Source organism: Primulina eburnea, chromosome 15 (assembly GCF_022965805.1).
Source record: "Primulina eburnea isolate SZY01 chromosome 15, ASM2296580v1, whole genome shotgun sequence".
NCBI classification, from domain to species: domain Eukaryota; kingdom Viridiplantae; phylum Streptophyta; class Magnoliopsida; order Lamiales; family Gesneriaceae; genus Primulina; species Primulina eburnea.
Window position 1 is genome coordinate 31,032,061 of NC_133115.1, and position 72,089 is coordinate 31,104,149.

The 72,089-nt window shown below is 32.4% G+C and overlaps 6 protein-coding genes, 1 long non-coding RNA gene and 1 pseudogene across 16 annotated transcripts in view; 2 read left to right on the top strand and 6 right to left on the bottom strand.

The window, feature by feature from the left end:
• The first annotated feature begins 12,216 nt into the window (after window positions 1-12,216).
• Window positions 12,217-14,053, top strand: LOC140815160 (probable WRKY transcription factor 41). Its single transcript, XM_073174274.1, has 3 exons — window positions 12,217-12,666; window positions 12,778-12,906; window positions 13,172-14,053. Exons 1-3 carry the CDS (start codon window positions 12,407-12,409, stop codon window positions 13,758-13,760), a joined length of 978 nt encoding a protein of 325 aa, XP_073030375.1. The 5' UTR covers window positions 12,217-12,406; the 3' UTR covers window positions 13,761-14,053.
• A 2,797-nt stretch (window positions 14,054-16,850) lies between these two features.
• On the bottom strand, window positions 16,851-19,025 carry LOC140815202 (NADPH HC-toxin reductase 1-like; annotated as a pseudogene).
• Window positions 19,026-32,605: 13,580 nt separating this feature from the next.
• LOC140814455 (hydroquinone glucosyltransferase-like) lies at window positions 32,606-34,150 on the bottom strand. Its single transcript, XM_073173454.1, has one exon. It carries the CDS (start codon window positions 34,069-34,071, stop codon window positions 32,668-32,670), a length of 1,404 nt encoding a protein of 467 aa, XP_073029555.1. The 5' UTR covers window positions 34,072-34,150; the 3' UTR covers window positions 32,606-32,667.
• Window positions 34,151-35,883: 1,733 nt separating this feature from the next.
• Window positions 35,884-39,259, bottom strand: LOC140814905 (protein trichome birefringence-like 24). The gene is made up of 3 exons (XM_073173999.1): window positions 38,730-39,259; window positions 37,990-38,273; window positions 35,884-36,907 (listed from the first exon to the last, which is right to left on the bottom strand). Exons 1-3 carry the CDS (start codon window positions 38,983-38,985, stop codon window positions 36,125-36,127), a joined length of 1,323 nt encoding a protein of 440 aa, XP_073030100.1. The 5' UTR covers window positions 38,986-39,259; the 3' UTR covers window positions 35,884-36,124.
• A 5,206-nt stretch (window positions 39,260-44,465) lies between these two features.
• LOC140813745 (jasmonoyl--L-amino acid synthetase JAR6-like) lies at window positions 44,466-49,762 on the bottom strand. 6 transcript variants are annotated; one of them, XM_073172437.1, is made up of 6 exons: window positions 49,470-49,762; window positions 49,061-49,124; window positions 48,383-48,680; window positions 48,150-48,251; window positions 46,995-47,812; window positions 44,466-45,148 (listed from the first exon to the last, which is right to left on the bottom strand). In XM_073172437.1, the coding sequence occupies exons 3-6, from the start codon at window positions 48,664-48,666 to the stop codon at window positions 44,610-44,612; spliced, it is 1,743 nt and encodes a 580-aa protein (XP_073028538.1). In that variant the 5' UTR covers window positions 48,667-48,680; window positions 49,061-49,124; window positions 49,470-49,762; the 3' UTR covers window positions 44,466-44,609. The 6 variants fall into 6 exon arrangements, with proteins under 6 accessions (XP_073028538.1, XP_073028537.1, XP_073028533.1 ...); XM_073172436.1 differs by having other exon boundaries at window positions 48,383-48,700; XM_073172432.1 differs by lacking the exon at window positions 49,061-49,124.
• A 13,330-nt stretch (window positions 49,763-63,092) lies between these two features.
• LOC140814199 (uncharacterized) lies at window positions 63,093-64,208 on the bottom strand. Its single transcript, XR_012114081.1, has 3 exons — window positions 63,986-64,208; window positions 63,562-63,912; window positions 63,093-63,341 (listed from the first exon to the last, which is right to left on the bottom strand). It is a non-coding gene; the product is annotated as an uncharacterized lncRNA (long non-coding RNA).
• Window positions 64,209-65,503: 1,295 nt separating this feature from the next.
• LOC140814592 (CMP-sialic acid transporter 1-like) lies at window positions 65,504-69,766 on the top strand. Of its 5 annotated transcripts, none has more exons than XM_073173623.1 (9): window positions 65,504-65,644; window positions 65,827-65,910; window positions 66,349-66,563; window positions 66,676-66,754; window positions 67,093-67,262; window positions 67,677-67,863; window positions 68,507-68,584; window positions 68,704-68,854; window positions 69,263-69,764. In XM_073173623.1, the coding sequence occupies exons 3-8, from the start codon at window positions 66,406-66,408 to the stop codon at window positions 68,845-68,847; spliced, it is 816 nt and encodes a 271-aa protein (XP_073029724.1). In that variant the 5' UTR covers window positions 65,504-65,644; window positions 65,827-65,910; window positions 66,349-66,405; the 3' UTR covers window positions 68,848-68,854; window positions 69,263-69,764. The 5 variants fall into 5 exon arrangements, with proteins under 5 accessions (XP_073029724.1, XP_073029723.1, XP_073029720.1 ...); XM_073173619.1 differs by having other exon boundaries at window positions 65,533-65,687; window positions 69,263-69,762; XM_073173621.1 differs by having other exon boundaries at window positions 65,533-65,687; window positions 69,363-69,761.
• Window positions 69,767-71,112: 1,346 nt separating this feature from the next.
• The window catches only part of LOC140814932 (uncharacterized), a 2,052-nt gene continuing 1,075 nt past the window's right edge, over window positions 71,113-72,089 (bottom strand). The window contains exons 3-5 of the mRNA XM_073174030.1: window positions 72,015-72,089; window positions 71,702-71,902; window positions 71,113-71,492 (exon numbers count right to left, since the gene is read on the bottom strand). The exon at window positions 72,015-72,089 is cut by the window's right edge and continues 18 nt beyond it. Of these exons, the coding sequence (XP_073030131.1) occupies window positions 71,262-71,492; window positions 71,702-71,902; window positions 72,015-72,089 (507 nt within the window). The 3' untranslated portion in view covers window positions 71,113-71,261. The remainder of the gene's footprint in view (window positions 71,493-71,701; window positions 71,903-72,014) is intronic.

Here is a 72,089-nt window from a genome sequence, read left to right on the forward strand (position 1 = left end):
ACCATCGTGAAGCGGTTCTCGATGGATGAGTCCATGAGAGGACATCTACCAATGTGTCATGGCGTGTCCCTATCCAAGTCTGTCTCCCAAGACTGATGCAGAGATAGTGGCGATGACACGCATTCCGTATGCTTCGGCAATTGGTAGCATCATGTATGGGATGATATCTACACGTCTTGACGTGGCTTTCGCACTAAGTGTAGTGAGTAGATATCAATCGAACCCTGGTCTTCCACACTAGAAAGCTGTGAAAGACATCCTCAAGTAGTTGAGAAGGACCAATAAAGTGTTCTTGGTCTATGGGGTGGAGAACTAAAATTGGAAGGCTATACCGACTCTAGCTTCCAAAGCGATATCGATGACTCGAAGTCAACCTCTGGTTTTGTATTCATGCTCAATGGTGCTGAAGTCTCTTGGAAGAGTTCCAAGCAAGACAATACTGCGGATTCCAGCACAGAGGCCGAATACATTGTTGCATCGGATGCAGCAAGGGAGGCTGTTTGGATAAGGAATTTCGTCCAAGAATTGGACGTCATTCCTAATGGAGTTGCTCCTGTCCCGGTGTTGTGTGACAACACGGGAGCTATAGCTCAAGCAAAGGAGCTTAGGTCTCATCAGAAATCCAAACTAGTATTGAGAAAGTACCACATCCTCGGAGAGATTGTGGAAAGAGGAGAAGTGTCTTTTGACACAGTCGGCTCCGCCGATAATGTTGTTGATCCACTAGCTAAGCCTTTACCTGGACCATTATTCGACAAGCATCGCGAATCAATGGGTTTAAAGCAAATGGGTAGTTGGCTCTAGTGCAAGTGGGAGATTGTTAGAGTAGGTGCCCGTCGAGCCAAATGTTGGCCGAGTGTTCACAATGAAACTCTATGGATAAGCAATCTTTATTTTAATGATATTTGAAATTATTATTATGGCACATCTTTATCTGTATACCCATGCTAGTTGCATAGATAAAGCCCTTGAATATACAAATAGTAGAAAGAATATGAGATGCTCATATGATGAGTATCATGAAACTCATATTTGTAATACTGTATATTCTAAACGGTTCCTAGTCGATTCAGCCGCCACTAAGAAGGATATAGGCCGCTCGAGTTAGAGACTAGTATCTGCGATGTGAGTACCATGTTTCATTGGTAGGGGACATTGTGATGTCCGAACATGCAGATAGGTGCTCCTTGTAGAGTGCACTGAACAACCCTCCATAAAAGGACTTTCCAAGTGGTTCTCACTTATCGAGTGGAAATGTCCTAGTTTATGGTTGTACAGAATTAGTCCTTATGACCCGGGACAACATTGAGACTCTATGTGCTATAATTACACTTTGACTTGTTTACCGACTCTCATGGGGTCATCAGGTGGCAAGGTTGGGTGTTCTGTCGAAACACATAGGAGTCGATGCATTGTAGTCGGGGATTCACCGCTTACCTTCGGGTATGGATATCCTATGTGTTATCATGTGTATGTAGGTTGAAATCTCTGGCCAGAGTATGGTTGTAATTATGAAAGGGGTTTCATAGATTACACCATCGATGCAACTACAACATGACACATAGTATCGATTCATTGACAACTCTCGATAAACCAATGGTTGTCGAATCGATCGGGATATATGAGTTGAAGGGACCGTACTGTACGCTAACCATAATTGAATGGTTCTTGCAGGCACTATCATGTGATACCTAGGGAATCACGTAAGCGATGCTGCTAGGCGTTTAACGTGATTGGTTGGGTACTATCAGACTTGAGTTCTGACGTTCTTACTATCAAGGAGTTGATATGTAAGAATGGAGCAATTGGGGTATGCTCGAATAAGGACATGTTTAGTCCGAATCACATGGAGATGTGAACCCACGGCTAGTTGTATCAATGAACCATTGAGGGCCACACAAGTGCTAGCTTTCTAGATCCCGTTGAGAAGTTAAAATAGTTCAATGTGTTGAACGGCTTATAAAGGAGTTTATAAGCGTAAGTAAAATTAGAAGTATGACTTCTATAAAGGAGAAAATAGTTCAATGTGTTGAACGACTTATAAATGAGTTTATAAGTGTAGGGAAAAATAGAAGTATGACTTCTATGAGGGAAATGTAAATTTTGATTTATGGAAGTGTTCCTAAATTAAAATTTGGCCAAGAGAATAATGTATTTGAAAATTGTGATTTTCATAAACATTATTATGGACTAAATTAAATTAATTCAAGTGTTGAATTAATTAAACACTAGTGGGCCTAGTAGAGCCCAAATAATTAAATTAATTCAAGTGTTGGATTAATTAAATAATGTTGAGTCTTGTAGAGCTCAATTAAAATAATTATTTAAACTAGTGGGACTTGAGTAAATTCAAGTAATGTTTAATTAGTCTCAAATATGTTTGAGATAATTAAATTTAGTCCAAAGTTTTTAATTTGATTAAAAACTATATTATATGCATGCATGGGAGGTGAAGGGTTGGAGATTACTTTTTATTAAAATATTGGCATGGCATGCCACTTTATGGATCAACTTTTTGCAACCCCAAGAGAACTCATCCTCCCTCATTACACACATGCTATGGCCGAAACATCATCTCAAATTCTCTCCCATTTTTCTCCATTTTTGTGTTCTTCAATTTGTTGAAGAAAACACACTTCTCTTTGAAAAATCCTCAAATATTTCTAGTGCAATATTTGAGGGGATCTACCTAGTTGGTGGTGGGCCTAATTTGAAGGAAAGATTCAAGGATTTGGAGGAGGAGCTTGTAGATCTTCATGCCTTGAAGAGCTTTGTTGTTTGACAACAAAGTTGGAGCCATAATCAACTTTTTAAAGTTGATAGGTAACATTTCTTTAACACCCTATGAATGTGTTTTTGTAAATATTGCACAAGAACCTAAGGTGGCCGAAAATTTTGTATAAAATTCGAAAATTTTTGCTTCCGTTGCGCTTCCGGCCACCGTAACCGGTCCGCTTTCAGTTAGATCATTAAACATAGAAAAGGATCCATTCCATCCATGTGAAGATGATGAAGATATTCTTGGTCCAGAAGTACCATATCTAAGTGCCATCGGTGCCCTTATGTACCTTACAAATTGTACAAGGCCTTATATATCTTTTGCCGTGAATCTGTTGGCAAGATTTAGCACATATCCAACAAAGTGACACTGGAACGGAATTAAACATATATTCCGTTATCTACGAAGAACGACAGACTTAGGACTTTTGTATTCAAAAGATGCTAATCCAAGTATAATTGGTTATGCTGATGCTGGATACTTATCTGATCCACACAAGGCACATTCCCAAACTGGATATGTATTTACTCGTGGAGGCACTGTAATTTCTTGGCGTTCACAGAAACAAACGCTCGTAACAACTTCATCAAATCATGCCGAGATTATTGCACTACATGAAGCAAGTCATGAATGTGTGTGGTTAAAATCAATGACCCAACATATCCAAATTTCATGCGGATTATCATTCGATGAGAAGCCTGTGATACTATATGAAGATAATGCTGCATGTGTTGCTCAAATGAAAGAAGGATACATAAAGAACTAAACATATTCCTCCTAAATTCTTCGCATTCACCAAGGAGCTTGAGAAGAATAAATGTATTGATGTTCGTCACATTCAACCAAGTGAAAACTCATAAGATCTCTTCACAAAGGCACTTCCTACGTCAATATTCAGAAAGCACATATATAATATTGGGATGCGCAATTTACGAAATTTGTGAAGAATTGTTCATGTCAACATCAGGGAGATTTTACGTGACTGCACTCTTTTTCCCTTACTATGGTTTTTATCCCAATGAGTTTTTCCAAGTAAGGTTTTTAACGAGGCAGTACAAAACACGTAATGAAGACATCATCGTATCATGATCATCATCACAAGGGGGAGTGTTGAAAATAAATGATTTGAATATTGAAAAGTAATAGTTGAATATTTGAATGTTGAAAATAAGAGTTGTAAAATTAGAAATTTGTGTATGATGATGTAGGTAATGATGTATTTTATTTTTTGGATTATGTGTAATGAAACTCTATAAATAGATCTCTCATTTGTGAAGAAAATCATAATTCAGTAGAGAGAAAAATATTATAAAGTGTGTAGTTTGGTAAATTTTGAGAGTTTGAGATTTTTACTTTTTACCATAATTTTTTACTTTTTCACAACACTTATTTTATTTTTAGGTGATTTTTTATAATAGAAAAGAAATTAGATGCACATTTTATTTTAAAAAACAAAATAATAATTTTTCTATTGTTAGCATGAAACTCCAAATCTCTTTCCTGGAATTTGGGTAATAAATAAGTTGCAGGATTGGTTAAGTATTTAGAAAGAGAAGTTGAATAAACATTTAAACATAATATGTGAGTTTCTTCGATTAGTTTAGATGAGTTAACAACTAAACTGATTATTCTCGAGTCTCTATGTCAGTTTGCTAATGTATGAGTGCGGAAAGAAGCTAGACTGACAGATTTGAACAAATCACATAATGTGTGGGAAGGGGTAAGCTGAAACTCCTAGTATCTCATTGATTAATAGACAATCTACAAAATGGTATACACGTGTAAAACACAATGATACTAATTTAGCACAAAATGATCTTTAAATGATCATATAGAATTTTTTTAAGATGTGTTGAATTGATTCAGTTTCGCTCAGATATATTAAGGATTTTGAAGACTTAATCTTGATAGTGAAAAATGCTCGTCACATTTTGAACTCAACTCTTTCCCTGCTTATACTTTCAGAAATACATCCCTTCAATCAAAAGTGTCTGTTGACTTGTTTTTAGTTCATTTCAATTCTTTTTTGTTTTTAGTTCATTTCAATTCTTTTTTGATAGATTCTTACCCTGTTTCGATTAATCTTGATTCGTACATTGTTGCGATCAGTTTGTTTAGACTGCTTGATGTGGACATCAGTTTAACGTTTAGATGTGGACTGATCCTGATGTTTGGTAAACTAGGATCTATAGACTTGTTCACTCACTTTATAATGATATCAGTTTTGTTTAACTGTACCAATTTATCTTAAATCAGTTTTACCTTGATATTATTTGTTAACAACGAAAATATACTAAATCATTGATCCAATATAAACCTAATAATTAGTTTAAATAAATATTACAGTTAATTGATTGTTTGATTTTCCGTTTGTCACAAAGTAAGAAGTAAAAAGTTTAAAATTCTCAAATATTTTATTGGCAATAAATATGGTATCATTGGATCCATTGATTTCGATAATCAGTTCTTGAATTATAGTATCTTATTTGGGAACCATGTCTTTTTTTCTTTTATATAAACACATGAGAAACCATAGTAGTTGTTTTTTAGTATAGATTGGGTAAACTTTCGAGTTAATGCAATATCCTACAAATCAATCTAAGCAGTTAAATCACACTAGACAAAGTATATGTAACACAATAATCGTGTCTCTTGTTATTATAACTAAATACTCCGGTACACAACATGTTGTATTTTATATTTTAGTTTCGTCAATTTTTATAATTATTTTGAGTGGGTCTCATGTGAGACGGTCTCACGGATCTTAATCTGTGAGACGGGTCAATGTTACCCATATTCACAATAAAAAGTAATATTCTTAACATAAAAAGTAATAATTTTTTATGGATGACCCAAATAAGAGATATGTCTCACAAATACGAGTTTGAGTGGGTCTCATTTGAGACCGTCTCACGGATCATAATCTGTGAGACGAGTCAACCATACCCATATTCACAATAAAAAGTAATACTCTTCGCATAAAAAGTAATATTTTTTCATTGGTGACCCAAATAAGAGATTCGTCTCACAAATACGACCCGTGAGACCGTCTCACACAAGTTTTTGCCATAAAACAACCATTCATATTAATTAAAAAACTGAAATTGAATTGTAGTGAAAGTTGTACGTACTGTAGTAATTTGGGAATAGAAGTTGAAGAGATCGATGTGGTTTTTAATAATAAAATTAAATATGTTAGGGAATATATATAATTTTCATCATGGTTTAACCAGATAATTTATTATAATAAGAAACTAATTTCAATAAATACAAAAACTTTTGTGAGACAGATATTCTATTTGGATCATTCACGAGAAATATTACTTTTTATACCATAAATATCACTTAATATTATAAATATGAGTAAGATTGACTCGTCTAATTAATAAATATCCGTAAACAATACCGAAACAATATATATAAATTTAAATATATAATATTTTTAAATAATAAAATTATAAACTTAAAAAATATAAGATTTTTGTTAGGTTTAAAGCAATATATACTGTACCAAAATCTCGATATATCACAAAATTTTGATATAATTGTTATGTGTATCGGTATGCTAGCTATATCGAAAATTTAGATACAATCTCTGTGTATATTTTCTTATATCCTAATTTTCGACACGTTATATGTTTTTCGGTATGGTACAATAGACAACCTCTCAATATTTAAGTTGAAAACACTAAATTTTGCAATGAAGCTAGATTACAATTTTATGTTCTTTAGAAAAGCAAATAGTCGTACGACGTGTAGCGATAATAAATATAATAAGCAGTAGATCAGACAGACGCGTAGTTTTATTTCAATTGATTTTTTTTATTTCTGGTATATATAAAATTAGACGCGTGATTAATATAGAAATAAAAATTAATAATAATAATAATAATAATAATAATAATAATAATAATAATAATAATAATAATAATTTGGATCACTGGGTGCAAAATTTCAATCCGCGTTCTCCAATTTTCAATTACGGCGTTGATACTTTCAAATCACTTTTTCATATACTAAACACGTAACCGAGAGCACACCTCCGGCCCATTTCCTTTCTTTATGTTATGTTAAGAGTAGGTTTCTTGTTAGACGGTCTCATACATCTTTATTTGTGAGACGAATCAACCCTATCGATATTCACAATAAAAAGTAATACTCTTAACATAAAAAGTAGTATTTTTTCATGGATGACCCAAATAAGAGATCCGTCTCACAAAATACGATCTGTATGACCGTCTCACATAAGTTTTTGTCTTATATTAATATATTTTGAAAGTTATTTAATTAATATTTTATGATTTTTTTTAAAAAAAATATTAATCTACCGATTCATCATTTAAAGTGATCTAATTTTTTTTAAAAAAATCATTGAACTAGAGTTTCAAATACAATTTTTTTCATATAGTTTCCTATTTTACTAATAATATATGTTTTCAAATTCAATAAAAAAATAAAATTAAAACAACAGACACTGCTGCTGTTAGTATTGCAGCGTCCGTTGATGATGTCTTAATTTTTAGAGTGAGTCTCATGTGAGACCGTCTCACGGATCATAATCTGTGAGACGGGTCAACAATACCCATGTTCACAATAAAAAATAGTACTTTTAGCATAAAAAGTAATACTCTTTTATGGGTGACCCAAATAAAGGATCCGTCTCACAAATAATACCCGTGAGACCGTCTCACATAAGTTTTTGCCTAATTTTTAAAAGCTCAGCCATCTACTTTATTTTGGAAATTACTTTTTTTCGTTAAAAAAACCTTAAATATAATTATATAAAATAAACTTTTTATTGGATGAGTTTAAATTAATTTAAGATAGCATAAAGTGATCGACATAGATTTTTTATACTCATTCGTCTCGTATATTCAGACTTGTGTGTGTTTTCACATATATTAACAAAATTATTGGAAAAATAAATTTTACAATAAAATGTTATGTTTTAATAGAATAAAAATATTGTTGAAATTAATTAATGTATTTAGTTAGATTGATAAAAAAATAGATAAAATAAAACTAAATACATTAATTAATTTCAACAATTTTTTTATTCTATTAAAACATAACAGATAAAATAAAACTAAATATGAAAAATGAATTATATATTTGAGACATATGAAAATAGAAACGTAATATTTATATTTGAGCTACACACCTATATGAAATTCATTTGATAAATTAATAATAATATCGAAAAGGAGCGGTTTTTTAAGATACTCTGCGTGTTATTAGTTTTGAATATCCAATATTTTTGGGTAAAAAAATGTCTAAAATATACTAATTAAATGGCTATTATGAACTCTTCTGTCACCCTTTATCGAACATTTTAATTAAAACATCAATGCATTTACTTATATTTCCAATTCAGTTTTTTTATACTAATTATACAATTACTTTAATTAATATAACCATTAAATTATATTTAAAAATATTTAAACTTATTACTTAATTTAATGTAATAATACATTTTACTATTAAAATATATTTCGCGTATGGCTGATATTAAGATAAAATAATTAAATATATTTTCATAGTTATTTAATGAAAAATTGATTATTTATTCAATTAAATATAGAATTATAAAACAAAATTAATTTAATTATTTATTTAAGTAGGGGCAATTTTGTCATTTTTATTTTACTAAATTCTGAGTTCGGGTGCGTTATTAGCTTGAAAACTTTCAGAAGAGGTTATTAGCATATCTGAATTTTATTTTAAATAGGCTTCTCTTATGTATCTCAATATATAAAGGAATAGTTTTTTTTTTTTAAAAAAAACATGGATCAATTGATCATAATTTCCTCTCCGAAAATATCCAGATCTTACTATAGAAAAACAATATAATACATTGTATTTTGTAACAATTATCATGCAAACAGTAAAATTAAATATTTTTGCATAGCATATCAACTTAAAATGAAATTTTTATTATAATATATTGATATAGATTATAATGATACTAAAATTTTATCTTGCGTTCGGTCCGATTAGCGGATCTTTCAATCTTTTTTGCTAAGTAGATCAGGTCGGTGTTCTGGGTTCATAGTCAAGAGAATGTGAGTGGGTAAAATTAAGAGTAAGATGCAGTAGTGTATAGTAAGCAAGAGAATGTGAGTGGGTAAAATTGTAGCCAATAAATTGTATTTATAGATGCATGAGGGGTTAGTTACCTTGTAGGAATAAGATCATTGATATGGTAGACATGAGACAAGAAACATCATATGAGAAGAAGACTCCTTAATCATGATGACTAGAACTCTTGATGGTGGTTAGGACTCTTGTCTTATCTAGAAGTATTGATTGAATCTTGTATTTATTGGAGTTTCACATTTATCGACAAAGATATCTCCATATTCGTTAACCACGTTACAGCTCAGACTTCCCGACCCAATTAGTGGGCTCAGACCTTAGTAAACAGTGTTGAGGAGGTCTGTCCCATGGGCATAGACATATGAGTTCGGAATTCTGGAGTCGGTAGTCGGGCCCTTGATCCACAATGAGGACTGAGTCTTATTGGGCTAAGGTCAATTATGAGATGAGCTTAGATCCGTCTAAATATAACAATTTCAAAGTTATCAGATTAGTAAATATACTTTAGTTGAAAATAACATTATATTATGCACAAAAATGACATGTAATCCGATTAGTAATATAAATTATAATACTTACATGAACAACGAGATCTTAGTAACATGAACAAAAAATAATGATATTGATTTGAAATTATACCGTTTTTGACTTAACGCGCACACACACACATTTGTAAAGAAACGTTGTCCTTTCCGATACACGTTAGCCGCCTTTTATTTTATTATGCAATAAATAATCAGTGCAACCAACAAATTATTTGAATAAAAAAATATTTATACTTACATCAATTAAATTATTAAATACAAGGAAGTTTATGACAATTAAAAAGTTATGATAGCAAGTGTTTTAAAGGAATATGTATTTCCATATACTATATATACTGATAATATTTTTTACGTGCAATATATATATGATAATTTTTTTACGTGAAATGTATATATATCTATATATATATGTATATATATATATATACATATATAAATATATATATATACACACAAACACACACACAAGTGTATTTGAGAATTTTTTCCTATGAATTGTGTTATGATCAAACACTTATTATTAGACTAAAAGCTATTATTATTAGTCAAGATACAAATTTATTTTTTTATATTTGTGCCAGTGCAAAATGCACTTACTTATATTCTAATAGGTCGAATTGTTAGGCTTATGAGTTCGATGAGGTGGAGTGTTTATCTGCTGATGTTGTCTCATATTTTTTAGAGATCAGTATTACATTTTTCCTACCATCGACCAAGGCCACCGCAGACATAATATTATCCATTAAGATCTGACATCATTCTTTTACTAACTACATAGTCAACCAGATCAAGTGACGCAATGTCAACAGCTTGACGTACGAGAAGTTCCTACAAGGTCACTCATCCTAGTACTTCTCTAATTCAAGCACGTTTAACCCAATATCCCCCAAGAAGTATATAATTATTCTTCTTTGGAGACTTGAACTCATGAACTCACACGACCTCGTTCTGATATCAACTGTTAGGTCAGACGCTTACCACTGAGCCAAAAGTTATAGCTGTTAATCAAAACGCGACTTTATTTCTTTATATTTGTGACAACACATAGTGTACATATATTTGGGTGTTATTGAGTCGGGCTGTTAGGCCTATGACTCCGGGGATATGCGTGCCTATCTGATGGTGCTGTATCGTATCTCTTAGAGATTAGTCTTACTTTTTCGTTAACGTATGTGTTATCTCCAACAGAGATAATATTATCTGTTAAGATTTGACATCACTCTTTTATGACTCTCAAGCCAACTAAATCAAGCAGCGCAACATCAATAATTTGATACAAGAGAACTTCCAAAGATATTACTCATCCAAAAATATAAGTTGAAGTGTAATTTGAAACGTACGTCGAGTATTTTCCTTGAAATGATCGAATATTCAATACTTTGGGAGGGGAAGCTTTGGATTGAAATTCGCATTTAATAAATTGAAAAAAAAATCTCTCATTCAATTTAATAAATGGAATATAATTAACTTAAAAACGAATGTTTCATATCCTATTATTATTATTATTATTATTATTATTTGCCTCCAAAGTGCAAGCCACATGCGGGTGTAGTGTGTACCAACATCACATGACGTAATCTGGATCACGTCATCATTCATTAAAATGGGTTTTTTCTTCTTTTTATATTATTTTATAGTTTTTTGGTGTGGGTGTGGGTGTGGGTGTGGGTGGGTGTGTTTATTTTATTTAGTGTAGTTGTGTCTCCAAGTATTAATATTACACGCAACATAAATAAAGGGAAACAACGCGGAAGCAAGTTTGATGTTTCCTGGAAATTGGACTGCTTCTTTCCCTTGACTTTCAAGTAAAAAAGAATAATTATTATCAAAGGGATTAAAACTAAATATATTTGGAAATTCGTTAGTACAAAATGTTGGCGACTGAAGTCTATGAATTCTCTCATGCTACGAATTTACCACGCAAAAGAAAAAGTGGGTTCTCTTTTTTTCGCCACCTTGTACGGTCGGAAAAAGCAATATAAACAGATTTTGGTGGATTTTTTTGACGTAAATGTCAGAAGATTTTATCATTTTAAGACAAAAGAGACGCGCAAATATAGATAAACGGCCAAGAACTAAATTTCTTTACTACATCGGAAAAGGTCGTGTAATTTTAAACACGTTGTACTCATCAACATCTCCGGGGGTGATCAAAATTTTTTATTAACCGTTCGAACTGTCTGAACCGAATTGCACCGCACCGTTTTTCATAATATTTTATAAAAACCGCGATTAAAAATATTAATCATAAACCGCACCGCATACGCGGTTCAGTTATTTTTTTTGTCAAGAACCGACCAACCGCACGCTTAAACCGCTTGCCATATTCTAGAACTATAATAATTCGTAAACAACATATTCAAATAAAGAATTCATCAACAATGTTATGAAGTAAATATGAAACTGATTTCACGATCATACATGAGTTACGAGAACAACCACAACTGTCTTGATAATTATGATTTACAAACTATTGTGTTAAATTAGAAGTTTATCAAATGAACTTCATTCCATATGCCGCTCACGTGACTTCGCTCACTCGCTATAATAAATTTTTTTAACTTCGATAATTAATTATGTACATCGATTTGTTTTTTTTCCCCAAGTAGTTGCGATATGATATGGTAGAAGTGCGGTGGCATTTGAATGGGTCAGCTATGGAATAATTACACTCTTCCCACAATTCCACACAAATCCAAAGCCTCAAAAAAAAAAAAAAAAAAAATTTCAAAGCCAAATTTTTTTTGGGTTTTTTTTTTTTTAATAATCTCTTCTTATATATATATATATAACACATATTTCTAGCCTTCATCATGTACCAGATTTTTAAAAACTTCGTCTTCCATGACCATCACCCCCCATTAGATTTACACGTCCAACAAGAAAGGTGAAGTCACACCCTTTTGTTCCTAATTCAAAATATTCCTGATCAGCTGGAATCAAAGATACATCAAATAAAGCTGCAATCTTTTTGGGTTATTTTGGAATGGAAAATTTTGGAAACTTTAATAAAGATAGTCTTGTAACTGAGCTAACTCGAGGGAGAAGTTATGCGAATCAGCTGAGAAAAGAGCTTCACCCCACTCCTGCTTCATGTGTTCATTTACTAGAGAGGGTGATTTCTTCTTATGATAATGCTCTAGAGCTGCTTAATTGTATGGTTTTGCTTCGAAACGGAGAGCCTAAAAGCGAAGGATCCGACCGAGACTCCAAGGGGGAAGTTCATGGCAAAAATTCCAAGAAAAGGTTGGTTGTTTACGTTTTTTGGAGATGTGCTTTTTGGTTTTTTTGCTCATAGTTAATTTAGTTCTACATGAAATTGTTCTGATTCTTTAAAGAAAAAAATGGTATTTGCAGAAAGACATTGGCAACATGGAGCGAACGACTGCGTGTGTGCACTGAAACAGGGTTTGAAGGTCAACTTGATGATGGGTATTACTGGAGGAAATATGGGCAGAAAGTTATTTTTGGGGCTAAGCATCCGAGGTGAGGCATATTTCAGTCGTGTTGTTATATCTTGATTATCAGCGCTCAGTAAGTTTTTGGGAGTCTTGCTAGCTTTAGATTCATCAGTTTGAGTTGGATGTTTGATCTCATTGATGAGATTGGCAATTTTAACTTTTTGGAGAAAATTTTCAATACAAGATCTTATTTTGTGTGTGTGGCTGTAATTGCCACAACTTGTTTGCAGAACTTATATTTGGTAAAAACAAGAATTTGATGGAGATGATTTCATGTGTTGAAATTGCAGGGCTTATTATAGATGCACTCATCGCGGTAGTCAAGGATGCTTGGCGACTAAACAAGTGCAACGAACGGACAAAGATACTTCGATCTTTGAAGTGATTTACAGAGGGAAACACACATGTATTCAGGAAATGCGGAAAAAGACAAAAGAAAACGTCGATATAAAAAAGAGGCGAGGAGATAAAGAAGTGAGTGAAAGACGTTCACGGCAGAGGAATTTGACCTCTAAACCAGAGAACAGAGAAATGCCCATTAAGGATGAGAGTCTTCCTACTGTTACCTCTTCTCCCACACCAATTGGATATGAAAATGTTGAAACTTCATTCTTTTCCAAGCTCGAAAACTTTGTTGGAATGAGTGATTCGCCTCCATTTTTGTCTCCAGATACATCGGAGTCCTATCTCCTACTTTCACCATGCCGGTTTAATGATATCGAGCTTAGTGACATTTTACGAAGTCCAGAATCAGAGTTGGCAGAGATAAACTTCAATCCAGCCCTGATCGACGATTTCCCATCGGGAGAGTTGGATCTCTTGATGGATCAAATCGACTTCGGCTCTTGTTTCGTTGATCCGTCTGATTATTTTAAATAAAATCTCGTATGCTACTGATTCACCGCAAAGCAAAATGGTGGAAAAAGTAGTAAAGTTGTGCTTGCCAAAGTTATTGATCCAAGCCACTAGCCAGCATCGAGAGTGATTCAAACTTGTTTGTAATGTTGAGTCATCAATGAATCTTATATTTTTGGTGTAATTAGTTTAGCCCTTCGCTAGTTTAGGAATCTTGATGACTAAAAGAGATATGGAACCCCTCGTCTCGAAAGAAGAAGATTGTTGTCCATTTTCTTGTTTATTTCAAATTTATATTGAAATCCCTTGTTCCTCCATTTTTATTTTCGACCCAATTACCAATCAAATTGTTCTTAGCACGTTCCGCGTAATTTTGACATAATTCCAAGAATCAGTACTTGTTTTCTTGTTTTATCAAGCGGCAAAAAACTGAAACAAGAAGATTTTACTGAAAATCTGAATATGAGCTGCAATCTCTGCTGAGCAGTAGCGCATAAAAATCTTCCGTTATTGAATATATAAGAGGTAGAAATTTGGGAAATTATCCGGCGTGTATTTATATCCCAACATCAATGTGGTGAAAACAAGAACGATGACATTGAAATATAAAAAAAAAAAACTCACTCTTTTTTTAATACTAAATTCTGGGTATTTCTTTTGAGAGTATGCAGTTGAAACTTGAAAGGTACCCATTTGCACAAAAGAATCGACCATTCATAGTCTGTTCTTTCATGCAGAAGACGAGGGCATTTGTTATATCCTTAACGTGAGCTAATGGGACTTTTGCAAGCAAAATTTCTAAGAATTTGAGCGCAATGTATCCAAATTCATCGTTTTGTGAGAAAACCCAAGAGGCCGGGTCTTTATACTTGAGGGTGTGTGAGGCATCAAAGTCTCTCAGCCGACAAGGCCACAGGCTAGTGTCACCACTTCCATTTCTCCATTGCCAAAACTTAAAAGCTCTCTCTGCATACTCCTACGAAACATTTTTTTTCAATGTACAATATCATTAATGGATATTGTCGATACTGTCGATGAGATAGTCCTGTCCTGCCTGTTTGTGTGTTCCAATTACGAGTAAATAAATGAGTCATTTACCTCAACATAATCATTTGTGTAAGGGATAGAGAAATTAGCAGGGGTCCAAGAAGTTTCATCCATGTTCTCCTTGTAAGTGTACTCCTTCCATCTTTCAATTGCGAAGCAGCCATTACAGAAGCTCATGTGTAGATAACCCTCTTCACTGTTCCCGATCTAACGTACGAGCTTGCCATTCTCTTTGCTGAATCCACTGTCACATCGACCCGGTTTTTGTACTGTTTGGTCACGAAATTGCTAATGACAGAATTACAGAAACAAACTTGTAAAAACAAGTCAGAAAACGGAACAATGTAAAAATAAAGTCAAACCAATGTCTGTAGCAAGTACAATTTCCTTATCGTCGCTGAAGCAATATAGCCTGCTCCTCCCGTCACACACACCTTGCATGACTTTCGCTGCTCCATGATCACCATGATTCACCTTGCCATATTTTAGTTCTTACATCAACCGTGGCTCACTCCTGAAGTAGTAGTTCCTATCGAAAATATCTGATAATTTATGAATTTTATTTATTTAATAAAGAAGTATGTGAAATTGTGAATATACCTGCAACTGAAATAGCTGAACACGAGTCACCTCATCTGTGATGCATCGATATAAACCTCTTTTAATAATAATAAAAAAGATTGAGTTCGGTTTTAGAATCTCATGTGTTTATTTATTTAATAATAATAATAGTAGTGTGAGTTTTTATTATTTATATACTAAATTGCTTTAATGTTTTATATATATTTCTGGCTGTCTTCTGGTATCGCTTTGATTATTTTGTCATTTGCAACTTTGCTTTTTCTTCTTTATTTGTTTTTGGTTGAACGGTTTAATTTCTGAGTTGCATCTCGAAGTTCAATTTTTGGTAGCATCTAATTTGAAATTTAATTTGAAAGTCATATTTCGATCCGAACGTTTTCGGGATGCTGCTAATAACCGACGAATGACAAGTGTTTTTTTTTTCTTGAATGAGTCTTATTTCAATGGAAACTTGATGAGTCGATCCACTTATACGTTTTTACTGTTGTATTGTAACTTTTGTATTTTTGTCATTTGTTGAATATTTTACTTTGAATTGTCTTCTTTCTTTTTTTGGTTGTATGATTTAATTCTATAATTATATGTCAAGTTTCGAGATTCAATCTTTTAATTATGTCTATTGCTTTGGAGATTTGAAGTTTTCCGACTTCTGTTATATTTAAAAAAAAAAAAAAAAAAAAAAAAATCATCTCCAACTCGTCACCAAAATCGCGTTTCACATCATTTTGGTGCAGGAAAACCTTCTCCAACGGCGCAGCTCCATTTCCTCTGCGCGCAAAGCTCCTCTTTATTTTTTTAATTTTATTGTTTTTATTTATTATAAATATTTATATTAAAGATTATAAATATTATTTAAATAATAATATAATATATTATATTATTTTAATAATTAGATATATTTAAATAATAGTGTAATATTTATTATATTATTTTAATAATTAGATACTTAATCATAAAAATTAAAATATTTAATTAAATAAATTTATAAATAGATTTTTAAATAATTTTATAATTAAACATCAGAGAATATTAAATATTTGATTTTTAAATAATTAAACATCAGAGAGTTTTAAATTTTTGATTTTTAAATAATTTCATAATTTATAATAGATTTTTAAATAATTCTATAATTAAATAAATCAAATAAAAAAATATTCGAGAATATTATTTTTTGAGTAAAATTTGAAGTAGATGAATATACAATAAATATTGTATTTGGTGCAAAAATTACACTATTTTAAAATAAAGTTATAGAATTTTGAGATAGAAATGAACTTATATTTCATCCCATTTTCTCCTTTTCCCGCTAGAGTAGATTTTTTCAGTGAGCTTGGGTTGGAAGTTGCAAAAATCGTTATTTTACAAAAAATACAGTTGTCACATTTTTTGGTTGGCTTAGGGCACAGCCCTAATGCAAGCATCGGCCTATTCTCTTTTGGACATTTCCAGCTGTCCAGATTCAGATTCGGATAAACAACTCGCGTATTAAGTGGAATTCACTAAAAAAATGAAGGGTAGCAGACAAACATGCAAACCAATCAAATCATATGTGAACTGGTTTTCGAAAGTAGGAAGTTCTAAATAATTTATTGTTTAAAGTTGAATAAATGCGTAGTTATAGAAATTTTGGATGACCAAACCTAATGTACACAAGGTAACGCAGAGACAAACATATCGATGAATCGAAATTTTCCTCGGAAATTATCCGGCATGCATTTATATCCAAACATCTGCATTTTTCTTTGCACATCTGATGCTTTCATCCAGAACCACACGCCAATCATATTTATACTCGAAACCCCTCTTCTCAAGCAGAACAGATTTCCATTTAGGTGTCTCTTTTAGGACATTCCAAGTCCCTGAAAGCAAATCAAGATTCAAACTTAAGATGATGTGTGAAAACAAACAAGAACAACGCCAATGAAATATTAAAAAACTCACTCTTTTTTTATACTAAATTCTGGGTATTTCTTTTGACAGTATCGGGTCATATCTGCAGTTGAAACGTATCCATTTGCACACAAGAATCGACCATTCATAGTTTGTTCTTTCATGCAGAAGACGAGGGCGTTTGTTATATCCTTAATGTGAGCTAATGGGACTTTTGCAAGCAAATTTTCTAAGAATTTGAGAGCATTGTATCCAAATCCATCGTTTGTGAGAAAACCCAAGATGGTCTTTATACTTAAGGCTGTGTGAGGCATCAAAGTCTCTCCGCCGACGAGGCCGCAGGCTAGTGTTACCACCTCTATTTCTCCGTTGCCAAAGCTTAAAAGTTCTTTCTCAGCCAATGTCTTTGCTCGAACATACTCCTACAAAACATTGTTTTTCAATGTACTATATAATTATTGGATGTTGTCAATGAGATACCTCATACTCCTGCCTGTTTGTGTGTTCCAATTACGAGTAAATAAATGAGCCATTTACCTCAAGATAATCACTTGTGTAAGAAGGGATTGACAAATTAGCAGGAGTCCAACAAGTTTCATCCATGTACTCTTTATAAGTACTCCTTCCATCTTTCAACGGCGAAGCAGCCATTACAGAAGCTGTGTAGATAAGCCTCTTCACTGTTCCCGATCTCACGCACAAGCTTGCGATTCTCTTTGCTGAATCCACTGTCGCATCGACCCGGTTTTTGTACTGTTTTTGCAGTCAGATCCATCATCAGTGCATGGTATAGAAAAAAAAAGTGCTGAAGCTGACAAAAAAATTGTACAAAGGGGTATATGTTTATGTCAGCTTTAAATAATACATACCTTGTGGCCGTCAGAGTGTAGCAAAGGGGTTGCGACATGGAAAACAAACTCACAACCTAGGATTGCTTCCTCAAATTCCTCTGCTCTGTATATGTCAGCTTTAAATAATTTGAGTCTCGTGTCTGCTCCATAAAAACTCTTTAAAATATCGATCTTCGAGTGATCATCTATAGATCATTCAAACACCATCATGTTAGAGAGGTGTATTGAACTGTGCTGGCTGCCGGTGTTGATTATTAAGCCAGAACTTTTATTCAGAGACTGAAGCTAAAATAGTCATGCACGCAAGTCCATGCGCCCAAACAAGAACATGAGAACAGGATACTGCTACATGTTTAAGAACCACGCAGTAATATCAAAAATTTCAAAAAAGGACCAAAAAGAGCCAAACAGAAAAAGACAGATGAGTCACGCAAGAGTGTCTGAAACTCCAAGAACCCATGGTCTTCGATTCTAGTCAATCAGAACACTTGAAGCCCTTCAACTTTTACTCAAGATTCATCATAAAGATTCAAGATTCGTGACTTTTTGTTTTTCTTTTAAAAAAAAACCCAGAAATCAAGAATATACATGCACACAACATACCCAAATCCCTCAGTGTAGCGTGTACGATATAGCCGTCGCCCAAAAGTTTCTTTATCAGTGCAGAAGCAATATAGCCAGCTCCTCCAGTCACGCACACCTTACACTTCCCCTGTTCCATTACTCACCTTGCGATGTATTCTTCCTTTTCTCGAGAGAAATGTGTGTGTATAATATATTTGTATCTGTTATATTTTTCTATGAATTTATAAATCTGTATATATTACATGAACGTAAAAACCAAAAAAGTTTTATTTCATTAATTTCCATCCGGGTTTAGTCTGATGCACTAGAGTTCTATTTCCCTTGTCATTATTTTTTGGGCTATAATATTGACCAAACCCTCACCTGAGTTTTGCTTCATTAATTTCTCATTAATTTCTATCAAGAGTTCGATTCTCTCGGTTGATATCTTTTCGGACGAGCCTACACACATGACTTTTGCAGTTTATATGACTAATGTGATTTGCAGATCATTATTTTAATCTAATGATAGCAGTCATGATTCCTACGCCATTAGAAAAATAAAGTAGAATGGTCTCTTGTGGACGGATCAACTCTACCTATATTCACAATAAAAAGTAATACTCATAATAGTATAAAAAGTAATATTTTTCATACATGACTCAAATAAGATATCCGTCTCACAAAATACGACCCGTTAGACCTGTATTACACATGTTTTTATCAATAAAATATCGCACGTTAGTAAAAAGTTGGACCAATGCTGATCGTTAGGATCTCATTCACCCAAAGTTCATCATAAACATATCACATATCGCTTTCAGCACGATTGTGGACAAGGAGCTCTTAGGTTGGGGTCCATTTATTTGAATAGATGAAACCTGAACATGATAAAAATTGCCTGATAATGTTTCTTACATAAAATATATATATCACTTTCAATTCTGAATTTTTTATGTATCGTTCTTATCGATTTAAGTTACTAAACCAAGCAAATAGTTTTTTAAATAATTTTTTTTTTAGTTTCATTATCTATCTTAAATAACTAGTTAGGACAACTCCAACGCTGCGCCAAAACATCATTTTGACGCAGCTTTCAATGCTCCAATGGGGCTGCGCTATTTACCAAAATAGCGCAGCCGACCTGCACCAAATTTGGCGTAGGGTCGTTTTTTTTTTAATTTTTTTAATGTGTATTTATTATAAATATTTGTATTAAAAATTGTAAATATTATAAAATAATAGTATAATATTTATTTTAATAATTAGATATTTAATCCTAAAAATTTTAAAAAATATAATTGTTGATTTTTAAAATATTTATTTATTTATATTAATTATTAATATTAGAGTTAATATATATAAGAATCAAATAAATAAATTTAACTATTCATAAAAATAAAATTATAATTATAATACTAATATTAACATTAATTATAATTATATTGTTAAATTTATAAATAAATAGTAAACAAAAAGAATATTTTAAGAATATATTTTTTAGTGTAAGATTTGAAGTAAATGAGTTGGAGATTGATGTTATATTTGGTGCAGAAACTGCACAAAAATAAATTTATGGGTTGGAGATGACCTTAATATTTGGGTATCGATACTAACTAGCTAGCATTAGATGTGAAATAAGCAAAAAAAAAAATTCATGTGAGACGATTTCATATATCAATTTTATGAGATATGTAATTTATTTTAATCACCCACTGAAAAAATATTAATTTTTATTTTAAAATAAGTAGAATTGACTCATTTTACAAATACATAAAATATAAATTGGTACATCTTTATGGAATATCGACATTTTTTAAGAAAAATAGCGTAAGTTACGGAAAGTGGGCCGAAGTTAAATACAAAAAATAGGTGTGGTTCCTTTATTTAGTTATTGTAAAGTAATGAAATTAGGTGGTGTCCATCTCATTTACGTGTATAATGACAAGTAAACCATATTTTTAAAAGTGTCATGATTTTGGAACATAAAATATTTTGGTAGTTAACATGTTACTTCAACGCGACATAGTTGGCTCAATAGTTTTCGCTCTGTTAGTATCAAACGTCTACTAATAAGTCATAAATTATAGCCGTAAACTAAGACATAACTTTATTTCTTTATACCCGTAGCATCGCAGAGTGCACCTACATGATTTCTAATAGGCCTGACTATTAGACTCGTGAGTTTGAAGATGCGTGTGTCTATCTGTTAGTGTTGTCGCATATTCCTCAGTGATCAGTCTTATATTTTCCCTACTTTCGGACATGTCCCCACTAGAAATATTATTTCCCGTTAGATCTAGCGCAACTCTTTTAAGGTCCTCCTAACCAACCAGAGCAAACCACACAACGTCAACAGTTTGACGTACGAAAACTTCTCAAAAAGTCACTCCTCTCATCACTATTTTCACCGATACATACTTGATCCAACAAATATCCACATGCCTTTGTCACGTTTTGGTCATATTTATATTATGAAAACGCAATGCAGAATAAGGATGAATAAATAATTTTAAATGGCTGTTATAAAATTTTAACCACTTTTTTGTCTTTAAGTTATCCTCCTGCAGAGCTACAAAAACTTGGTTCTCGATTTTAGATTTATTACCAATCCGGAGCATTAAGTTTTATATGAGAAATAGCCTTACGCAAGCTTCGTGGAAATTCCCAATTCAAGTATTTGAGATGTGATAATATATTTTTTTTGTGACAGATTAATAAAAAATAAAACATATAAATGAACAATAAAACATGTTTTTAAAGTTACAGGTTTTCCAGTAAAAAAAAAAACATGTTTTTAAAGTTTCAAAGGCATTATAATCATTCTTGTCATATCTCTCACCCAGGAAAGAAATGTTGGACCATAAATCTAATTTTGGACTTATAAATGAATAATTATGTATCGTAGACTGTCTAATAAAATTAAGGACGTTAAAAATGATCTGATAATTGTTTCATGGCCCAATTTTTAAAAAATTATATATATATATAATCTAACATTTTAACATACATATAAATATATGACTTCTAATTGTGAATTTTCCAATATACCCTTATTCATTTAATATAACAAATTAAATCAATAAATTTTTTAATGGGTTCTTTTATAATTTATTGTCTATCTTAAATGTCTTTGGATAATAATGCATATTGAATTTATCAATTTACCCATAATTTTTCTTTGTTGTTAACTAAAATTTGTTACTAAAAGTAATGAATTTCTTCATGTTGCTAATGAATATTTAATATTTATATCTTATCTTTTTTTTTATTTTATAAAATGATTTAAGTAATAATTAAATAAACAATTACTTAATAATTTAGTGATTTCATTTATGATTCATTATGTATTATGATAATATTTTAGATAACAATGTTTTTAAAATTAAAGTTTCTATTATTATATATTTTGTGATCAATTTTCAATTGCGTTCTAAACATAATACAAAGTATGATTATATTAGCATTGGTATATTACGAAATCATCATATATAATATATTGATTTATTATCTTGTTTGTTTTTTTCAACCTATTAATTAATTTCTAATTGTATATGATGAAATTACATACATAAAAACAATTCTTTCTCTTTTCTACATATTAATTAATTTATCATTATATATGATGAATTTATATATGTAAAAATTATTTTTCACATTTCAAAATAACAAAATTGTTATTTAATATTACTCACTTATTAAATTAACTAAGTTATGTTTACCAATTCATTGTGTATTATTAATATGATTGCAATTTAATGAAGCATACATAGAGTGGTCACCATAACAATTAATATTTGTGTTTAAATTATTATTAGTAATTAACACTACTTTGTGTTCGATGAAATTATTTGGTTAGTAAGAATAAATTTGATTTAGAAAAATGATTTCTAGAATATAAAATAACAACTATATCATATATTCATATTTGTTAGGTGCAATAATTGTTTATGTAAGGTATACCAATCCAAATGTGATGTTTGAGTTGTTTTACGATTTTAAAAGATTTAATTAATGTTGCATCGTTACCCCGGTTATAACTTTTGATAAAGCGGCAAATGCATGATCTTACAATTGATATATACAAGAGTCAAAGTCATGAGATCGATTCTCATATATTGCAATTAGTGTAATTATTGATATTGTTGGAGTGCAATAATTTTCCTTGTTGGATACATCGATCGAATCATGACGATTGAGCTACTATATCGTTTAAAATATTTGAGTTGATGTGTAAAATCTATTCTAAAAAAAAGAAAAAGTTAAACAAAATTCGCCGGGAGTTAAAAGTTAGCAAAAACAGAATTGATATTTAACTTAATAACAAGTTTAGGGTTTTTATTTTAACATCATTATGATACTTTAGTTAATTAAGAGAATTTTATTTGACAATCACTATATGCACTCCATTTGAATACATTGTGATTTTGGTTTTAGTAAAATTTGCTATTCTTTTAATTTTATTTTATTGTTTTTCATTGTGAATGATATTTGAATGAAAATATCTTTGTTAATTTGAGAGAGTTGTCATTATGTTATAATCACGTAAATTGAAAAATGTTATATAAATAAGTGAATATATTTGATTTATCGTCATGATGTATTTTTATTTATTGTGTTTTGATATATTTAGATTAATAAATACTCATAAACATTATGTTATTCAAACGATTTTGTAGCTGTATCTCCTTCAATTTCACGTCTGCAACAGCTCTTCTCCGATAAGGATCATGAAACACTTGTTAATTAAAACAAAATAATCATTATGGAAAATACGAAATATCATTTGGAACTTTTAACTTATCTTCTCTATTAAACACATCATCAAAGATACATCCAACAGCAGCAGCAGAACTTTTCCATCCAGGTAACACATATATAAATCTCAAGTCGAAAATACAAGCGGCCTAAACATTTTGTTTGGGAAGTCTTTTCTTTATGTATATCTTGCAACACGTTTTTTAGAAACTTCGACACTAAAATATGTTCCATCAATTACACCAATGCAATCCTATAATAGGTATCAAATTATTATACACATTTTTATATAGATATGGCCCAAAGCAATTAATTAAATTACAAAAGCCTTCAAGTATTTTTTTTTACCTTGAAATATGGGTATAATATAGGATTATGAATGATTTCAGACAAGGTTTCATTTCCATCCGTTGAATCATTAATTAATCTTCAAGAGATATGATTGATTTCAAGATATTGTAGAAATGCCAAATGATTGTTTCTCCGGAATGTACAAAAATAAATCCAATCGAACGATTATTTTAATTTTGTCCAACAATATACAAAATTTTTGCAAATTATTCTTCTATGATGATGATATATAGCATCTCTTAGGAGTGTTTCCACTCGTAACATTTTAACATATTTTTAAAATGCAGTTGGTCTCTTAAGAAGAAAGTCGTGAATTCTTTCATCAGTTTCAATACGATATATTAACTTCTTCCTAACTACTTCTCTGTTAAGATCTTTTTCTGATATATTGATATTTATATACCTCTTATTTTTATAAAACAACAAATTCAAGTAAGCAACACAAAATGCCATTGCTACAATAGTCATTTGTGTTTTTTGAACTGATCCATTGATGCTATCTATTTACGAAAATAACAATATATTTATACAAAATATGAAAGCGTAGAAAGCCAAAATTTCAGTAACACATCTTAATCTCTTGGACAAACAAATAATTAATCAATGACATGTAAATGTCACTGATATAATTTAGAGAAAAGGGAGGAGACAGGAGAACATAACATCTTCAAAAAAAATAGAAGCATAGAGATTTTACCAGAGTGATGGAGGCCCAGTGCACGAGAAAAAATAAGGAAGAAATAAGAATTTTTATATAAAACTTAAAAATATAAAATTCTACACTAATTTGACGAGCCAGTCCGCCCTAATTAATGAGTAGGTCTCTTGTGAGACGGTCTCACAAATCTTTATCTATGAGACGGGTCAACCCTATCGATATTCACAATAAAAAGTAATACTCTTAGGATAAAAAGTAATATTTTTTCATTGATAACCCAAATAAGATATTTATCTAACAAAATATCGTCTCACACAAGTTTTTGTCTTGATTAATTACGTATATATCATGTTATGCATTATAAAATTTGGACTTAACATGGAGTGTGAATAGTGGGAGCAGGTCTACCTTTTATAAATTTATAATTTGATTTAATCAATTATATTGTTTAAAGTTAATAATAACAATAAAAATGTACGAATTAAATTTTAGCTTTATCCTCGTTATAATAATATGTGGATACGCTGTTGAGTGTCAATAATTAATGATACAAGCACAAGTGTTTAATTCGGAATGATGTCATATACAGGATATTTTTATATACCACGTTCGTGCCATAACATGGTTACTTTTAACCACCATGTAAGGGCCATAGTTCGGAAAATTTCCTTTATAATTTCAAATCAAGTTGTAACATCGGTGAAAATAAATATTTTTATCATACTTGCAATAAACAATACATACCTTAACAAATGAACTTCTCAAGAATATCACCACCAAGCAGCGGCTCGATATTCAAATAGTTGCATGTTCTAAAAATCATATTTCAAATTGAGTACAGTTCGAAATAAGGTTCAAAGAGTAGAACAGCATATCACAGTCGATCGATTTAAATAATACATATATATATCTGAGTTTTAAAGTAACAGCCCACTTATATTAATTGGTTCGAAATGTGGAAAAGCAGCTAGTCGCTGGTCTGCATGGTTCAAGAAGGACATACATAAATGTGATGCACAATAAAGCTTATATTCAACGTTGAACTAATTTTATTCAACTAAGGCTATAAAGAGTAGTAACATTGTGAGAACCTGAATTTCCAGTAGCTAAAAATGTTTCAGTAGCTATCAAAATTTCAGCAGCAACTCATATTTCAGAAGTTGGTATTTTTCCAGCAGACATGTATTTTCAGCAGACAGAATCCAGCAACAGAAGAGCGAGAAAGCAGCAGCAGCAGAAGAGCGAATTCCAGCAGCAGATGAACGAGATTCCAGCAGACAGTTAATGATTATGCTTAGGACTTGCAACTGAAGCATTTATCATAGAATTAAGGCGGTAATGACACATAATGGCCATTAAGTGGGAGGCTAACAGTCAGAATCTTGCCTATAAATAACACACTCAGATCTCTGAATTGGTGTTACACAAATCTGAGATTATCACTTGAATTTTTCGAGCTAAGGGAGGGTGATTATTTTCGAGCAGTAGAAGCCAATAGCAAGAACGAGCATATTCCAGACTCCTACCGAAACCTTATTGCAAATTACGGTAAGTGGGCTTATGTATAAATATCTTGAAATCCATTTGATAATTCTGTTTTAAAGTTCAGTTTCTGTATGATTTCTGATATATGATTTTGAAGCACTGAAACTCCCTAGTGAACTAATGGTAGGAATATATATTCTGAACATCTCTGAATTCTGATTCCGATTCTGATTCTGATTCTGATTCTGGCCTCACCCCTTAGAGGAGAGAACATATAGGGGACTGATATCAGTTTAGCCATGAAATTCACTAACGTGTTCAGTGCTTACTAATTCTGATTTCTGTTCTGAAACCTGTAAATTCTGAATTCTGATTTCTGTTATGAAATACGAGTTTTCTGTATATTATTGTATTACTGTTTCTGCATTAAAATGATTTTCGAAAACTGGGAGTTATTCCCGCCCCTGCTTACTGAGTGACAATCATATCACTCACCCACCAAACTCATCTCAGATAAGAGTACTGAAGAAATGTTAGAAGAAGAAAAGCAGATCTAGTTCTGGGGCTGGTGAAGAAGACTGTTGTTCCGCTGCATCTGTTAAGATACTGCAATATTTGGTTTTACAATTCAGCTGTAAAACATTAGTGATTCGAGTTGTATCAGACAATGAATTATTTCGTATTATGAATAAAAGACTGGTTTCTGAATTTTGTACTTCTGAGGCTTGTTGTTTCCGAATGAAAATTTGAGAGCAACGACAGTGTCAACCGGGGCGGAGCCAGGATTCAAAATTACCTAGGGCTGACTCCGTCCCATACTGTATTTAATAAAATAAATAATTAACTAAAAAATTTAAAATTAAAAATATGTAAACATTGATTTCATGAAAACATAGAACAATGGTATTTAATATTTAATACCTTCACAAACATCTAAAATACTACTGAAGTTGTGCTCTTCGATTCTTTCTAGAATAAAACTCATTAATTATTAAATCATTATCAAATTTTTCAACCAAATCTCGTTCGATATAGATTACCATAGAATCTCTGAAAAACTATGATTCCACCTTGTTATGAAGAGTTGTTTCAACAAGTTTCATTGATGAAAATGTTTGTTCCGTTGTTGCTGTAGAAATGGAACGAGTTAAAATAAGACGAATCAAGCTGTCAATTAAATAAATATATCAGATTCGATAAATAAGTAAACAACGTAGATAAAAATGTATAAATCACCTATCAATCAAAACGTAGGTACCTGAATTGATTTTTTAAATTAATTCAGCTCGATAGTTATTTAGGTTGAAATCGTTATTTTGTTCACCCATAGACTGAATTGATGTATTGCCTTATTTTAATTCCAAAGAGGATTTTTCAAATTTTTTACTATTAAGAATTATTGCGGTCAAAAGCCAACGTCATTTCACATCATTTTTTGAAACCAATGGTAAAAAAAATAACGACATTGACAAACATCAAAGAATAATATGGACATTAATAGAAAACAAAAAGTTTAATACATCATTTAAGTCATTATGCACAAAATTTAAATCATTGATAAATCATATAATATCACATACTATGATTCACATAGAAATATACACAATTTCTCAAAATCAATTATTATAAACATATAATAGTTCATATTAAAAAATTAAAATTCTATAAAACTTTTAGTATTAATAAAAAATAAATAAAGATATAATAAAATATGTAGCAACTGTATAATTCTATTACCAGATTAGTAAATTTAATATATTTGTGTGTTATTGTAAATATAGTCTAAAATTATATTTGAAACTTAAAAGCTAATTTTAAAAATTAATTGACATCAAATTCTTCAACTTTTTGAGCAAAATGCGAGCAAAAGTCAAATTTGATCATATATATTTACAGAAAATCATTTTAAAAAAGTACTCATAGTTAAAATTTCAAATTTATATCAATAAAATAAAGAAAAAAATAAAAAAATAAGACAAAAATAAAAAATATAGAAAAACTAAAAAAAAATTATAAAATTTAGGTGGGGCTGGAGCCCGTCCTAGCCCAAGGGTGGCTCCGCTCCTGGGTGTCAACCAACCCTCGTCTCGGGGCGCGACAAACATCAAGTAATTTACGATGAACAATAATAGTTATCATCCCTATCAATAAATATATATATCAATATACATACAAAACAGGGGAAAGGGAAAAAAACGAGTAAGAACTAAGAAGGGTCTGACAGACAAAACTGATCCCGGCCCGTCTCTTCTAACAAAAATAAGGGAACTTCAAACCTCTTACAAGCTTCGGTACAAGGCCCTCAACGTAAGCCAATTTTTCAAAATATATGAAGCAAACTCTGCAGCACCGACTAGTGGAGGAAACAATTTGAAGGTGAAAGTTGAATGTTGTCGGTGGAGGTAGAGAGATTGCATGAGATATACAAAGGATAAGAATGAAAAATATCTGTTATTGATATTTTTTTAGACTTGTCAATCCCTATTAAAAACCAAAAACAGTCATTTTATGGGATGAAAGACTTGTGACTTTCCTATAAATAGAATTCATTCCAAGATGTTTTTCTCACGTTTAGAAAACCAAATTTCGTGTCTTTTCTCACTAAGACACGAAATTTGGATATATATAAGGTTTTTGTAGAGAAAATAAAGGGGAAAATATCAAACATGGTCCAAAAATCTCCAATTTTTTTTTCAAATCACTCCTTTCCTATTTAGAAACCAACGTGTATTGGTGATATAACAAAATCGTAAATCGATTTTTCCCAAAAAAATAAAGATTCACAAAAAAAAAAAATTTGAAAAAATTCCAGAAACTTTGTTGAAGTTAGTTCTATCTTGATTTACTCCTTTTTGAACGATTTTCACTTTGATTTTAAAATAAAAAAAAGTGTTTAAAATATTTTCTAGTTTACGTATATGATTAGCGATCATCATCACATTTGTCGTAAGTACATTTTTTGGTCGTCTGAAATGATCTTGAAAATCATTATAGTTTTTCAAAAACTATTATTAGTCGGTTCCGAATTCCAAAACATGTTAAATATAAAAGTTGTAGAATTGCATTCTCAATTCTAACAAGGATTGTACATGCTTCTTCTATTGTAAATTTTAAGTGTCAGTGATACTTCAATTCGGGGCCAATAAAGGAGGTCATGTTCATCAAGTCACACAACAAGGTTAGAAAGTGGGAGATAATTTATAAGATTTTTTAGACAAATTCGTGTTGATCTGGATGACCAAAACTCTCAGATCTATAGAATTATGAGTGGATATCGTGTGAAACCATCTCATGGATCTTAATCTGTGAGACGGGTCAACCCTACTCATATTTACAATAAAAATTAATACTCTTAGCATAAAAAGTGATACTTTTTCATGGATAACCCAAATAAGAGATCTGTCTCACAAATATGACCCTTGAAACCGTCTCACACAAGATTTTGTCTAGAATTATTGATGAACGTAGATTCAAGTATGCTTCCACTTATTAATTTGTTTTTTTTAATGATTTTATAACACCTCTTATGTTTTGTACCTTCGTTACCAAGTATTGTACTCTGTCACGAGAAATCCATAACCAATATAATAAAGAAAAATAACAACTCGAAGAGATCAAAAAGAAAATATGTTCGAGGTTTTAAGAAAAAAAGAGGTTATTTTTTTCAAAAGGTTGAAAAATAGTTTAAATAAAGGCCACTCAAACACTACTTTGCTGAAAATCTGGAACGATCAACCCATTTTTTTTTATGAGTCGGATTGGAAATCGATCGATCTTTTAATCTTTGAGTGATCTATCTAAAAAAGTTTGATTCATTAACCATAGTTTTTATGCATTCCAAATATACTAGTCCTAGTATTTATATTGTGATAGCGACTTTTGGCATCGGATACATGCAGATATAATAAATTTATACGATGTCGTTTTCAAGGCATATTTTGTGATATCCTTGTCCCACATCTAAAAAATCAAAGATTTAAAATGAGTTTATAATGGCTTACAATGGACTTCTCTAGCAACTTGGATTATTCATTTTCGTAAAACGATGACGAATATGAAGTAGTTGCTATTATAGGGGCTCATTGTGCAATCACGCAGGCACGAACCCGAGCTCGGGGCGTGACATATTTCGACAATCATGAAAACACAAATGTTAAATTTCTATCAATGACCAAAGGAAGAACTTAGTGGATCCAAAAACATGTGAAGCGTGACAATTATATACAGTTCACTTCGGAAAAAAATTTCCTTCAATTATTGTACAAAGCCATATTATACCCTCCTCGGGATAAACTAGTGATGTATCTCGTGGATATGTCAATAAAAGAAAATATTCATATATATGTATAGTTTTGATATGTTATCAATCCACCATATTCACTTTCGTGTCTCACCAATGAGGTGGCACTCATATCTTAGATATAATGAAATATATTTAAATTATACATCTAATATATTTTGGGATTGAGATAAATATTAAATAGTGAAGTTCATGGAAACAAATAGTTATCGAGGAGACGGGCATGGCTCCTAATATTAACTAAAATGTTTTTGCAGTCTCAATTCTAACTCCAATTGTTGATATACCATATGATATTATTATGTAAAATATAAAATTAAATTTTTTAGATTAGATGGGAATACTCGATAACCAAATAATGGGATCAATATCAAATCCACGGAAAGTAGGATAGATAGCATTTTGCTTTCATTTGGAGTGGGTGGATGGGAAAGTATCACGAGCTTCAAATTCAATATATTAAAATTTTAATTACATTGGCACACACGCTGTATTTACCAAAGTTCTAAAAAACGTGAAGTGTCCTGAAGTGTGGAGTCGAGCTCTAAGTTTAAGCAAGATTAACACATGTTTAAGCGTGAAAAAATATTTTTTTATTTTTACTGTAATTGTAATTATCTCAAACCAATAAATAAATAAAATAATACATAAATATGATAAATTTAAGTCTGATGCATTAATTCTCATATTTATAAGAGCATAAAAATCTAAAAATTACAATTTTTATTTGTTTTTGCAACTAGACCACATTAAAAAATGCTAAATATTTGTCAGATCGTTATTAGATATGCTTAATCATAATTAAAATTAAAAAATAAACATCTAAATTATAAACCTAATTTATTATTTTAAAATAAAAGACATATCTTCAAAATAAAAAAATTATAATAAATAGATGTGATTAATTGTATTTAAGTACCTTTAATTAAACGTCTTAATTACGCTTAATTAGGTCAAAATACAGTTTAACCATTTTTTTTCTCTTTTCTCCGAAACGGAGCATTTTTGTCGAGCTTCAGACTTAAGTGCTTAAGTAGGCTACATATATATATATATATATATATATATATATATATATATATATATATATATATATTTGACATCTGACATCTGATAAAGGTTTTAGGTTCTGTATCAAATTGTAAAGTTATCTCCAACCCAAAAATCTATTTGAGTGGATCTTATATGAGATCGTCTCACGGATCCTAATCTGTTAGACGGGTCAACCCTACCAATATTCACAATAAAAAGTAATACTCTTAGCATAAAAAACAATATTTTTTCATGAATGACCCAAATAAGAGATCCGTCTCACAAATACGACCTGAGAGACCGTCTCACACAAATTTTTGTCAATCTATTTTGGTTTAAATTCAACAATAAAATAGTGTGATTTTTGCACTAAATACAACGCCAATCTCGAACCCATTTATTTCAAATCTAATAATAAAAAGTATATTATTATAATATGTTTTTTATTATATATATTAATTAAATTATATGTATACGAATTAATTATTATAATAAGTCATCAAGTGCGTTTGAGATAGATAAGGATAAACCCATAAAGTGAATTTTATAAAAGAGATGACTATGGGCGAAGTGTGTTTGACGTATCAAAAATCAATTTTTATCCTAACCTCAAGTTTAATAAAATATAAAATATATTATTATCTAAAAAACAATTAATAAATATTTATAATAATAACTAAAAACCAAAAAAACAATTTAAAAAATTAAAAAAGGTGGCTGGTCTGAAACCTGAAACTGTGGTTGATATGTCCCAATCTCTTAAAAATCATGGGTCCAATAATTGTCGAGTGAGATTGAAAATTTCCAGAAACCACGAATATCTTTTTATTTAATTTCTTTTCACTTGATCAAAATCACTTGGCCTTGGGGATTCCTCGATATGATAGTTCGATTTAACTCTTGAAAAGACGTCAGAAACTCAAATATTGTCCAAATTTGCACAAAGATTTGAAATTTCTTTTTTTTTAAAAAAAATCAATTTTACAAGTTACAATCTTAGATTAACAAAGACACAATCACGCAACAGAAATAAATATAATACTTGTAATAAATAATATATTGATGTGAAAAAGTAAAAATTTATGGTAAAAAATAAAAATCTCAAACTCTCAAAATTTACCAAACTACACACTTTATAATATTTTTCTCTCTACTCAATTGTGATTTTCTTCACAAATGAGAGATCTATTTATAGAGTTTCATTACACATAATCCAAAAATAAAATACATCATTACCTACATCATCACACACAAATTTCTAACTTTACAACTCTTATTTTCAACATTCAAATATTCAATTATTACTTTTTCAATATTCAAATATATTATTTCAACATATATGATTAATATCTCCGCTTAAAAAACATGCACATTAAACGAAAGCTATCCATAATTAAATCATCGCCAATCTTCCTAAACACCATTCTTCCATTTTTCGCCCAACATTCCCAACATTTGCAGACAAGAACCATTTTCACCGAGCGCCTTCGCTGCATGATTCTTAAGCTCCCTCATTCGACTCCGAATCCTTTTCCCTTCTTCCCCTTCCGTCAAGTTCTTAACGATACTACAAATTTCATCCCTCCCCACCAATCCATTCTCCACCATCTTCGGCCTCAGCGCCACTTTTATACTCTCATCCAGAAAGAACGCGTTCATTTTCTGCTCTGCATAAAGCGGCCAAGCGATCAGCGGTGCACCATTGACAACACTTTCAAGAACTGAGTTCCATCCACAGTGTGTTAGAAAACCGGAAACAGAATCGTGGGCCAAGATTTGTGCCTGTGGTGCCCACATAGGGACTAATAGTCCACGGTTTCTGGTCCTCTCTAGAAAATTTTCAGGCAAATACGATAATGGGTCGTCGGAATTGTGACTGTCGAAGTATGCAGCATTGGAGACCTTGTCGTTTGGGCATCTGATAACCCATAAAAATCTCTGCTCACTCATTTCTAAACCTAACGCAAGTTCAGTTATCTGAGCCAGAGATAAAGTGCCACCGCTTCCAAAAGAAACGTACAAAACTGAACTCGCTGGTTGCTTGTCTAACCATTTTAAGCACGGATCATCAGATTTAGAACCAGTAAGAATCAAGGGTCCGATCGGGTAAACAGGGGGCTTTCCACTTTCTTCTTTCTGTAAAACATCAATGGCACCAGGCTCCAATTCCTTAAAGCTATTCACTAATAACCCATCAGCCATTTTATACCTTTTCCCATGATGAAGCATCCATCGGTAAGCTTCGTCCTTCCTGTCCTGGATCGGATCAAAAAGATCCCTCCCTTGAATGGGTACGCACCCGGGAATCTGAATCTTCTCCGCTGCATCCCTGTATTCGCACGACACCGCTTTGTCGAGCTCCTGCAGGTACAAAGCAAGACACAAACTGCTGGCAGAAGGTGGGAAGAAAAGATATACTGGAATTTTAAGCTCTATGGCAAGGTCGAATACATCAGTAGCAAACAGATCAGCAACCAACGCAGCAAGCTTCTGGGTGTTATTTAAAGACTCAACCGCATCGCGAACCGAGGGCAGAGAACGTGCGACGGTGTGGGATATACGGGTTTCGATCTTGGTTTCGGGTGGCAAATCGTCCAAGTTTACAGGCGGGAGGGAGATATAGCTTATTCCGGTAGGGACAGTTAGAAGGAATGCTTTCTGGGCTGTGGTGAGAGGGCCTTCGTTTGGGATAATGAATGTTGTGGAGAAGTTATGGAGTTGTAGGAGTTTCTTGGCGAATTCGACTAAGGGGATGAGGTGCCCGATGCCTGGAGTCGGAATAATGGCGATGTGGGGATTACTGGTTATCTTCTCCATAGATGCAAATGGTGGGTGACAGCAGAAGAAGATGAAGAGGATGAACTATGGAGTTCTGTATTTATTTGATTGGAGTTTTGACTATTTGTTCATGTCTTTCCTAATTTTTTTTTATTATTATTATCTTTTTTATATTATTATAATATTATGTTTTATCATTAAAAGTGTATTTTTATGTCATAAAAAACTATAATATGCAATGTACACGCAATATATTTGTCATGTTCCTTACATCGTAAAGTTAAAATTTCCAATTATTAATTTTACTCAAATCTTCTTTTATTATAGCATTTGATTTGTTCTTGGATATTTTAGATCATGTATCAATATAAATTTCCAAAAAAAAAAGGTATCATTCGTTGTTTCATTCACACGTATACGACAAAATTTGTGTGAGACGATCTCACGCGTCGTATTTATGAGACGCATATCTTATTTGGGTCATTAATGAAAAGTATTACTTTTTATTATGAATATCGGAAAAATTGATATGTCTCACAGATGAAGATTCGTGAGACCGTTTCACAAGAGACCCACTCCAAGTATAATGAGCAATTATCAAACAATTTGACCCTCGAAATTATCAATTTTTTTGTGTATATATATATATATATATATATATATATATATATGAATAAAGAACACATTAAAGAACAAACAATGATATTTATACTTTATTTTTTATTAAATGCACTCCACCTCAACTTTCAAACTTAATATTTGACAAGATTATCGTAATCCAACATTTTTCTTTTTGTATACATACATAAATTATTTTATTTTATTATAATAATGTTTTGGCCAAAAGAAATTAAATATCATATTTTTTAACAAAAAAAATCATATCTAGAAAGTTAGTGATAATTTTTTTGTTGTGTAAATAAAAAATAAAATAACTAAATTATGCCTAAAAATAAAGGGGTATAAAAATTTGGGTTAATTTTTTATTTAAATACTTAATAATTTTTTGGTGTCAAATTTTAATTATTTAAAGAAAAAATATGAAAAAGAAAATTTAAACTTTGAGATTAAAATTAAGGTTTTATACATTTATACAAAGTATATAATATATCCTCTGGTGATTATATTTTTATAAAGTAAAGCTATTATTTTTACTATATCTATTTTATGTTGATATGCACAAAATATTAAAAATCAATTAACATAGGCTCGTTTTTCAAAGAATATTTTTACAAAAATATTTAAATGATAGAGTTGATAAATAAAATTTTATTTTAAGATGCTAAGAGCCTAAGATTGTTAGTATCCAGATTTATTTTCATTGGATATTATGATTAATTGAAAAAAATATAGTTTTCTTAACTTACAGTAATACATGATAAATTTCAAAAACAAGACCGAAATTTCACTTGAACTAAAAAAAATAATAATAACACATATATTAAGATAAATAAAATTAGCAATTAGTTTAATTTATTCAAAAAATGATAGTTTTAACTTTTATTTTTTTTATTTTAATTTACGAATATCGACTTGAAATCTAATTCAGGAATTGAGAGTCATTAACAAATATATTAAAGAAAAAGAACAATCAATAAGAGATTATTATTGTCACCTTATAAAAAAACAAGAAGTAAAAGTGTAAGTATCATCTCCGTAAAGAACATTTAGAATCTTAATGTTGAGCTCCATATTTGAAAATCCTGGCTGCGTCCCAAATATTGATTTCAACCCACAAAAAGGTGAAAAGGGCCTCATTTTATACGAAGAGTGGATCTCATGTGAGATCGACTCACGGATCTTAATCTGTGAGACGGTCAACCCTACTAATATTCACAATAAAAAAAAATATTTTTAGCATAAAAAGTAATATTTTTTCATTATGACCCAAATAAGATATCCGTCTCACAAATACGACCCATGTGAGACCGTCTCACACAAGTTTTTGCCTTATATGAAATATACACACACAAAAACACTTCTCCAATTATACCATTCTCATCATTTTATTGCAACATATGCGGTGTGAAATTCAAAGATGGGAATGATAAAATAAGACAAGGCTTACAAAAACTTGAAGTTGTAACCAACATCAATTTGCGCCTCTACGAAGCATTTCCATCATCAACCCATTCCAGGAATCAATAGGCCCTGGCAAGCACCAGTGTAAACAGTCATTCTGTATCTTTGCATTTTTATCCTTTCCTTCATATGGATTGAACTGCCTATAAACTCCCGGATGCCCGTCCGGTCTCAAAAGCGAAAGAACCGTCGTGTCGAATAATTTCATAACCAGCCCGTTTTCCAACCCTATGGCTTCTGCCCGCTCGAACTCTTCAAGCTCGATGTTCCTCATTATCCCATCCGTGTAATTGATTTCGATCTCGCCTTCTTGAAACGGCCTTGTCCTGTTACAGTAGCCACCTGTGTTCCATTCCCCGTTCTCAAAGTGATCTGGGGTGGTTGTTCTGATGAAAATATATGGCTTATGCTTCGAACCGATGATGAATTTCAAAGTCGAGTTCAATGCTTTACGATAAGCATATGTGAATCCCAGTTGCGTAATGTTATCATTGTTACAGTTATGGCACCCTACCACAGTGTTGTTCTCGTAGTAAATTGCAGATTTGAGAAACCATTTCCCTCCGGCTATCATTATGTAATTGTAATCCTCGTATCGCTGAGTCCATACACTGTCTAGTTCATCAAGATGGAGCTGGATCATACCTGATGAAACTCCATTTTCGTCTTCGAAAATGGAGGCTTTGGCAAGGAATGGAGCCCAAATTACCGAGACAGTGAAGTTATGAGAAGGAAAAGACCATCTCCGGTTTCTATATGGCTCATCATGGTAGACTTCAACTGCTTGCACGGCCTGCAAGATTATAATGGTTATAATTACGCTATATTGCATAGCAGTCCCTGCGGATTTATGGGATCCAGCCAGCTTGAAGCAGCCAATATCGAGTTGATGACAAAAATAAATGAAATGAAGTTGGTCATAGATACATGCAACCATAAATTCTTGTTCGAGTCCGAAACAAGACACTGAAGTTGTTCAAGATCTGAATGTAATTACATAGATTCTCGTTCTTCCGTCACCAGAAAAACAATGGAAATGACAAATTCAAACCGGAACCATGCATTAAGCAATTCTGGTTCAGTTGGCAGCAGTTATGTTACATTCATTTGTGATCAAATGTTCCTGAAAGAACAGAATGAACCTTGCTTGAGAATTCGTGAGGGTTATGCCCTTTTCATCTGTGGATCAACGAAAGGCTAAAAAAATTAATGCTGAGGGTTCATCATGATTTGGTATGAAACTTAACATCGACAAAGGCTAAGAAACCACTCAACTTGTACAACCACATTGAAAATCTAGGCAGCTATAAGTTGGGGTACTGATGCGGATGGAAGGGCCACTGAAAATTGAACTGTGAAGGGACTATAACCAACACAAATAATGTTCTTGGCATATCAAAGAAGGGAATAGTAATAAATTCGTACATGATCACTTGATTAGCAAACAAACGGAAGACACACGCTACTACTCATTCCCTTTGGTTATCAAGTAACTCCATCACCAGACTTATAGGTCCTCAGAATTACTATGATCTAACACAGAGCCAGACTACTATAGGTCAACACAAAGCAATCAATCAATGAACAGAAGTGCAAAAGAAATTTTTGAGTCGCTTAAATTTTTTTGGCATGTGTATAGATTCAACTTTTGCTTTGGTACTACTAATAGGACCAAACACATGTCACTGCAACGATATTCGATGGTTTCCATGCAAATCAAGTCTTCTAAACTGTAACACAGCCCAAAGGGAAGCGATTTTAGCTACTCAACAATATGAAATATTACAATATGACTCTGGATAAAATGCGTACACATTTTATCAATGGAGATTTCTCAAAGATAATATTTATCAAATTCAACATTAGCCAGCATACCTGCGAGAGAAGGCATAGCAACGACTGCACATGATTACGCATGATCGAATCACCAATAAAAGCCAGTGACTTATGCCTCATTATCTTCAGAAATTTCTTTGGATCAAACCTAGGTAAACCACAATCCCTTGGTTTCCACTGCCAATAAACATAATCGGAATCTGGCCTTCCATTCTTCATACAATTTTGTGGACCTTCAATGGTGTAGCAGGTTGTATCAGTGTACATCGGACCATTAGGATCATGAACCCAGTTTCCTAAAAATAAATCGCATTTCTCTGTAACTAGAAAAGCCAAAAAAAAGGTATATCAGTCTAAATTCAACCAGTGGCATATAACCGAACAGTGAACAAACATTTTAGCATCCCTACCAAAAGCTAAATCAATTAAAAAGCAAATAATAATAACTCGGGTCATCCGCAGTCTTTAACTCGTGGGCAGGAAAAAAAATTCCAGATTTCATGCGTAATTTTGCTGAAGATAATATACAAATTCCACCCCATTAAAATACTCTTTATTCTTGACTGAGCAGAGAAAATGTATTAAAATATTCAACTTTCTTGTCTTCCTGATTGCATGCCACTTTTTAAATCGCAATCTAGAAAATGCTTACTTAATTGAACTTAAAGATTCAATTTTTACGCTGAACCCAAACAAAAGCACACACAAAAACAAGAATGTAATTCAACAGCGAGCAAAATTTATGCATGGATTCGAGAATTGAATGGAATTTCGCTCACCATTCCGAGAAGTAAACTTATCAAGATCAGCCGAAACATCGTCAACAATTTCTGGCGGCTCCGCCACTTGAGGTGGCAACTTCTTGTCCAAATTTAATGCGGTCTCATCACCATGAATTGCAACCGGTGAAAACTGCGGAATACTTGAAGAAAATAGGCGATAAGCAAGGCTCAAAAGCAGAAAACAGACTGCAAATTTCACCAACACTGATGAAAACAGGTTCCTATAAATCTGATTAGTCGGTGGTTTCATCATTTTTCCTGTCACTGAGACCTCAACACATGAACAAATACCATAAAAATCGAGACCTCGACAGAGGAAAATTTTGACGATGAACCCAAGAAAATTAAGTTTGAAGAAATAATTCTGGGAATAAATCGAAAAATTTCAAGGAAAAGACGTGGAGAAACGTACAAATGAATCGGGTAGTTGTTGGTTAAAGAAATTGGCGTGGGATGTTTAATAATTCTTTGTAGGTTTCACCTGCGTCTTTACTCTTGTTAATGAATGTCAGGAACTCATAAACTCAAGAGGATGTTCATATACGGCGAAATATAGACTACAGACCTCTTTTTGTTTTTAAACTAGTATAGAACTCAATGATATTATTAAAAATTATTTAAATATCAAAACATTTAAATTGAAAAAATAATATAATTTAAAAAATTAAAATAAAATTTATTTTTGCTAATTTCAAAAAACTTTCTTAAATACAATGTATTTGATTGATTTTTTTGGCTAATAATCACTATTATATATCAAAATTTTAGATTGTGTTAGTCTAAGGCAATGACATGATGTTTATCATGTTTAGTGTATTAATGTCGGCCACCAACCTTAATACATATTTAATTCTTTAATTTTCGAGAAGTTATATATTATTATTTTTGAACATGTGATAAAAAATTATTTTTAAATCACATTCAATAAAATTAATGAGAAATAATTTTTTAAAAATTCAATAATTTCGTGTAAATCCACATTCACAAACAATTTTGTGACATACACGTGTTTGACACATCTGAATGATAACAATAATTGTTTCATCAATATCTTTATCTAAATGAGTCGTGATTTTATTTACAAAATCTTTTCATAATATACACAACAACATATTATTTCGAAAGAAAAATAAAACATGTGATCATAAGTAAATTACGTATAAATCAGAAAAATTATTTTATTAACATTTTATGTGTATTCCAAACAATGTCAATAAATTTTATAAGGTGTCTTCTAATAAGATGCTTACTTTCTTTAGAATTGGTTTAATCAATTCTATTACGAAAAATTTTATATCATCATATTTCCGTGAACTTTGTAATATAGAAGAAAATTATCACATTAGTAATATGTAATAATTAAAATTTTGTACAAATAGATGAATAATATTTTTTACTTATCGATCATGAAAGACATATTTCAAACTTATTGTCTCGTTGTTTCCATATGTAGGTAATTCATAACAACGAAAAAATCTAAATTTAAACGAACATTACATATTGGATTGATTCAACTCAGAGACTGTACATAATTGAGATTATGATTTGTATTGATAGCGATTATGAGTTGTATTATTATATCTGTGATGTTGAGATTGACGGGGCTATCAAGACCGTATTGTTATGTCGTCGAAACATCAGTAGATTGATTTTGATCAGATTCAGTAGTGATTGAGATTACATTGTATGTCGTTGACATTGATCAGAGCGAGTCTTGAATTGAGTTGTATATTGACACAATGTATTCGATATTGTCATTTCAGATTGATATGGACAGATTTGACTTCGAGACTTCGACTTCGTCAGATCGAGAAGACAAAGGTATAAGTCAATGTGGTATTGGGAGATCGACTTGAGTCGGTTTGGACTTGAGTTTCCCTAAATCACATACTATTTGTTATTATTTGCATTGACTTGATTTGATATGCTTGTTCTATGAATTTATAGATAGCATGTGTTAGACGAGTCTCGACGAGTAATCTTGTGACAGAAGTGCCTGATAGTGGCGGGATCGCCACGAGCACATTGCACGATGTCACAAGATAGTATAGGAATCTTGGGACAGATGTGCCTGATAGGATAGTGGCGATAGGACCACAGTCCATGACGGTTAGGTCAGGACACTGGATGTTTGGTTGTATCGACGTGGATATAACCGGAGTCTTTTCTATTACTGTTGGTCGATATAGGAATACCCACATCTGGAAACCGGGATTCCTAGACTAGGATTGAGTCTAGTCTGAGTCGTGGAGTCACGAGCATTGACGACAGTTTTATATTGATTATGTTTCAGAATTTGATACGTATTACTGTTACATGTTCATGCTTTTATGTTTATCATATGATTGCATGTTTATTGATTTATACTGGGATATCTTTCTCACCGGTATTATCCGGCTGTTGTCTTGTTTGTATGTGTACATGACAACAGGTGGGAGTCATTCAGGAATGAGAGAATCTGATTAAGTGGATACGGACTGGGATGATAGGTTGGACACTGATATTAGTTGTACCTTTTGAATAAATGCATGCTATACAGGAACGTACCCTTTTAATGATATGTGTATAAGAATGTCATTATGTTCGCATGTAATATTGTATTTTAAAAGTAAAAAAAAAATGACCTGTTTATTACAATTGATAATAGTCCCAAGATGATAAAAATAGGGGGTATACATTGGATGTTTTTGACAGAATTTACCATACATTACTCTTTCAATTATGAAAATCTCGAATTGCATGCATTCGGTGTCAAACATTTCTGATTATTGAGGGTAATATACATGTTTATTGAAAGTAATTTAATGTCCATTTTAAAACTCTTTTGAATCTATCTCTTTTAATTTTTTTGTTCTATCTTATTTGAATTTTTAAGAAGACAATTCAAGATATACAATATACATATGGTTTTGGAAGAAAACTACAACACATTGATTCTAGTGGACGGACCCCACCAGTATATATACAACGAAATAGCAGTACAAATAAAAATCTAGTGAGAGGAGGACTAGGTGAAAACCTCCGCAGAAAAAGGCTATACAATAATATCATACCATAAAGAACGACATACTACAACAGGGCAACCCGGAATACATCAGAACAGAAAACCAAAAAACAACAACCAACTCGAAATACATCAAAAAAATATGACAAAATGATGGGCAAGGAGAACTCTGCAGTGAACACCACCACCTAACGCCCAAAAAGGTGGAAAAACAAGATCAACTGGGATCATGTGGTCGTCCATAGGGCAAACTCGACTGAATCGCCTTAGGGCCTGTAATACCATCGCTGTTGAGAGCGTGTACGACCAGGGAGAGGTAAAGATAAACAGAAAGTGGTAGAAGAAGGCATCACACCCTCCTCGATTTGGTCCATGTTTGAAATAAAAAATAAATTTTTAAATATAAAAAGTAATATTTTTTTTCATGAGTCGAGTCGACCTGTCACATAAAATTGACTAGTAAAATCGTTTTATAAGATTTTTTGAGCTTTTTATTATTAAACTTTCAAAAAAATCAGTTAAATACTAATTTCATAATATTTAAAAAAAATATTTTTATAGTATTCATATTCATGTTTCATCGCTATTTTTTATTTTAAAAAATATATTCATCTTTCATAATTATTTTGATATGAGTTACTACCAGTTATATATCTTTTATACTATTATATTATCATCGTTATTATTATTGTCGTTATCATCGTCATATTATACTTTTTTTTTCGAAAAAAAAAATTTGACACGTGAGAATGAACCTATAACAGGAAAAATACAAGTATTGTTGGTATTGTCAAAATAATAAATGACGTCTTCATAAAAAAAATAAATGATGACATAATTGAGATATTTGTTTGTTTATGGAGTAATATATGACGTCCGTATATTGTTTAAATTTTTTTTAAAAAGATTAAATAAAATAAGATTTTATTCTATGTTTATTTTAAGGAGAAGTTGGTAAAAAATCTCCAATCAAGACATTTTTTTAGGTTCACTCCCTATCCACAAAATTGTGGTACTATGTCATACAAAATGTGGTACACTTCATGTGGAAATGTGGTACACTTCATATGGAAATGTGGTACTAAAAAAATACCCAGGGACTGAACCCAAAAAAATCGACGGCTGGGGACTGAAAGCCAATTTTCCGTTATTTTAATGATTAATAAGTATTTTAATGATAATAAGAAAAGGAAAAAACAGTAAAAATTCTTCAAATAATTAGCTTAATTGATTTTCCACTTTATACTTTGATTGCTATTTAAGTTTGCCTCACATATTTATTCTCTTCATTCTTACTCATGTTTCCTTCTTTTGCATTTTTGTTTATTATTATTAATATTTAAATGAATGTGAGTAAAATTATTGTATATACATGGATAAGGTTACAAATGGCATTTTACACAAAAAAATATAATTCTTATGTTACGGTAAAGTAATATTTCAATGATATATTTAAAGATGAACATTTATGATAAATCTTCAAATATGACATTCACTTAAAAAAAAAATGAGAATCACATATATTGATAAATATTTACTGTTCATATTTTTGAGGCAATATCCTTAGGGTAAGATCTTATTAACCTGAAAAAAAAATTATCTCATAAATTTTTTACAAGATGTGTTGGCATAAAATATAACCTATATATAAAATGGGATGACTTTTTAAATAATTATTTTTGTGTCAAAAAAATTTGTTGATAAATCCATGTAAAGGGATTTTCAAGAAGGCAATCTTTTAAAAAATAATAATAATAATAAAAGAAAAGAAAAGAAAAAAATTATACCTTTTAAAAATTTTTGAAGTCATGATGAGTATAGATTAAATCAAAATGTCGCCTAATGCCCTAATCCAACCACTTACAAGAAAGCTATTCTAATATTTTTATCTCGTAAATCATTTTCTAATTGTGAGAGTAGTACATTTTATATCAGCACTCGGCCAACCACACTTTTTAGTTACCAAATAATTGTTCCACTCGGAACATAATTATAGCAAAAATTTGTGTGAGAATGTTTTATATGTCGTATTTTGTGATACAGATATCTTATTTGAGTAATCCATGTTGTGAATATCGATGGAGTTGAAACGTCTCACAGATAAAGATTCATGAGAACATCTCATTGGAAACTTACTTCAGAATTATTTGTGTTCTAACTCGTGACAAAATCATGGTTATCTTTTCTCAAACAAAAAATCATGATTATCTTTTCAAAAGATTCTTCTCCTTTTTCTTATTTTGTTCCCTATTTCCGTACAAGGATAGTGCATTATCCAAGACAAAAACTTGTGTAAGACGGTCGCACGGGTCGTATTTGTGAGACGGATCTCTTATTTGGATCACCCATGAAAAAGTATTACTTTTTATGCTAAGAGTATTACTTATTATTGTGAATATGAGTAGGATTGACCCGTCTCACGGATTATGACCCGTGAGACGGTCTTACATGAAACTCACTCATTGTCCAAAATCAAGAGGTGACCATTGCTTCCACCTGAAAACATGAGGATGACAACGACTTAGATTGAGACGATATTGGTCAAATATGAGATCTGATTCATTAATTATTGGTCTCGCTCGAACAGTAAATCCTAGAGTACAAATCCCCGTCAAATTTATTTTTTTCAAATATAGAATATAAAAGTTTAAAATTAATTAATAATTAAAATTATGTAGATTTAGATGCTGTATATAAATGGAGCATTAGGAAGGAAACACATATAAAGGATGGAAATCTCGAAGGTTGTTTTGATACAATGCTGAACAAATGGCGAGAAAAAAAGAAGCAACGGAAACTAATCGTTTTCTAAGTTTACCTAAGACAGCTCTATGAAATCGCATGAAAAACGGAAAACTCCGACCAATTTTCTACTAATACGCTGTACTGAAGTAGTTCTTGACAACATTAATCGACAGTATCTGCAACAAAGTGCCGTTGTTTTTCCCCACGCATCTTGGTGTTTTGAACTGGCTAACAGCAGCACCTAATCCCACAAAATGATCCAAAACCTTGTGAAAAGTTCCCCCCTTCACGATTCGTAATTCGAGGGCTCCGATCGTATTAACCTTCCGGGAACTCACGTATCCTGCATCGAGGAATGATCTGTCGAGACAGTTGCAGCATTCCTTGAGAATTTCGTCTTTTGCCTCACCACTAATTTCCCAGAAGATTACATAATGGCCAGGGTCAGTAGATGAATCAACTTGGCTCGTAAAGTCTAAAACCTCGAGTTTTTCCTCAGTTAGCAGCTTGGCTGCCGCTTCTACGGCTAATTGTAGATCTTTCTCGTTGTTCTTGTCAATGTTGATGGTGAGAAGAAGGTTTCTTCTGCAAACAAACTGGAGCTCAGGAGTGGAGTTGTGGAATCCTTTAACCTTGACCAAGTCTCCTAATCTGTATCGATACAGTCCTGCACATGAAAATTGTCTTCCAATTTAAGTACAAATTTCAAGATCCACTTTGACAAAGATAGCTGATACCCTGGAAGGGCCCGCGGTGAGTGAACAACCCGGATCATGGTAAGGAGAGTGCTCGAGAGATGTCATTTAACCGGGCAGGGGCAACCAAAGGCCCGAGCTCTCGGGCGAATTCCCGGGTAATGACTCTCTACCCGGATGCCTCGGTAATAGTACCGCACTCGAGTGCGGGAGCATGTTATATCTTATCTCGATAAATGTGCCTGACAAAATCCTACTGATTGGACATATGGCACTATAAGTGGTAAGTAGACACTGAAAACAAGAAAAAATCATCATCTTTCTTCCTATAAATAGCAGGTTTGTTCGTATTAAAGGGAGATTTACATATTCACACGCACTCACACATATACAGCAGTTTCTTCATCTTCACATGCTGACTTAAATATCGGAGTGACCACGTCGGACACCATTCCGGTGCCTGTTCACGTGTTCATCTTCTTGTTTACAGAACACAGCTGCAGCCATACCACAAAGATATATTCTTCTCTCAAGATATATTCTTTTGCTCATTTTTCCCTCAACAAAATTCTTATAAGATTCGGTGGATTGCTCCGAACCAGCTCACTCAATTCACCCGGATCACATCAATAACGGATCAAGATTGATATGATAAGCATATTTACACATGACGTCAAGTTCTGGACAAGAGATAATCAACATATTCAAACAACAAGACAATTTAACGCATGACCGAGAATGTGACACTGAAAAAAAAAACGTAATAGCTAATAGTAACGGACAAGTTCTGGAGTCTGGTCGTCTGGACAAGAAATAACTATTCAGGACCGCGAAGGCAATCGTGCCTCCAACAGTTCAAAGGTTATGCGGTTTTCCTTTCAACAATTTGAAAGACTATTGAACTTTCGAATTATCTTTGCATTTAGATGGCATTTCAAATCATATGCAATATGTTTAATGAACGATGATAGAACATTGTTTGAAAGTTCACAAGCTTGAGAATATGAAAATAAACATATACTTTTTAAATACAACTATTATAAGCTATGTTAAATCTGTATAGCAGGCACAGCTGTAATCTAGGCGATTACAATGTGTTTATCACATTTGTTATATTTAAAGTAATAGACATAGACATAGACAAGAAAATCATCAAGCATTTTAAAATTAGTTCTAAAGTCCGGAAAGGGTGAAAAAGTTGATGCAAATCGAGGTTATAAAACGACTTTTGACTTTAAAAAATCAAGGCAAGAAAAGCTAAAGCAAGCTGAAAATGCAAAGTAAAGAAACACACGTTGTAGATTTGTTTTTTAAAAATGTCTAACGCATCCATCAGACAAAATTTACTTTAAAAATAAACAAATACTTAAAAAATGTAGGAAGATGAATGAGCATTGACACACAATCCCATAAGTATGGCTCAAGTAGGCAAGACACAAAATTAGTGATAATATTAATATTATCACTAATAATAATAGATAATAATAAGTTTTGGTTTGAGAAAATATCTGAATCCGTCGTGCTATGGATGGTAAAGTAATCAAATGCTGAAATCTCGAGACAAGTAAAGTCTACGGTCCCAAGCGAATATGTAATCGTCCTTTGGTCATAAATGAAGTGAAATGTGTGGATAACAATAGGCAACAAAGTTCAAGGAAAAATATGACCTGCAAAAAGAATTAAAATAGGCATAACCTTTATCTGACTGGGAAGCGTTCAAGAGAGCTTAGGGAATAAAAACCAAGCTAGTCGAAGTTGCAAGATAATGGTCACACTGCACAATATATAGTGAGATCAAGAAAACAGAAGAATACACACCTGCAAAATTTGTGACAATAATCTCATAATCCTCGCCAACCTTAACTTCTGTTAGGCCTAAAGGCTGGAGCTCTACGGACGATATGCAGGACCTCTCTTGCTCTGGGCAGTTAGTATCATCTTTCACAGGTATAAATTCGAAATAACCAGCATTTGGAAGAACAGCAAATGTAGCCAACTCAGGTGGTAATTCGGGGTTGACATTTACCCCTACCCATCCTTCTGAAGATCCATAATCGGCACTTAATAAAGGTAGTTGTCCCGCATAGTGCCTCAATTTCTTGAGATAAGGTTCCATGGAACCTGTCATGATCCCATAGATGTACTTGGTATTTGGAAATAACTCTTGAATAAGTCCATTCCATTCGTTTAATCCTGATACCTTGTCAAAAATAGTATTTGCCAATAGGGGATCGGGATTCAGCAGCTTTGACACAGCCAATCGAATTGATGGGACCGTAATTCGGTTACTTAGAGACCCTTCGCGGATATCAGTAACAAGTTCTTCCCAAACTTGTTCAAAGGTTCGGAAGGCATGGACAATGCTGTGGGCAAATGTGGAGGAAACAACTTGAACTTCGTCTCGGAAAATTAGCCCACATAAGAGATGACAGTATAAAGATTGGTGAAAATCGGGGCCAAATATCACCTCATCAGGACTGCAACATGGGGTCTGCATTGCCCTCATTGTGTTCTTGAATTGAGGGTTGCGATACACATTAGTAGTAGCGGTTCCAGCCGCTAGCCCACCTTTTGTTTTGAATTGTTTGCTACTGTAAATGAACTGTAACGCCTTTCCATTCCCAATTGGGTATTCTCTGCAAAAGCAAATTGTTGCACACAATCATGAGCACAGAAAGATAATACACCAGTTGACATTTGTAATTATGTGGACATATTTGATCGATCAAAGTGAAGGATGGAAGAGCACACGGAGATAAAACAGAAGAGAATAAGGCATGTTTGAACTATGCCCATTATACACACAACATAATGTAAGGAAAAGCTCAACTTCACTCACATAAGAAATTGAGAGTAGAGGGGGCAAAGTAATCTTGTTCTTATATGAAAACAAACCTCAAAAATTCAAATCAGGTGAAGTTCAGGCCAATATGTAAAATAAAGAAAAAGGACAACTAAACAGCACAAATTTACCTGTTCCTAAATGCAAAAGAAGTCTTGTATATTTGCATTGTGCTTTCCATCAATTCATCGTTGAAAGGTACAAATTTTGGCTTCCCTTGAGTGGTACCAGAGCTGCAAGATTCTCAAAAGTTTATCAACCTTCCAAACTTTTGAAAATCGTTTATTTCATAATATGACAATTATATCTATCTTATTTTAGAAGTTCTCGCAGAAATCTTTAATCAAATAAGATAAAGTTGTACCTCAATGAAATAGTAGTTATCGATTTTGCAGTTAAAATTGATGCTGTTTCGCCATCGGCAATTCGTTGGATGTAAGGCTCCAAGTCCTTGTGAGTGACAAGGGGAACACAAGCAATGAAGCTTTCGGGGTCTGTTCTTCCATCGAGTCCCCATCGACGCAGATACTCTGCTTCACCATTTTCTTCCAAGATCCTTTTCAAAGCCTCCCTCTGAACTTTCCCAGCATTAATTGACAAATCTTCGAATTCTTCTATGACTGCATTCGGATCAAATATTTCCTCCATTTTCTCTAGCGCATCTACAATTTAGTTGAAAGTGCTGTATAACACCAAATTTCGTAAGCCCCCAAGAAATCACAATCTCAAAAAAGCAAAAACAGAAACAAACGGGAAGTTGACACCGGATTTGAGTTCAGAAAAGGGCAGACATTACAGAATTAACAGCAATGTCAATGACGATGGGATTGGAATTAAATAATGAATTATTCCAACTTTCTTTCTCAAGTACAAAAGGTTGATGACAATAAAAGGAAAAATGGAACTGTTCAGAAGAAAAAAAAAGCAGGATAAAAAATTGAAGCAAAATCCAAATCATTTGATTACATTGAATGCTAGAGAAGCAGAAAAGATAACTGTACAAAAAGACGAATTCCACACGCCAGCAACACATACATCTTACCTTAACAAAGAAAAAAACCAGATTCAACGAATTGAACGGATGGCTCAAGGCAGTAAGCTGAAATCTAGGAAACAATATATTCATCATTAATGCATGATAACGGCGTGAATTAACTTGAAAATTTTCAAGAAAACTCAACCCCCAGCTAGTATTTCACACACACAAAATCACGAGAATCACAGAAAGTCAAAAAGTTTGAAGAAAAATCGAACAGAACCACATCAATAAAGCCATGTACTACACGAACGGCACCGGTAATCCAATAATTATAAAAAAAATACACATCACCCGTGGACAAAAGGAAAAGAAAGAAAATCATCACTAGTTTGTACAGAAAGAATCTCTAACACCAGATGTCAAAATCAACAAGAAAATACTCAAACAAAAAAGATTCAAATAATTCACGAACCTTTTAGTCTATATTCTAAGCTCCACATGATGGAAAGTGAAGAAGTCAACAAAGAAAAAGTATCGTCAACTACTCAACTCCGGTTACCACTCACTGTGAGTGTGTGTGGGAGAGAAAGTATCAAGTATTTCCTCGTGGATTTTGCAGTTGAAGATTATAGAGCACATGGGATTTCAGCAAAACGGAGATTTGGTAGCATGAATGGGAGAAAAATGGGTTCTTGCTCATCTATTCTACAATAAGAAACGGAAAATGGGATCGTTGTCCTGTGCATATTAGACAGACGTGTATGACTACTACAGGAAGACTCAGTTATTTATAGTTGGTTGTGTGGGTCCACGTATTTTAATTGACTATTTTACCTTGGAAGAATTAATCACTGTATCGTGTATATATAATCTTATTACAGAAAATAGATTTCTCGTGAGATGGTGTCACAAATCTTTATCTCTGAGATGAGTTGACCCTGCCGATATATACAATAAAAAATAATACTCTTATCATGAAAAGTAATACTTCTTCATTAATGACTCAAATAAAAAATTTGTCTCACAACATACGACACATGAGATCGTCTCACACAAGTTTTTATCATATATAATATATATTAACAGACAAATTAATTACCTATTATCGAAAAATCAGAATAATCAAATCTTATGGTCAAACACTGTGAATGTGAACATGTTGTTTTGCTTGGTTTAAAAATTAGTCTTAAAATCGCATCACAAAAAATTTTATATTATTATTGCAGTAAACATGTTTTGCGCATGGTTTTAAATTAAACTAAAATATATAAAGTTCGATTTTTTATTCATTTCGAGAAACGGTGGCTTTTTTTATGTATAATAAAATCTTATTATAAGTACGTTACGCTTTTATTATCTCAAGATGCAGATTAAAGTGGGATTATAATAATATCACGTGCCTAGTAATACAAAAAAGTTAATCGGATTTTAAATCGGATTATGATAATCATAATATCACAGTGCCTCGATTGTATCCCTATTTACAGAAATATTCCTCGTAAATTTCCTTCTTCAACTCTATAATTAAATTAGAATTTTCGTTTTTTGATAATTATTATCATCTCTACTACTATTCGATTATATCTATATTATCTATAATATATATATAAAAGTTGAGCCTAATAGAAACAAAAATGAACATTAATTTTTTCATCCAACTTTGTCCTTATATGATATCAATATTATACTTTTTATTTTTTTTGTTTTTTTAATTTCAACAGACACTTTTTTTCATTCAAATAGCACTTTAGTCCTTCGATAATTTGTCAAAAGTTCACTTTAGTCTCTCGATAATTATAAAAACAGATTGTACACATACGCACCGCGTGTGCAGAATAACTAGTTATTATATAAAGAATCTGTCACTTGGAGGGCACCATTTTTGGTTTCCCAAATTGGCCTTTCACCAACATTTTTTTCTCAAAATTGCTACAACTTATTTTTAATATTACACATCTCAAATTGCACTATGATCCCTCACTAATTTCTATCAAATCAAACATGAAATTAAGCATTTAATAAAATTAAAAAAATCTTATATAAATTATGATTATAATTTTACAAACAAAATATGTATGCATAATTCAATAGTTATTATTATTAGTAATCATATAATATGACTGAATATTCTTCCAGAACATGAGATACAAAAGTGATCTTCATATGATCTTCATAAAGTCACCCTTCGATTTAACAAAATAAAAAAAAAAAGCGTTTTATTGTCTCGATCTTTTGAAATAAGTATCGTTGTGAAAATTTATCTGTAAATTAATATAGTTTAATAACAAATAATCAAAAGTAAACGATTGAATTTCAAGTGAACATTCAAAAAATTAGTCTTTGATAGTTCGCGTGAAAACAATTGACAAACACTACAAAAAATGAATTTTTGATTTTTGATGAACAAAAACAAAAACTTTTTTTTGTTTGAGAGAAAAACTTACAAAAACTTGAATAATCTTTAAAATATGTCTAATAATGTCAAAAATTAGTTCATATATGTTTACAAAACCAAAAGATAACAATCTTGATATTTCCTAAATAATTAGGACTCTAATTTAGGAAATAAATATTTTTCTACACGTCAATACACGATGGTGCACGTCGTATTTACGTGGGTGCACGCAAGCTGGTATAATTCTTCAAGTTGGAAAGCAGGGGGCACGTTGGTGCGTGCCAGTTACTGACCTGGTGCCGCTTTTGTACGTTGCAAGTGCGTGTGTGTAGTTGCAAATGTCCTCTTGATCCTTTAGAACTTGAATAATGTTGCAATAACCTTCAAATTTGTTGTCATGCTCCCCAAACCCTTTTAATTTTAACGTCATGTTTGTAGGCCCTTCTTGGTAGCTCACCATGAGTTCTTGAAGCACTTTCTTAAACTTCTTTCTTCGTCCTCTCGTTATAGGTCTTTTTGACTTCTCTATTGGATCTCATGCTTTCTTTGGAGTTTAATCATCCACGATTTTTTCAATAACGATGAATATGGTATATCATAAGTATGTAACACACATACACACACATATATATGTAGTGTTCCTCTCACATTTTAGTTATACTAAATTAGGTGGTGATTGATCGCTAGTGTGGCACGATATGGATCCGGACGATGTGGCTAGATTGGTGATAAAACTGAAGCTCTCCAATTCCCATGATCAAGGGAAACCCTAACCCTAGAAGATGTGGATCTAAGAATTGGAAAATTGTTTGGTGGCTAAAGTCATATCTCTGAAGATAGTAAATTTTGAGGCTTTTAAGCAATAGACGCCAACAATACTACAAATCGTAAAACCTATAGAGATTGGTTATTTGGGAGGCAACATCTTCATTATCGATTTCACTGCAACATCTGATCAAAGAAAGCCGCTTCATGGAGGACCGTGGAATTTCTTTTGTGACCTAATTATCTTTACAGAACCTCGAGGATTACAAAACCCTCGTGATATGAAATTTGATAAAAATCTCATTATGAGTCTAGTGCTATAATTTACCATTGATCTTCATGCATAGAGACTTTTTGTAGAAAGTGGGAAGCCTCATAGGGAAGGTGGATGAGATCGATACTCGTGAGAATGGATTTGCTAGGGGCGATATGCTTGAATTCAAATTCGTATTGAAGTAAAAACAATCCTCTGAAAAAGTCTATATGCGTGACTGTGAATCAGGCTGAAGAGGATGTCATAGTAATATTGATTTATGAAAGACCACGAGATATCTGTTACAGTTGCGGTTGCATCGGGCACTCATTCAAATATTGTGTATCTGCCCACGGTGAATAAAAAGAAGCTAGCGTATTGTGGATAGTTAAGGACAGCTACTCTAAAGGGAAGTTCTAAGTCACACATATCATCCCTTGGAAAAACCCACGATCAAGGCGATAATACCTCGAGTAGAGGATCTACGGAACAAATTGAAAATAGTGGGAGTAATTCTTCTGCAGCGAGGGAAATGTTTCATTCAAGCATGAAAACAATACAAGTCTGAGACGAGATGGACTGGGCTGGAGGGTCCAAACTCTAGTGGAGAGTCGTGATAATTCACTTTCTGATAAGGCGAGGCATGCTCTCTCTTTAAACCATAAGCCGAAAGTGGAAAAAATGGATAAAAGTCTGGCCGAGCCACTTGCTCGAGAAGGAATGATACAAAAATATACATTATGCGAGATGGAATGTTCAGTTACTCCTGGGCAAATATAGAAGCCTGACCTCATGCTCGGCATTCAGTAAGTCCAACTCGGCTTGGCAAATATACGAGCTCGACCTCGCGCTCGGCACTCAGCAAGCCCAACTTTGCTTGACAAATATACGAGCCCGGCCTCGTGCTCGGCACCCAGTAAGCCCAACTATGCTTGGCAAATATATAAGCCCGACCTCGCGCTCGGCACTCACTAAGCCCAACTCTGCTTGGCAAATATATAAGTATATCCTCGCGCTCGGCACTCAGTAAGCCCAAATTCTCTTAGCAAATATACAAGTCCGACATCGCGTTCAGAACTCAATAAGTTCAAATATTTTGGCAAACATATAATCCTGTTCTCGCGCTCGGCATTCAGTAAGTCCAACTGTGCTTAGCAAATACATAAGCTAGACCTCGCACTTGGCAACATTAATTTGATTCTTAATCTGTTGCTCTTTATTTGAGCTCGGTTTTCAGCAGATTATTATCTTTAACTCTTTATTTGAGCTTGGTTTTCTACGGACTATTATCTATAGCTCTTTATTTTAGCTTGATTTTTAGCATACTATTATTTATAGTTCTTTATTTATCTATAACTCTTTATTTGAGCTCGATTTTCAGCAGGATCTTATCTATAGCTCTTCATTTTAGCTCAGTTTTCGGCATGATCTTATCTATAGCTCTTCATGTTAGCCCGATTATTAGCATAATATTCTTTATGGATCTTTATCTGACCTCGACTTTCAGGAGGTCTTCCTCAACAAATCTTATTTGAGTATGAATTTCAAACAGCTCAGATCATCATATCAAATTGTATTTTTGTTCGGCTCTTAATCGTGGTCTACTCGGACACGTACTTTCTTCTTGCGACAATCGATATATCTCGATGTTTGATCTTATGCTGGTCTCGACATCTCGACCCGACTTCTTATTGGGCAATATAGCCATTCTTGCCTCTTTTGACTCTCTAGCGACTCGACCGGAAAGATCATTTGACTATCTATTCAATATCATATGACTACATCGGCCGCTGAATTTGGCTCACCCCAGAAAGCACACTCCACAACAAACGCTCAAAGGACATGATTACATGCAATTAGAATATTATCTTTAATACTCTAAAATATAATTTCTTTTATTTATGTTCCTCTATCATTTCACTCATCGTCACTTTTCTGCGGGGGTACTATTGATGATATGGTAAAAATCCTATCATATCATCAATTATATTTTAGAGATATTACAAAATATTTCATGGATATGCACAAATTTAGTTGCCATATGTTACAAAATTTCATATTAATCTAAGATTCTACACCTAAAATAAAGGGCTACTAACTCTAATCAAGGTATGGTTTCATTTACAAGTATTTACATTAGTCTTGTATTTTTCTCTCAAATACTGACTTGAGCGTCGGAGTGGCTTCGCCTCCGGACGGAGTCATCTCACCCTTTTTCTTTGATACCCGGTCATATTTTTGGAGCAGTTTGATTCGGCTTATTGAAGAAGTTGGTTTGTGATAATCGTTTTAAGGTATTTTATTGCTGGTGATTTTTTTTTATTGCATCAAGCTTGGTTTGTTAGATTGCTGACTAATTAATTAGTTAATTAAGTGAACGTGGGTACAAGAAGTGGAGGTCGGTTGGATAAATATTTGGAAGAAATTGTCTTGCCAAGAATTCAATATTTTGATATTCTTAGTTGGTGGAAGAAGAATGAGGTCAAATATCCAAATTTACAGAAAATTGCAAATGATATTTAAGTTATTCATATGTCAACTGTTGCATCTGAATATACTTTTAGCAATAGTGGAAGAATAGTTGGTCCTCATTGTAGTAGGCTTAATCCAATGACTTTGGAAGCATTGATGTGCTCGTGAAGATGGTTGTAGTGAAGTGAAATGTAAATAAATCACAATTTAATTTTGTTATTGTGCTTTCATTTTAATTTTGTTATTGTACTTTCTCTCTTTAAATTACATTTTTTTACGGTCTTAAATTACAGTTTTATTTTTTCAATGTAATTTTTCTCTTTAATTTTGTAGGTAATTCTTCAAATAGTTTACCAACTTATCTCACCATTCTTGATGAAGAGGAAGATGATCCTGAAGAATGTGTCTTAAATATCTCCAACTCGCTGATTTTATATTGATCTGTTTAAGTTCTGCTATGACTTATTTTGGGGATGTCAAGATTTTTTTTGAAGAACTAGTAACTCTTTTTTTATGTAATACATTATGTCGTCAAAATACTCTGTTTGTTATTATTAAATGTGGTCGAAAACACAATTAATTTTTTATTGTGTTGTATTTAGAGGCTTGTTTGTTTCATAATTCAGTCATGTGACAAAGAATATTATTGTTTTTGTTTTAAAAAAATTCGGGTCTCACAAGTCTACCTGACCCCGTTTCGTAATCGGGGTGGGTCCAAAGAATATTTAACCGGGGTGGGACGGGTAATGAGTCGAAGTTTTCTTCATGAGACGGGTCTTGGATTTAGCCATATACGCCCTATACCCGTCCCATTGATATCTCTAGTAAAATATGTATGCAAATGAAGCATCGATTACCAATCATTCGCGTTTTAACGAACAAGATTAAATGTAAAACATAAGTGAAACGCAGAAATTTAATAAAACAAGAAAAAACGACCGAAATTGTGGTTGAGCATATTAATTTGGCTTTTATAGAACTTTAAAAAATAATATTGTAAAAAAAAAGATATATAATCAAAATTTCTACGTAGATTTCTCTTCATTACAATCATCGACCAAAAAATAAAAATAAAAATTCCTTTACATATTAAATATCTATACACACCGCCTACCCTGCCGTTATATACCCATTATTTTGATAATTTTGTATAAAAGAACACAAATCTTCTTAAATTCTTTATATTAAAAAATAATAAATATTAATTTAAATAAACGTTTTTATTATATTGATTTTATTTGCCATGTTATATCACCTTATTGTGTCGGGAAGTCGTTTTAAGTTTGGAATGGATATTTTGGTAGGTTATATTTTTCTATATAATTTAGAAAATGAGTCGGGTGATAATTGGTAAATAAACCATGCAGAGTTGATTACAGTGAAATAAATTTTTTTTCTCAATTCCTATCCATGCTAGTTTACTAAATTAATAAGATAATAAATTTGAGACGATCCTTGTATAAATATTTGGCCCTAATAATATTATAAATTAATAATTTTTTAAAATTTCAAGTATTTTAGGGCAACTTAACAAAATATTATTTATTGTTTTTTGTGTTTTTCCTTAAAATTAAATTTTATTGTTGATATTATACTATTGTTTTTTTGTATAGTGATTTTTTTATTAGTTAATACCATTGATATTATTTAATTATTGTTAGAAAAATGATTTTTGTACTCATTTAAAATTAATAAAATAATTCGAACAAGCTACGTACCGAACGGAAATATTTCTCGATTACCAATTAGGGTGAATGAGAAATTAATTGAGTTCACATTTTATGGAATGAAAAGATTGAATCGAAAGAATTATATATATATATATATATATATATATTGTTATATATTATTATATTGTAATATTATATAATATATATATATATATAATTTCTCGTTTTGTGGCGCCCCTTCACCAAGGACTTGGCCGAAAGGCCATGTGGTTTTTAATTAAAAGGTGTCTCTTTTTAATTAAAAATCATTTCATTCAAATCTTTTCGCCTTCTATAAATAGAATCTCCCACATTTTATTCATAGCACATTTCTTTTTCTTCTTCTGCTCTTTTCTCTCTAAGTTTAGTTTTATATGTGAATTTTTAATCATTAGAGTTTAAAGTTCAAATTTTCAAGATATAAAATCTTGAGTTTGAATTTTCTAAGCTTATATACTTAAATTCGAACTTTGGAATTAAATTCGAGAGTTGTCTCCTAGTTTTGAGTTTTTTAAGCATTTGCGCTTAAATCCAAGTTTTGCAAGATTTATACTCTTGGAATTGTATTTTTAAGTTTAACGCTTAGAATTCGAAATTAGAAAGTTTGCATATCATATTGATAGAATTCTAAACATTTCAAGTTCGTGTGGCTTTAAAATTTATAGCGCTACTATTTTAAAGCCGTAATCGTTGTATCTTGGGAAATGAATTGCCAACAACCTTGAGCATTGGGACGAGGCAATATTGTTTTAAGGAAAAAGAGTCAAACTCTTGTCTCGACTATTTTATCATAGCCATTTGGTTCACCCATTTCTATCCCTTGATTTAAGTCAAAAGAATAACATACTAACAATCTAATTATTTAAATGCTTCATATGTAAAATCCAAAATTTGCCACTTAACTAAAAGATATACCTGATGATATCGATGCAACTTCAATATTTTAAGTTGTATAACAGTTCAAATATTATGGTTCGATCGTACTCGTAAAAGCGACAGTTACTACATAATGTTATAATATCACTCACTTATTTTTTAGAAATGTAAAATAAATTTTAGTATTTATATTTATATTAATTTAAAGAATATGTTACAGACAATAACAAAAACACGATGACTTTTATGTATTAAATTAATATCAAAGCTCGATAAAAAAAATTATAATTTTAAATAATAAATTTTTAATTTACCGATTAATTAATACATCTCTAAATTAATAAATTTTCATAGTTACAACATTATTAATTTTTAGAGCTTTTACTGTAGTTATATGATCTGATTAGGTTTTATTTTTAATTTGTTTTTAAAAATTAAGCTTCTCATTTATAATAAATTTTAAAAAATGCATTATTGAACGTAGAACAGCTAAAAATTTATAAATTTTTAAGTGTGGTATAATATCTAAGATAAAATAAATTTAAATATCAAGATTTTAGTGAAATAGATATTAAATTTTTGAAAATTTTCAAATAAATTATGGTTCTGAAATTTGAACTAGTAATATGCTAATAGCGATGTGTGCCATTTGCACTACTACCGACTTGTTGCTTTCGTTCGTACGGTTACATGCATGCATACATCCAAATTACAATGAGTGGTCCGAGTTGTGGATTGAGTCGTTAGAACTTAAGAATTAAATTGAAAGATTATCACAAATCATAATTCTTAATAAAACAATAAACATCTAATATTACTTTTCGTAACTTGTAAGTTGATATAATTATAGAGAGTATTATTGGAGATCATATTTCAGAGTTTTTATAAAAAAACGATCGAAACATGATGTTTAAATTATTGCTCAATTTAAAAGTAAAAAGTTTAAATTGTTTACCAACGACAACATGCGAAAAATATAGTTTTTACTAATATTGGATTATAGAATGTGAAAAAATTAATGAATTATGTTCTTAAGAGTAACAAGAATTACATAAATGAAGAAACAAATCAAGAGATTAAAATAATGCATTATAAATTTAGACTATTCTCACTTATGTCGTGTCTTGTTTCAGAATTCCTAAATCAATTTGTGCAGAGATTGAGAAAGAATGTGCAAAATTTTTTGTGGGGTGTGGAGAATGGAAAGAGGAAAATGCACTGGCGGTCCTGAGATTTCCTTTGCAAACCTAAAGCGTGGGGAGGACTTGGATTCAAGAAAATGGAAGAATTCAAAGCACTCTCGGCAAATCAATTCGGGCAATTACTACAAAGTCCATAATCTCTAGGACGTTATTTTAGACATGGAGATATCATGAATGCAGGGATAGGTAATAATCCATCATTTATTTAAAGATCTCTTATTTGGAGCAGGTAAATTCTCGAGAAAAGATTGCTTTGGCGAGTTGGGAATGGACAATCAATTAAAATCTTTGTGGATAGTTGGGTTCCAAGTTTGACATCAAAAATAAGTATTCCAAATGGGGCATGGCAAAGAGATGCGACAATGGACTCCTTGATTGAGAACAGAGTTTGGGATACCACATTAATCAGGAATAACTTCAACCCTTTTATTGCAGAAGAACAAATAAAGATCCCCCTCCCGACCCAAGACTCACGTGATACAGATTTTAGCGTTTGATCCAAAGGTCCCTACTCAATGCGAGATGGTTACAGATTACACAGAGGACTTTTCTTACCACCAGACAACCAGTCCGAGCATTCAATGCAAAAATGATGATCTTTTATTTGGAGCTTCTCCCTACTACCGAAGGTACGTATTTTTTGGTGACGAGTATCACATGACATCATACCTACAAACCAGAATATGTTTTACCATCATGTGCCAGTTAGCGGGAATTGCTCATTTTGTCATTTAAAGTCTGATTCTATATGTCATAAATTACTCTTCTATGATTTGGTCAAACAGCTCTGGAAGGATACAGAATACTACCAAGTGATGAAAGTAGCAAAAGGGACTTGCACAATGGACTTCTGCTGGTGGATGAGTGAGCAACTATCACGGAGTGAGTTCGAAAAATTTGCTTTACAAACTTGAGCCGTTTTGAAAGAAAAGCTAGATATCCTTCTTGGTAATGATAGGCTCTTGAACGAATTGACCGTTACTTTGAGTCAAGCATTTCTCTCTGAACTCCAAGATGCTAGAATTGCTGATAGAACGACTACTAAGAAGCAATATTCGGTCAAGGGATGAAAGAAACCAGAAAAGACTAATCTAAAGCTCAATGTTGATGCATATGTCAATGAGAACCTAAATCGACACAGTGGGGTGGAGTATTCCGAGACAATCAAGGCATACTACTTTTGGCCTTTGGTAAACAAATACCAAAACCTATTTCAGGGCTTATAGGAGAACTAGAGGTCATCAAGGAAGGTATCAACATACTATACGACAAACAGTTTTGCGATGTTCAAGTAACGACAGATTCCTTATTAACAGTGCAAGCAGTCATAAACTCTAAAGAAGACATTGGTTATGCGGGTCTACGTATTTCTAAAAACATAGAATTTGTAAAAGAACCCGTAGTTGCATATTTTAGTCATGAGAATAGAATGACTTATAATGTAGCTCATAACATTACTCATTTTTCTTCTTACTACCATTCATCTTTTGTGTGGATGAATGGCGAGTTTTCTTCGTAGTTAGTGAACCTTGTAATACTTGATTTATCTCAATAAAATTACAAGTTTTGCTGTAAAAAAAAATATTAATTTCATATAATATAGGTGTCGTGGTTTACATTTTTTTCAAACACGATAGACGCTAACCACTATAGTTGTAGTTAGGGGTAAACCTCGTGTGTGTGTGTGTGTGTGTGTGTGTGTGTGTATATAGATATATATATATAGTAGAACAATCGAAATGTAGTATTTGAATTGTCATACGATTTAAAAAAAAATTTGAATTGCATCATTACCATCTGAATTGATTAAGATATTGAACTGACTCAAGTATTGAATTGCTTCAAATTTGGAATGTATTGATTATGCAAATTGAAATATTATCGATTTGAATTCAAAATGGACATTTACGAAGTCAGTTGTAAATTGTAATATTTGTTCTCTGGGGTGGGTGGGCTGTGTTGTCTTAATCGAATCCAACATTTCTTATACTTAAATCATGGATGGATTTCATCAGCATTCATAAATTTTAAAATTTATTTCCGCTAAAAGTTTACAATTTGTGTCTATTTCAGCTCACCCAAATATAAAATCATGGCTTCGTCCCTGGGTATATAGTTTAAATAAAATAAATATAAATTAGGCCGAAAATCAAATTGGGGGTATTGCCCATCAAAATCACATTATATTTGACATTTTAAGGGAAAAATGAAGTCATATTGATATTTAAATTCAACGTACCAATCTATTTGATTTTTTGTATGCATGTGTACGTGTGATTCACCATAAAACTAATAAGAGTGAGTCTCATGTGAGGCCGTCTCACGGATCTTAATCTGTGAGACGGGTCAACCCTACCGATATTCACAATAAAAAGTAATACTATCTGCATAAATAAAAGTAATATTTTTTCATGGATGACCCAGATAAGATATCTGTCTTACAAATATGACCTGTGAGATCGTTGTCAACTAATAAATGCATTGGGTTTAAACTACACTGAAATATTTTAAATTATATATCTTTCAAAATCAATATCACCAACCAATTATTAATTCGCCACATACAAAAATATGTACGTGCTTCTCTTCTGCTCATAATTGTTTTTAAATTTACCTATCTATAAATATTAAGTAAGAGTCAAAATTTCCTTATTTCCGGGTCCATAAATTACAAATCCATCACTAAAATATATTTCTTTAAAGAAAAATACCTATTTTATTTTTAAAAAAAAAATCACAAAGTAGACGTCCACGACTTGTTTGCTAATGCCTGGATTCAAGTAAATATTGTCGCTCCATACAAATATAAAAACAAAATGCTATTATTGATATAAAATATTATGAATTCTTGATGTGAAATTCCACCTATCTAATGCACGTGTTCTTGCCATTCCATATTGGAACATCTACCTTGGAAATTATTCTCCAGTCAAATTTTGTTTTCTGATATATATGTGATTAGCTAATAGAAAACAAAATTTCTTGAGATTGGTCAAAATTTCTTGAGTCGGGTCAACCTAATATATACTTAAAGTAAAAAATAATATTTTTAATATAAAAAATAATGTTTTTTTTTCCCATAAATCAAGTTGAGTTGATAATACGTCTCACAAAATTGACTCGTAAGACCGTTTCACGTGAATTTTTGTGAAAACAAATAGAGGGACTAAATGAAGAAAATATATATTTTTTGGATTATCATAAAATTTCTTTCTGATAATGTCATTTCATCTTGAATTTAATCTCTTTCTCTCATCGCCTAATCAATGATGACTTATAAAGACAGATTATTGATACCATTTGATTAAGTATTTAATCGATTATGCTCTTTCAACTTCCAAATAGAGAATATCTTAACAGTCAAATTATTTCATCACGTCCAAAACGATGACCAGTAGCTTCGATGACCACGAGGATTTGCATTTTTATGAAAATGAGGATGGTACCTAGTCATAATCTCCAATGGAGTCTCTTATCCCGTCTGTGGTCAAAATAAAGTTTGATAATCACGTGTCCATTTATTTACATAATTAAAGAACTTCAAAATAAGTTGATTGCTCGTTCACATGAGTCTGACATTTTCCATCTTTTGATTAAGTGTTTTTTTTTAAAAAAAATTTGTTACAGGAGTATTTTATATTTGTATCAGCTACAAACGGGAAATGGTTTATTAAATTCAAAGCCTTTGGGCTTGTCGAAGATAATGAATTGGACATTGCAAATAGGCTTGCTTGTGGTGCTGCAGCTGGGACTGTTGGTCAAACCGTTGCCTACCCACTAGATTAATTGAACCACATTCTTTAAGGAAGTAGTATTTTTCATATCAAAGCTTCTCCAAGCTGCTAATACGCTCTATAATCTATCAAGTGCAGGTATCAGCAATCTTGTTTTTTTCTCCTTTTCATGTGCAACTTGTAGTAACCCATTTCTGGTTAGATTTTTTAACATCTATGATTTCGAAAATATGCTGCATTTGATTACTTGGATTAGTCGAGTTGTCTTACTGGACATCACATTTCCTATTAAGACTGTCCCTTCAATAGCCATTGCCTTTGTGACATACGAACAAGTGAAGGAACTTCTTGGGGGTAGAGATTAGAATATCTGAATGAGGCAGGCAGGCAGGCAGGCAGGCAGGGACAATGAAGGAAAAAGGTCAATGTTACATCCTCTTATGCACAGAGAAGCTGGAGACGGTCTAACATCCGTTTGTCGATGTCTTTTTTTTTACATGTTTGGAGATGTGTGTGTGTGTTTTTTTTTTGTCCTGGGTTCAGAGTTTAGCAACTCGTTCCGACTTAAGTTTCGAATAAGTGCATGTCGGAATAATAATCCAATAAAATAGCCTTCTCAGGTCGCTTTGTAATCAACGAGCTATAGATTACTAGAGATTGTACAGTGTAGAAAATATAACAACGTTAAATACAGCAGAAGATTTGCTGCTAATTGATTTGTGATGTAATCACTTTGGCAAAAGAGCATGTAACCTTGGTGCTTGATTCACACTATGATTCAAAGCCTATATTTCATACACTATAATGAGCAAAATTGAACCAAGAAAACTCATGACCCCATCTAAGTTGGGACTATTTCGAAATACGAGTCTTGGCCTTGTTGGGAATCATGCTTTTCTTCAACGTTACCTCCAAGAATTCACAATCTTCTGAAGTGTCTGAGAACAAATTGCAAATATGGGTGTAATTGATTCTTGTAAGAAGCCATGATATTTTCGAGGAAAGTCGCAAAACATCAGCGAGTAGTGAAATTTGTTTGCTGCTAGGAAATCTTATCGAACGGTGTCAAAATTTTATATGCAGATGGATTGAATGATTGATGATGGTTCAATTCTGGGAATTTCTAACAAAATAAACAAGAAAATAAAGTAAAATCACCTGCAGTCCCTTATCTTCGTGTGATCCTTTGATGTTTGTTTCCCAACAACGCTTCTAAATTCATTCAGTTCTCGTTTTCTCGAAACAACATTCGATCGACTCACACCGGGCTTCGATTTATGGTCGTAATTTCCCATTTCCCTTTCGTTAATTTCCTCGAAATTGGAGCTTTCTTCTGCGGATAATGATAGATACGAAAGGATCACAACGATATTAAGCCCACAAAGAACCGATGAATCCGTCTCAAGATTCCCATTTTCATCACTCTTCTCTTCATATTTCTTATCTTCAACTTTGTCTGTTTCTTGGATTGTTTCCACCACTGGTTCCGCCATTTGTTCGGCTCAAAATCTGTCAAGAGTAGATCGGTTTCTTGAAGGGTATTTCACAGAAACACAAAAAAAAAATTTGTATAATTAATTACCTTTGAGAAATTGTGGCTCGATCTAGCTAGGTATGTCAGTGATTTCAAGGCTTGGAGGATAATATATTTTTTGGGCATGAATTTTTCTGGTTTTAAATTTTGTATAGTTTCTTGAAAAAGATGTTAATGGTCAATGGACTTGCAACACAAGCCAAGCCAATGCATTTCTGCCAATGGTTGGTTATAAACGTGGGACGCCCCTTCAAATTTTCTTGGGAATTATTTTTCAAGTATGTAATAATTATTAATTGAGAATATTAATGGTCAAGGGACTTGGAAAAATAAATAAAAAATTTGAGAATAAAAATATCGTATTGTTTCATTTAAATGGTCTCACGAATCTTTATCTGTGAGACATATCAACTTTACCGATATTCATAATAAAAAGTAATATTCTTAGGCTATGTTTAATGTGTAGGATATGATAACTAATTGGATTGATGACAAAACTTAAGTTAAGGATATAGGCAAAAACTTGTGTGAGACGGTCTCACGGATCATATTCGTGAGACGGATCTCTTATTTGGGTCACCCATGAAAAAGTATTACTTTTTATGCTAAGAGTATTACTTTTTATTATGAATATGGGTAGGGTTGACCCGTCTCACGGATTATGATCCGTGAGACGGTCTCACATGAGACTCACTCCAGGATATATAATGTGTAGTGATGAAGAATGTTTTGTTTGGTAAGATTTTAATGAGTATGATAAATTTTACATTTTTTGTTGTTGAGACAAAAATACCCTAAACTAACATTGATGACAATTTGATATATAAAATGATATTTGTAGCAATGTTTTCAAAATCATATGTTCAGCTATTAATAAATAAATATTTTATAAAATTTTAAATTATAGATTATATATTTATTTGATAATTTATTTTTTAATAAAAATTAATATAATTTTGCATTTTATCTCATTTTTTTCTCTATTTTTTCTCTATTTTTTAAGCGAAGAAAATGATATGTGGATTTCTAATTATTTTTTTTCTCTATTTTTTTAAATTTTATTTAGTTTCATCGTGAAATTATTTATGTGATGTGTGTGGGTAAAATGATAATTTACTTTATATTTTAGGAATTGGATTATCAATCCTCCCAAAACAATGAGATGTATTTTCACCTAAATAGGTTTTTTTAATCTTGACCTTCTTGATTAATTGAATCAATAAAAAATGAGACAAACATGGGTTTAACAATCTATCATTTGCTTATCACTCATACCAAACATACCCTTAGCATAAAAAGTGATATTTTTTCATAGATGACCCAAATAAGATATATGTCTCACAAAATACGACCTGTGAGACTATCGTACACAATTTTTTGCCTAATTGTTTAATAATTTAGTACATATGTAATATATAGTTTAGTTCATTTGATAGATAATAAATTATTTATAATACAAAATAATAAATTAAAAAATATCGATACCATTTGTTATAGTCTCGAGCTCTTGATTTTTTGGTAAAAATGTTTAAAAATAAATCCGGAAAAGAAATATATATTTTTTTCATAAATGAGGGGCTACATCTCGAAGTAAATGAAAGTTGAGGGGGGTTATGTGAGAATTTTGCGAGTCCATTATTCTGGTTTTCTGGTGTAGCAATTACGCGGTTCAGTGCGATGTGCATACAGTGAGACGGAGATGCAGTGGTACGTCGTCGCTTCGATTCTTACGATTCTTACAAGTTCTCAGGTTTCTCCTCACTTTGAATCCACTATTCAAATTTTGAATCTGGATTCATCACAGAGTTGTTTGTGTGAAAATATGTGATCGATTCTTTAAGTTTATTGTATTTGGACTGAATGGGTTTGATTTTGTTTCATTTTCGTAGGGAATTTTGACGACATTATCACAGAGTAATAGGGGATATAAATATGATTATGCCACTGTGCCATTTCTTGCTGAAGTTTTCAAGGTACTTTACTAATTTGTATGATCTGGTTTTATAAAATTACATTATTTCACTCGAAACTGACATGTTTCTTTAATTAGTTTTTAATCCTTTTTTCTTGGTTCCAGACGACATATAGTTCAAACTAATTCATGATCTTTGATAAATATGATCCCTTTTATATCTTATCTCGTGGTAGCTTCGTTTTAACATAGTTAGGATTAAAGCAGATTAAAGCTTTGGTTTTTCTCGAATTCAGATATAACTCATGTCCTCGTTTGTTGAAAAAGGTGAACCATTGTATTCAAATAAGAATCTTGGATGAAGAATCAGATATCTTTTAATAAAATGCATGAGTTAAGAGGCAGTGTTTGATGTATAGATATTTTGCACGATGCGTTTTTAATGATGTAGAATTGCATCTACTTCTTTTGCTACTATTAAGTCTTCATTGAATTGCAGCTTATTGTATCTAGTGTACTACTGTGGAGGGAATGCCAGAGTTCACCTCCTCCTAAAATGACCACAGAATGGAGGACTATTCGATTATATCCCATCCCATCAATTATATACCTGATTCACAATAATGTTCAGTTTGCTACATTGACTTATGTTGATGCCTCCACATATCAAATAATGGGCAATTTAAAGATCGTGACTACCGGAATTCTATTCAGGTGATGCATATTTCATTTTCATTCATTAAAATTCTTTACTTGGGACTTTATGAATCTGATATATGTTTTTTTTTAGAAGAATTATGGAATTTTTTTCTATTTTTTGTTCTAGGCTGTTTTTGAAGAGGAAGCTTTCTAATTTGCAGTGGATGGCAATTGGCCTATTGGCTATCGGAACGACCACAAGTCAGGTGCTGCAGAGATCTTTTCAGTAAATCTTTATTTTATATCTTGTCATTCTACATCGGTTATTTATGTATGAACAAATAACCAGTGTCGGATTTGTTGGTAACCTTAACCTAGGCCATTATAGACTATGAGTTTGCTTCTAATGCACATTTCTACGCCCTCTTAAGATGGACCACAGACACGTGCAATTCTTCTTTTTAGTGTGCATAGAAATATTAATTTGTAAGTGTCTTAAAATCACATTAGATTCTAGTAAATCAGTTATGATACGCTCTTGGTGCAGTTGTCACGTTGAAATGTTAATATTTAACGTATTAATACCCATTTTATGCCGATGCAGGTAAAAGGCTGTGGAGAAGCTTCTTGTGACTCGCTCTTTTCGTCACCGGTTCAGGGCTATATCTTGGGCCTATTATCTGCTTGCCTTTCAGCATTGGCTGGTGTCTATACGGAATTTTTGATGAAGAAGAACAACGATAGCTTGTACTGGCAAAACATTCAGCTATATACGTGAGTCTTTTTCTGTATTCTTACTCCCTCGCCTCTGCCCTTTCTTATATTACTTGACTACGCTGTAAATTCGCTTAGACCTTGCGGACATGTAATTTTATCCTTATGCTTGATGCTTGTTTAAAATATTGTTGGGGATTAACAATTGACACATTTATCCTGCATGGCTATTCATATGATATAGCAATCGAAAAGTAGCATCCTGCTGCATGTCTAAAGAGTTGAATTACGTTGTTACCATCAACTATAGTATCTAGTATGATGACGTAATATTCGATTTTATATATGTGGATTTATATGCACCAATGAATAGATCGTGAGGAGGAACAAGACAAATACTATTCTTTGTTCTAGCTATTAGAATAGCACGATTAACTTGGATTAAGCACTGTGATGATATGCCTTTACTTTCAGTTTTGGTGCAATATTCAACATGGCAAGGCTCGTCTTGGATGATTTCAGAAGTGGATTTGAGAAAGGACCTTGGTGGCAACGCCTTTTCAATGGATACGACATCACAACTTGGTTGGTGGTTTTAAATCTGGGTTCTACTGGGCTGTTGGTTTCGTGGTTAATGAAGTATGCTGACAATATTGTGAAGGTACGTTATCTCACACTTTATTTTTTTAATTATCTTCTCTGTTGATGAATTCTAAACTTTAGTATTCACTTTCGCCTAATGTGTGGTGTATGCATCTTTGCTTCAACGTAGAGGTTTGAAAAAATAAACTATTCCCAAAAAAGAGATTATATTAAATGGGCTGTGTCTATGTGAGAACCTGTCAATGTTACAAACTAATTTTTCCTTGCAGTAATTTTTTTTTCAAATATCAACAAACTTGTGCTCCTAGAAATGAAATCCTGTTCAATTTCTTAGATGACCATGTTCTTGCTGAGCTATAATTTTTACATATCGTAAAGGGAATTAAACTTAATGTACGCCAGTACTTCACCGCCCTTAAGCATAACTAGTTATCGCTTCCCTTTGTTTAAGTGGGTTTTCTACGTTTCTTGGGCCTAATCCATTAAACACCTTTAAACCGAGCAGAAGATATTATCCAAGTACTTGCAAGGCATTTGTGCTGACATGATGTAACTTGCTTTGTTGGTCAATGTATGTTTTTGTCATGTAAAGTTCCTCATTTCACCCTTTCTATGGTTTTACTTTAATCAATCCTCAATAACTATTCCTATTAACTATTATACTTCAATATATTTTCCAGCTTTTCTTTTAATTTAAACAGGTGTACTCTACATCCATGGCCATGTTGCTAACTATGGTACTATCTGTGTTCCTTTTCAACTTCAAGCCAACAGTTCAGGTAACTTTCTTGTATCTCTTGCAAAACATGGAAACATCATTTTCTATTTTAGCTGATTCGCCCCCTTTGATATGACCCTTAGTTGTTTGCTGGTGTGTAATTTCGTCATGCACGTGCAGCTCTATCTGGGAATTATGATCTGCATGGTGTCATTGCACATGTATTTCGCTCCTCCGAGCATGCTTGTTGATTTTCCTTTCACAACAAAACCACAACCTCAAAATCTACTCGAAGTTTCTGTTGATCGTTCTACGGATTCCTGAACAACTGGTAAGTCTAGTTTTTCCATTAGTTGAAAAGGTGGGAGATGTACTATCACAAGCATCGAAAGGCCCACAAATTCTATCAGGAGTGGGTAAGAAGTTTTGTTGGAACACAATACGAGTGAAACTTACTGTGTAAAAATACTCTGTTAAGTTTGTAATTCGCTAGAAATTTCAAGTGGTGGCAAATATCATTTTGAAATTGGAGTAGTTCTTCCATAGTTTCCTTCTTTATATTTAAAATTTGTTATGATTCTTTCATAATTTTAACTGTTAAGCTATTGGATACATGTTGTAAACCATGTCATTTGTTGGCAATTTAACAAGTGAGCTATGTTACATATATATCATTCTCCATAGCATAGTCAAGCAAAACTTTGCTCTATATAATTTCTTTATTTTCTGCTTCCTCGAGGTGTAATCCTTACCTAATTGCGAGCCACACAGAACAAATGTAGTTTCACATTGATCTTAACAGTTCCGTTATTTACGTGAGATAACTTGTTATTCATCAGAAGAGAACGTCGATTCGGGAAAACCCGCAGTCTTTTACTGGCAATAGAAATCACCGCCGTGATACCGGCACAGCCCGCCGACACTACCCTGGACTTAATCTTCTTCATTTCCAAATTCAATATCCGTAGCCACACTTGCTGCATTATTGATGGCTCTCACCCAGAATTGTTTGGTTTTTCATTGTTTAACTCAATTATTCAGACAAACATAAGTCAAGTCCAATGATCATATAAATTGGATTCTTGTTCTTGCTTTCTGGATGAATTTGTGGACTACATAGTAATGGGGACAAGCAAGTATTTAATATACGTAGCTTGTGGAAACTGTATTAGATCTTTCAGCCATTAAATTTCTGATTCATATTTGTTTTTTTGGAATGAAGTTATTGTTATACATGATATGAATCAAAAGAATTTCTCTGTTGATAGAAATTGACGAGGTCACCATATTTGTCATTGTTACTATCTCTAGGAATCAAATAAAAATACTCCTCTTTATTGTTAAACATTTGTATATGTTTAGAAATTTAAAGTATAAAATTTATATATTTTTTATTTAGATATGATAATCTCTTGGTCATTATGCTTTCTAGTTTCTCGCAGGGTCGATCATCACATCTCGTAAGCATAGGGGCATCGCCATGTTGCATAGTGAAACAGCTCTTAGAGGCAACGAAGAGCTTAATTATATTAAAATTTTCATAAAAGAACAATTCAAAATTTAGTTTCTATCACCTACCTTTCCACACAACTCCTTCCGCTACAAATACCACCCAATCTCTCATTACATTTCCTAACCAATACCATAAAAAAGCAGTAAAATATTTTAGTTACTTCAGGCAAAAAATGAGCCGAGGAATACTGGAATCCATTTCAAGATTGCTAGCCACAAATGTAGCTGCCACCGCCACCTCCGTTAGTGATGGTGCAAATGGGGGGCTGCTAAAGAGAGAGATTCATGGGTTCCAAATGCCACTGCACTACCCGAGATACACTCGGGCAGAGTACGAGTTCATGTCCGAGTGGAAACTCGACTGTCTTTTAATGGAATATGGTTTGCTAGTGAGCGGAGATGTTAATCAGAAGAGGAAGTTCGCAATGGGAGCTTTCTTGTGGAACTGTTGATTATTTGAATTCGATGCGTGATAATGTGTAAGATATGTGCCTTGTTTTGGGACATTGCTTGAGCATTTTTCTTTTTTTGTTTAAAAAATTTAATTTGGCATTGTATTTGATGTTTTTCCTTGTTTCTTTTCTAACGGCTCGATCTATTAGTTTTGGATTAAATTTCCTAAAATATCATCCTTTGTTCGAGCTGTTTATTTAATCGAGTAAAAAATTTCCTGAAATATCATCCTTTGTTCGGATCAAATATCGAATTCTTCGTCGGATTCGAAGAAAATTGTTATCCTTAATTACTTTTTCGAGTCCCAGCTTTAATGTGGGGCGCAAGAGACGACTCTCTCAAGCCCATTTTTGAGAGGCACAAAAAAAACTTTTTATTTCATATATTTAGCAGTAAAACGATCATACAGCTCATGGATTCAACACAATTCAGTTACAAAAACAACTTGTAATCACGAGTGATGGATGATCATGGACGGATTTCGTTTCATGGAATAATACACCTCAAATTATGTACTTCAAAGATCATCGTTTCGAATGTTTATGATGGAAGCAACACCAATTTTGCGCAGATTACAACGATGTAAATGTGATGAGTTTATCCAGAATCGGTTAAATACAATGATATCCATGCAAAATAAATGTTAAAAAATGAATATTTATTGCATACAGCAGAAAAATGTGATCACAAGCTTCAAAAGCATATCGATTCGAGGTTGTCATCCATTTTGCATTTTTAACAGTGAGACTATCCTACGAGTATATCTTCATTCTTCAGCACCATGGCCAAGAAGCATCTGTCCAAGTGCAGCAGCGGATGTTCTCTGTTATAGACACTTGATCAAATGTTTGTCCCGGTTCTAGAACATTGCTTGCTTGGTCACCTCCAAACGCCTGACAACACCGTATAGTTTCATCCCGCAACAATACTTCTTCCTTGTATGCCGGATTTGGATACCTTGGATGTTGAATCAAGGGAACATTTTTCCACCAAAGTTTAAGAGCCTAGAACAACCCATGAAAAGAAATAGCACGTCCATTTGAAACTATAAAATGAGTAACTCAGAATATATATTTGGTCCAAATATTAAAAAACACTCAAGCATCCCTCTTAAAAATCATTTTCTTTTCTCATTCTGTGGCTGCTTAGGCATCACAGTGCTATCATCCAATTAAATATCAATGTTAGACCGAAGCTAATTATTAATGCTTACATGCCAATATATCCATAATGCAACTTTATGGGGCATCATCCAGAAAAACCATGTATGATCCCCAGACATAGAGGGGGTCACTCTCTTGGCGGTCAACGAAGCAGTGAAGTAGTTGCCGAGCTTGGGGTGTTGTACTGAGATTACTACATGCAAATTGTCCCCAGGTTCATTTGTTTTCATGCTCCAGTTCCCAAGCATGTCCTATTGTATACAAGGTGAAATATGTAAACAAAGAAAAACTACACAATACTCGAACATTCATCATGGATTCAGGCAAACAATCGTTGATTGAGAAAATCAATTAACCACCAACCATAAAAGGGCTGACATGAAGAGCTTTTGCCACTAAATCCGAGCTCGGATTGAACAAAAATGATACTCTTTCACC

Bases quoted from the DNA above. Each gene is read 5' to 3' on its own strand.
- LOC140815160 (XM_073174274.1), top strand. From the start codon at position 12,407: ATGGAAAATTTTGGAAACTTTAATAAAGATAGTCTTGTAACTGAGCTA. The intron at 12,667-12,777 runs GTTGGTTGTTTA...TGGTATTTGCAG, and splicing joins GGCAAAAATTCCAAGAAAAG to AAAGACATTGGCAACATGGA. The intron at 12,907-13,171 runs GTGAGGCATATT...TTGAAATTGCAG, and splicing joins TTTGGGGCTAAGCATCCGAG to GGCTTATTATAGATGCACTC.
- LOC140814455 (XM_073173454.1), bottom strand. From the start codon at position 34,071: ATGGAGAAGATAACCAGTAATCCCCACATCGCCATTATTCCGACTCCA.
- LOC140814905 (XM_073173999.1), bottom strand. From the start codon at position 38,985: ATGATGAAACCACCGACTAATCAGATTTATAGGAACCTGTTTTCATCA. The intron at 38,274-38,729 runs GTGAGCGAAATT...TGGCTTTTCTAG, and splicing joins TAAGTTTACTTCTCGGAATG to TTACAGAGAAATGCGATTTA. The intron at 36,908-37,989 runs GTATGCTGGCTA...ATAATCTTGCAG, and splicing joins TGCTATGCCTTCTCTCGCAG to GCCGTGCAAGCAGTTGAAGT.
- LOC140813745 (XM_073172432.1), bottom strand. From the start codon at position 49,497: ATGTGGAGCTTAGAATATAGACTAAAAG. The intron at 48,681-49,469 runs GTTCGTGAATTA...ACTAAATTGTAG, and splicing joins CTTAGAATATAGACTAAAAG to ATGCGCTAGAGAAAATGGAG. The intron at 45,149-46,994 runs GTGTGTATTCTT...TTTCATGTGCAG, and splicing joins TATTGTCACAAATTTTGCAG to GACTGTATCGATACAGATTA.
- LOC140814592 (XM_073173619.1), top strand. From the start codon at position 65,637: ATGCAGTGGTACGTCGTCGCTTCGATTCTTACGATTCTTACAAGTTCT. The intron at 66,755-67,092 runs GTGCTGCAGAGA...ATGCCGATGCAG, and splicing joins TCGGAACGACCACAAGTCAG to GTAAAAGGCTGTGGAGAAGC. The intron at 67,263-67,676 runs GTGAGTCTTTTT...CTTTACTTTCAG, and splicing joins CAAAACATTCAGCTATATAC to TTTTGGTGCAATATTCAACA.